The sequence below is a fragment of the Glandiceps talaboti genome, chromosome 6 (assembly GCF_964340395.1).
Source record: "Glandiceps talaboti chromosome 6, keGlaTala1.1, whole genome shotgun sequence".
Lineage (NCBI taxonomy): Eukaryota > Metazoa > Hemichordata > Enteropneusta > Spengelidae > Glandiceps > Glandiceps talaboti.
Window position 1 is genome coordinate 2533917 of NC_135554.1, and position 72089 is coordinate 2606005.

At 37.6% G+C, this 72089-nt stretch overlaps 1 protein-coding gene across 2 annotated transcripts; it reads left to right on the forward strand.

The window, feature by feature from the left end:
• Positions 1-9364: 9364 nt before the first annotated feature.
• LOC144436207 (uncharacterized) lies at positions 9365-54581 on the forward strand. Of its 2 annotated transcripts, XM_078124931.1 has the most exons (17): positions 9365-9462; positions 10851-10946; positions 12268-12336; positions 19665-19790; positions 22274-22333; positions 23660-23887; positions 31852-32021; positions 33360-33531; positions 36268-36447; positions 36817-37026; positions 39271-39420; positions 43998-44186; positions 44927-45095; positions 45373-45540; positions 50643-50716; positions 51915-52337; positions 53487-54581. In XM_078124931.1, exons 2-17 carry the CDS (start codon positions 10923-10925, stop codon positions 53658-53660), a joined length of 2586 nt encoding a protein of 861 aa, XP_077981057.1. In that variant the 5' UTR covers positions 9365-9462; positions 10851-10922; the 3' UTR covers positions 53661-54581. The 2 variants fall into 2 exon arrangements, with proteins under 2 accessions (XP_077981057.1, XP_077981058.1); XM_078124932.1 differs by lacking the exon at positions 12268-12336.
• Positions 54582-72089: the final 17508 nt, after the last annotated feature.

Here is a 72089-nt window from a genome sequence, read left to right on the forward strand (position 1 = left end):
GCGACGAATTGCATGGTACGTTGCTAGTTGAGTTGCATCGTGTAACCGGGCCTTTAGTACATGTACCAGTATTTAGATCTCTCAGTGTGACATCATGTTATACTGTTAGTACATGTAGCAGTATTTAGATCTCTCAGTGTGACATCATGTTATACTGTTAGTACATGTACCAGTATTTAGATCTCTCAGTGTGACATCATGTTATACTGTTAGTACATGTACCAGTATTTAGATCTCTCAGTGTGACATCATGTTATACTGTTAGTACATGTAAATGTACCAGTATTTAGATCTCTCAGTGTGACATCATGTTATACTGTTAGTACATGTACCAGTATTTAGATCTCTCAGTGTGACATCATGTTACACTGTTAGTGTTAGTACATGTACCAGTATTTAGATCTCTCAGTGTGACATCATGTTATACTGTTAGTGTTAGTACATGTACTAGTATTTAGATCTCTCAGTGTGACATCATGTTATACTGTTAGTACATGTACCAGTATTTAGATCTCTCAGTGTGACATCCTGTTATACTGTTAGTACATGTACCAGTATTTAGATCTCTCAGTGTGACATCCTGTTATACTGTTAGTACATGTACCAGTATTTAGATCTCTCAGTGTGACATCATGTTATACTGTTAGTACATGTACCAGTATTTAGATCTCTCAGTGTGACATCATGTTATACTGTTAGTACATGTACCAGTATTTAGATCTCTCAGTGTGACATCATGTTATACTGTTAGTACATGTAGCAGTATTTAGATCTCTCAGTGTGACATCATGTTATACTGTGAGTACATTTACTAGTATTTAGATCTCTCAGTGTGACAACCTGTTTTACTATAAGACTGTTTTTGTTTCTATTTCAGATTGTTGGCAGTCATGTAAACAGTTATGAAACTTACTACAGACAGGTAGGGGTGAAATCAAAATAGAAAACATTGTAATTATGCATCCTAATGAGTGAAGAATAATAGTTACCAGTCTTTACTCTGCACTACAGTGAATATTCATAATTCTCAATGCATATTCATGAACCTTTAGCTTATACTATTTTATAGACAATAAAAAGTAAGTAGGCCCCAACTATGACCATTTACATGTAGTCTTCATTATACATGTACCATTGTGAAAAAAAATTTATGAAACTCAAAGACATGCAAAAATTTCAAAGTTGTTATTCATTGTATAGCTTTCGAACAGTCAATATGTCTTTCCTACATGTATGTCATTTAGCTCAACAAAGATCAGAAGGTACAGAGAATATTATCCCCGTTGGCCCTTTTTACCTTTCATAAGGGGAGGTATTGAAATGGCAATGTGTGTCTGTCTGTCTGTCCATCCGTGTGTGTGTGTGTGTGTGTGTGTGTGTGTGTGTGTGTGTGTGTGTGTGTGTGTGTGTGTGTGTGTGTGTGTGTGTGTGTGTGTGTGTTGGTACTGGCATTACCACTGGGTGCCGTCAAGTAGTGGTCAAATCAGTACTAGTCCAACCTCTGTGTAGTGGTCAAATTGGTACATGTACTTGCATTACCACTGGGTGTGAAGGAGTAGTGGTCAAATTGGTACTAGCCTTACCACTATGTGCCACTGAGGAGTGGTCAGACTGGTACAGGTGTTACCACTGTGCCCTGAGCAGTGGTCAAATTGGTTCTACTAGCCTTATCACTGGGTGCCACTGAGGAGTGGTCAAATTTGTAGTGGTGTTACTACTGGGTGCCACTGGTGAGTCGTCAAACTGGTACTGATGTTACCACTGTGTGCCTCTGAGCAGTGGTGAAATTGGTACTAGCCTTACTACTTGGTATCAATGAGTAGTAGTGAAATTGGTACTAGCCTTACTACTTGGTATCAATGAGTATTAGTGAAATTGGTACTAGCCTTACTACTTGGTATCAATGAGTAGTAGTGAAATTGGTACTAGCCTTACTACTTGGTATCAATGAGTATTAGTGAAATTGGTACTAGCCTTACTACTTGGTATCAATGAGTAGTAGTGAAATTGGTACTAGCCTTACTACTTGGTATCAATGAGTATTAGTGAAATTGGTACTAGCCTTACTACTTGGTATCAATGAGTAGTAGTGAAATTGGTACTAGCCTTACTACTTGGTATCAATGAGTATTAGTGAAATTGGTACTAGCCTTACTACTTGGTATCAATGAGTAGTAGTGAAATTGGTACTAGCCTTACTACTTGGTATCAATGAGTAGTAGTGAAATTGGTACTAGCCTTACTACTTGGTATCAATGAGTAGTAGTGAAATTGGTACTAGCCTTACTACTTGGTATCAATGAGTAGTAGTGAAATTGGTACTAGCCTTACTACTTGGTATCAATGAGTATTAGTGAAATTGGTACTAGACTTACTATTTGGTATCAATGAGTAGTAGTGAAATTGGTACTAGCCTTACTACTTGGTATCAATGAGTAGTGGTGAAATTGGTACTAGCCTTACTACTTGGTATCAATGAGTAGTAGTGAAATTGGTACTAGCCTTACTACTTGGTATCAATGAGTAGTAGTGAAATTGGTACTAGCCTTACTACTTGGTATCAATGAGTAGTGGTGAAATTGGTACTAGCCTTACTACTTGGTATCAATGAGTAGAGGTGAAATTGGTACTAGCCTTACTACTTGGTATCAATGAGTAGAGGTGAAATTGGTACTAGCCTTACTACTTGGTATCAATGAGTAGTAGTGAAATTCGTACTAGCCTTACTACTTGGTATCAATGAGTAGTGGTGAAATTGGTACTAGCCTTACTATTTGGTATCAATGAGTAGTAGTGAAATTGGTACTAGCCTTACTACTTGGTATCAATGAGTAGTGGTGAAATTGGTACTAGCCTTACTACTTGGTATCAATGAGTAGTAGTGAAATTGGTACTAGCCTTACTACTTGGTATCAATGAGTAGTGGTGAAATTGGTACTAGCCTTACTACTTGGTATCAATGAGTAGTGGTGAAATTGGTACTAGCCTTACTACTTGGTATCAATGAGTAGTAGTGAAATTGGTACTAGCCTTACTATTTGGTATCAATGAGTAGTGGTGAAATTGGTACTAGCCTTACTACTTGGTATCAATGAGTAGTAGTGAAATTGGTACTAGCCTTACTATTTGGTATCAATGAGTAGTAGTGAAATTGGTACTAGCCTTACTACTTGGTATCAATGAGTAGTAGTGAAATTGGTACTAGCCTTACTACTTGGTATCAATGAGTAGTAGTGAAATTGGTACTAGCCTTACTACTTGGTATCAATGAGTAGTAGTGAAATTGGTACTAGCCTTACTACTTGGTATCAATGAGTAGTAGTGAAATTGGTACTAGCCTTACTACTTGGTATCAATGAGTAGTAGTGAAATTGGTACTAGCCTTACTACTTGGTATCAATGAGTAGTAGTGAAATTGGTACTAGCCTTACTACTTGGTATCAATGAGTAGTAGTGAAATTGGTACTAGCCTTACTATTTGGTACCAATGAGTAGTAGTGAAATTGGTACTAGCCTTACTATTTGGTATCAATGAGTAGTGGTGAAATTGGTACTAGCCTTACTACTTGGTATCAATGAGTAGTGGTGAAATTGGTACTAGCCTTACTACTTGGTATCAATGAGTAGAGGTGAAATTGGTACTAGCCTTACTACTTGGTATCAATGAGTAGTAGTGAAATTGGTACTAGCCTTACTACTTGGTATCAATGAGTAGTAGTGAAATTGGTACTAGCCTTACTACTTGGTATCAATGAGCAGTGGTGAAATTGGTACTAGCCTTACTACTTGGTATCAATGAGTAGTGGTGAAATTGGTACTAGCCTTACTATTTGGTATCAATGAGTAGTGGTGAAATTGGTACTAGCCTTACTACTTGGTATCAATGAGTAGTAGTGAAATTGGTACTAGCCTTACTACTTGGTATCAATGAGTAGAGGTGAAATTGGTACTAGCCTTACTACTTGGTATCAATGAGTAGTAGTGAAATTGGTACTAGCCTTACTACTTGGTATCAATGAGTAGAGGTGAAATTGGTACTAGCCTTACTACTTGGTATCAATGAGTAGTGGTGAAATTGGTACTAGCCTTACTACTTGGTATCAATGAGTAGTAGTGAAATTGGTACTAGCCTTACTACTTGGTATCAATGAGTAGAGGTGAAATTGGTACTAGCCTTACTACTTGGTATCAATGAGTAGAGGTGAAATTGGTACTAGCCTTACTACTTGGTATCAATGAGTAGTAGTGAAATTGGTACTAGCCTTACTATTTGGTATCAATGAGTAGTGGTGAAATTGGTACTAGCCTTACTACTTGGTATCAATGAGTAGTAGTGAAATTGGTACTAGCCTTACTACTTGGTATCAATGAGTAGTAGTGAGATTGGTACTAGCCTTACTACTTGGTATCAATGAGTAGAGGTGAAATTGGTACTAGCCTTACTACTTGGTATCAATGAGTAGTAGTGAAATTGGTACTGGCCTTACTACTTGGTATCAATGATCGAGTAGTAGTGAAATTGGTACTGGCCTTACTACTTGGTATCAATGAGTAGTAGTGAAATTGGTACTAGCCTTACTACTTGGTATCAATGAGTAGTGGTGAAATTGGTACTAGCCTTACTATTTGGTATCAATGAGTAGTAGTGAAATTGGTACTGGCCTTACTACTTGGTATCAATGATCGAGTAGTAGTGAAATTGGTACTAGCCTTACTACGTGGTATCAATGAGTAGTGGTGAAATTGGTACTAGACTTACTATTTGGTATCAATGAGTAGTAGTGAAATTGGTACTAGCCTTACTACTTGGTATCAATGAGTAGTGGTGAAATTGGTACTAGCCTTACTATTTGGTATCAATGAGTAGTGGTGAAATTGGTACTAGCCTTACTACTTGGTATCAATGAGTAGTAGTGAAATTGGTACTAGCCTTACTATTTGGTATCAATGAGTAGTGGTGAAATTGGTACTAGCCTTACTACTTGGTATCAATGAGTAGTGGTGAAATTGGTACTAGCCTTACTGCTTGGTATCAATGAGTAGTAGTGAAATTGGTACTAGCCTTACTACTTGGTATCAATGAGTAGTAGTGAAATTGGTACTAGCCTTACTACTTGGTATCAATGAGTAGTAGTGAAATTGGTACTAGCCTTACTACTTGGTATCAATGAGTAGTAGTGAAATTGGTACTAGCCTTACTACTTGGTATCAATGAGTAGTGGTGAAATTGGTACTAGCCTTACTACTTGGTATCAATGAGTAGTAGTGAAATTGGTACTAGCCTTACTACTTGGTATCAATGAGTAGTAGTGAAATTGGTACTAGCCTTACTACTTGGTATCAATGAGTAGTAGTGAAATTGGTACTAGCCTTACTACTTGGTATCAATGAGTAGTGGTGAAATTGGTACTAGCCTTACTACTTGGTATCAATGAGTAGTCGTGAAATTGGTACTAGCCTTACTACTTGGTATCAATGAGTAGTAGTGAAATTGGTACTAGCCTTACTACTTGGTATCAATGAGTAGTGGTGAAATTGGTACTAGCCTTACTACTTGGTATCAATGAGTAGTGGTGAAATTGGTACTAGCCTTACTACTTGGTATCAATGAGTAGTAGTGAAATTGGTACTAGCCTTACTACTTGGTATCAATGAGTAGTGGTGAAATTGGTACTAGCCTTACTACTTGGTATCAATGAGTAGTAGTGAAATTGGTACTAGCCTTACTACTTGGTATCAATGAGTAGTAGTGAAATTGGTACTAGCCTTACTACTTGGTATCAATGAGTAGTAGTGAAATTGGTACTAGCCTTACTACTTGGTATCAATGAGTAGTAGTGAAATTGGTACTAGCCTTACTACTTGGTATCAATGAGTAGTAGTGAAATTGGTACTAGCCTTACTACTTGGTATCAATGAGTAGTGGTGAAATTGGTACTAGCCTTACTACTTGGTATCAATGAGTAGTAGTGAAATTGGTACTAGCCTTACTACTTGGTATCAATGAGTAGTAGTGAAATTGGTACTAGCCTTACTACTTGGTATCAATGAGTAGTAGTGAAATTGGTACTAGCCTTACTACTTGGTATCAATGAGTAGTGGTGAAATTGGTACTAGCCTTACTACTTGGTATCAATGAGTAGTAGTGAAATTGGTACTAGCCTTACTACTTGGTATCAATGAGTAGTGGTGAAATTGGTACTAGCCTTACTACTTGGTATCAATGAGTAGTAGTGAAATTGGTACTAGCCTTACTACTTGGTATCAATGAGTAGTAGTGAAATTGGTACTAGCCTTACTACTTGGTATCAATGAGTAGTAGTGAAATTGGTACTAGCCTTACTACTTGGTATCAATGAGTAGTAGTGAAATTGGTACTAGCCTTACTACTTGGTATCAATGAGTAGTAGTGAAATTGGTACTAGCCTTACTACTTGGTATCAATGAGTAGTGGTGAAATTGGTACTAGCCTTACTACTTGGTATCAATGAGTAGTAGTGAAATTGGTACTAGCCTTACTACTTGGTATCAATGAGTAGTAGTGAAATTGGTACTAGCCTTACTATTTGGTACCAATGAGTAGTAGTGAAATTGGTACTAGCCTTACTACTTGGTATCAATGAGTAGTGGTGAAATTGGTACTAGCCTTACTACTTGGTATCAATGAGTAGTGGTGAAATTGGTACTAGCCTTACTACTTGGTATCAATGAGTAGTAGTGAAATTGGTACTGGCCTTACTATTTGGTATCAATGAGTAGTAGTGAAATTGGTACTAGCCTTACTACTTGGTATCAATGAGTAGTGGTGAAATTGGTACTAGCCTTATCAATGGGTGCCACTGAGGAGTGGTCAGATTTGTACTGGTGTTGCCACTGTGTGCCACTGATGAGTGTTCAAACTGGTAATGGCATTACCACTGGGTGCGAAGGAGTAGTGGTCAAATTGGTACTGGCCTTACCACTGTGTGCAACTGAGGAGTGGTCAGACTGGTACAGGTGTTACCACTGTGTGTCACTGAGCAGTGGTCAAATTGGTACTGGCCTTATCACTGGGTGCCATTAAGTAGTAGTCAGATTGGTAAGATCTTGCGAGATATGCAAATATGCCTAACAATGGTTGTCAAGAGGGTCAAGCTATCAGCCTTGCCATGTTGTTTACATAAAGGTCAATGCATTCATCTGAAAAAAATACTCCCTTCTGTGCCCATCTACATGTACAACTGTAAGTCGTCATGGAAAACATTGACAAATTGAAAGTATCCAAACTAAAGAGCATGTTATGAAAATTTGGAATGTCAACAACAAGTTATTAAAAAAATATGTCATGGTGTTACACTGTTATTTCCGAATTGACTGTCATTTCTGTGAATACATTGTCTGTGCCAAACTTACGCAGCATAGTAGATGGCTATAATATTTCAATCTTGAGAAATGGTAATTAATGACAAGCAAAATCGAGTAGTTTTGATTATTAGTACACATGTACAGAGTTAGCGCTAGGATTTTCAAACTAAATTTGTGCCAAAAAGTACACATTTTCTTTTAGCCACAGAGGTATCTTATTAGCCACACAGTCCACATTTAATATGTGATTAGAAACAAGATTGGCATGGGCTTACTGTTAGCAAATGTTTGGTTATTGCTTTGAAGTTGTGGAACACGACATTGATTCGCAGTTCTGAGTTGTTGTAATTATTAGCTAAATCTCTTAGTTCAGTGTGACCTGTAAAATTTGAATATGACCCAACATATGGAAAACATATAAACAGTTTCATGTGCCCCATGGCCATTTCCTGACGCGGAGAGTACATCTTGGGTAGTTTAGAAACTAAGTGCTATTATCAATATCTATCGACGTGATTGGTTACTTATTAACAGACTGGTTAGACAGGGTCTGCATCAATATGACGGCCATTACACAAAGCATCTTCCATTAATGGGCAAAGCGATGGTCAAATTTAGACCACATTGGGCGGTCTATGCTGAAATCTTCACTCAGATAAATTCATACTGCCATGTCACCATTTCAGTCTCACTAAAACTTCAACTTTCTTTTTGAGCTTCGCTACTAGATTGAATGCATTACATGAATTTAACATTCACTACATACTCTCACTCGTGGGTGAACATGGTTCACGCGTAATGTTAAGGCATCGTACAAGAATAAACAAATCTCTATGTATATACCAAGTTAATAGTTCTCTTCAGCAACATAAATTTTTTTCAAACATGTCTCTGTCAAGTTGATAGTTAATGCTGTCATTCATGTCATGGAAGTTGGTTAGTTTGTGTACTGTAGTGCTGTGTACATAGTGTACTGTACTCTGTATGGCCTGACTCTGAGAAGGGCCGGGGCGCATATATTTCCAGAGAATGATTACTGCATGGAAAATCAAAAGCCAAGAAAGATAACATTAAATCACATTATAGAATATTATTGTGACATTTTGGAAGTACAAGCTGTGTGTACGTGTATACAGTGTGTGGAAGAATGACATGTACAGCGTGCATGTAATTTGTAAACATTTCGTAATGTATTCTGTGTACATCTGAAATTAAATATATATCGTGTGTATGCAAATTCGGAAAAGACACACCGTCCTGGGATTTTGACGCTAATTTTGGCGAGAACGCATCTTAAAAAAGTGACTGCTGGAATGACCGTGGAATGATACGACCACAAACATTATCATTTTTTTTTTGCCAATTAGGAATTTTATTCGCATTTTGCGACTGTGGCGAGTGCCAGCACTAACTCTACATATACATGGTGGAAGCAATTTCCATCACCAATTCAATATTAGTATTTAGTACGCTATGCACATGAAGTGACGTGTAGTACATGTAGTAGTACACATACACCATAAGCCCTTACGTACCATTGACATTTACACATTTTTAAGAGAACAAATGCTCCGGTTTGGTCCTAAAGTTCAGAATTGAAAAGTTCTAAATTATCAAGTGGATCCAACTCTAATTCAAAATGTAATATTTTCATGAAACTGATGTCAAAGGTAACACTGTCAATTTCAGCCACTCTTCATCTGTGCCCAGACAGCCATAAATCACAGTCTGACAGCTAGTTATGAAACCCCTGCTGGCGACTTTTACATACGCACATCAATTTTACAACCATACTTTAAAAGTCTGCTTCCCTTGATCTATCATACATACTGCACTGTACATGCGATTACGTTGAGAACAATGGTATTGCTAAGTGTTTGACACTTCAGCTTGATATACCCTAACGTGGTTGCTATGCACTCGTGAGATCTTCCGCAAGACGGAAGATTGTTTATTGTTGTTAATTGTTTTGTTTTACAGGTTGACCCTCTTAGTAGTGGTAAAATTGGGGCAGCAGATGCTGCTTCGTTTTTAAAAAAGTCTGGTTTAAAAGAGACAGTGCTGCATAAAATATGGGAATTATCTGACCCAACGGGAAAAGGATTTTTAGACAAACAGGTAAGACGTTACTATCTTGTAAGTATACTTATGTGTAGATGATGGTGGTGATGATAATGTTTGTTTACACTGGATGATTCTTTAAACATAGTGTTTGTCTTCCGAGAAGTGAAGTGAGGACCGTCCCTCATGGGTTCATTGTTAATGAAGGAGGAAACTGGAGTACTCAGGAAAAACTAGTCTGTATTCATATGCGAATTATATTTTGTTATATTCCTAAAAAAATGTTTTGAAATATTTTTTTATTTATTACTAATTATGTACACATTAAATAACCTGTAATAATCAGCATGCACAGTGCACATTCTATAACGAACATGTGCTACTCCCTGAGCATTCAAACGCATAAATATATAATCCTAGGTCTGTACTAACCTGGAATTGCCTCTAGTGTTTAACTCGGCACCAGCTTTAAGCGTTCAAATTCTTTCACCAAATTAGCATAATATTAACATAATCTTTGCGGACAACCTAAAAACTTGGACGCCAAATCAATGCATATGAAGTGGAACACCGAACTCTGAACCGTTTAAGAGGACCATAATTATTACAAATTGATAAAGAGACAAAACTAAATCGTTCTTGCATGAACAGTGAACAAAAATTACCTTTACAACTGCCGGTAAGCTATGATGTCGCCATAGTATGTGTAGTCGCATATGCTCAAAAATGCAACATTTGCTTTGTTATGCAAATAAACAGAAGCACTCATAATAATTCATAGAACTGAAAGTATGGGGGGTTAGAACAGTCATCTGACTTCATCAAAATAACAATGCACATGTACATATACATGCATACAATGTTTTTTCTTTGAATGCATATATACCTTTATGTGCAAATGCTAGAGTACACAAAACAAGTCAAGACGATAGTTGACAGTCTAAGGAAAGACCCTGTGTTGTTCAGTAGAGTCAATTTGAATAACACTCTTCTTACTTAAAGTACAAATGTACGGTAAATTGAATCAAACATAGGAGAGGGGTTGAATGTAGACCACAGTTGTAAGAAGGAAGCAGATTTACTACGCAATCAGTAACAGATGTGGTATAACATTGACCACCCAAAAATCATGAAAAGACAAACACCCACAGCTTAGCAATATTGTCATGCAGTAGATTGCCATCAGTTTTAAAACAAATTATATTTAAAGTAAGAATGTATAGAGAAAGTGATTTTCCTGCAGAAGAAAACAAAACATTTCTCTAAATAAAATTTTTTATGGTTTGTGGCTTTTGTGTATATGTTGTTTATAGAAACAAACAAACAAACAAAAATGTAGGTATTGTGTCCAAATAATATACTCCCACAATACAGCGTTGCTATATGTATGAAAGGAGATGGATTTCTAACAAAGTGAAACTTGTTCTTCCTTTTTTGTTTGTTAGGGATTTTTTGTAGGATTAAAACTGATAGCACTAGCTCAGAGTGGTAAAGATGTAACAACAGCTAATATTACAATGTCAATTCCCCCTCCAAACATGGTGAGTAGTACCTGTATTATCAACATATTGGATAGTTTTGTAGAGTGTGCAGACAGTTTGTTCTAGTTTCACTGAGTTCAATATGTATATATAAACCATCATATTTTCAAATGTTTTCAATTATTAATGGATTTCAAACTTAGTCCACATTTTTTTGAGGGCATGTAGTGTATTTAGTCCCCGCGGACGAAGTCCGGAACGGGGACTTATGGATTGGGTTCCGTCTGTCCGTGCGTGCGTGCGTGCGTGTGTCCGTCCGTCCTGCTGTCCGCAGCTGTTTCTTGGAGATGCCTGGACCGATTTTTTTCAAACTTGGTACAGGGGCAACATACTATGGCATACATATGCACGTCAATTTGTTTTATGATACGATCCAACCATTTTGTTTGCGAATTTTCCCTGTCTAGAGCCATAACTCGGACATGCTTTAACAGATCTCATTCAAAGTTGGTATTAGGACAGTGTTCTATGACATACATGTGCATATTCATTGTTGTCATGATACGATCCAATATGGCCACCTAGCAGCCATTTTGTTTGTGAATTTTCATGTCCAAAGCCATAACTCAGACATGCTTGAACAGATCTCATTCAAAGTTGGTATTAGGACAGTGTTCTATGACATACATGTGCATATCCATTTTCATTGTGATACGATCCAATATGGCTGCCTGGCAGCCATTTTGTTTGCGAATTTTCATGTCCAAAGCCATAACTCAGACATGCTTGAACAGATCTCATTTAAAGTTGGTATTAGGACAGTGTTCTATGACATACATGTGCATATCCATTTTCGTCGTGATACGATCCAATATGGCTGCCTGGCAGCCATTTTGTTTGTGAATTTTCCATGTCCAAAGCCATAACTCAGACTTCATTTTCATCGTGATATGATCCCCCATACCCAACCAATCCTTTATTGTTGGAGGCATATTCCATGTCCAACAAGCACACACAACATATCTAAGTCTGTTTGTTTTAGGTTCACAAATGTTGTTGCGTGATCAGAGTAGTGATAATTCCTTAAAACCCAATTATAGCGGGGACTATGTCATTCTCAATGACTTGTTTTTATGTGTTTGTGATCAAACCTAGTGCATTCATGGAATATTCATCTCATGTTGGAAACTAGGAACTCCCTTCCCCCCAAAACAACCCCAAAACAACCCCAAAACAACAAAATAAAAAAAACCCCAAACCCCTAACAAATCACTCATGTTGCCTGGAAAGTAAATTACCTCAAATAGAATTACATGATGTATGTAAGCAATCCAGTTTAGTACATTGTAAGTTGATTCAAGTTGTTTTGATTTAATAACAGGGAGGATCAGGAATAGCTACACCACCAATTCTAGGTTCCCCTGCTATGGAGTCTGCATGGTTAGTTACAGTAAGTAGACACAGATTTAAATGACAATATTTAGATGCTAGAAGACACTGCCCAGTTTGTCACTTCAGAAGCAAACGCCACGGTCACAAACTAGTTTTACAAAAAGGTTTTTGAGCATTCTCCTCCAGATTTTATTCCTGTAATATAATATCACACCACTGTCAGTGGGGTATGGACAGGACATTTTTGCCCTGTAAAGTAAAATTTGCCACATTTTCATCAACTATTAGGTCTATGATTTCACATTAAAACATTTTATGTGTACTAACAAAAGTTGTTTTTCAGTATTGTTCATAGACTTGCTTTAGAATGTTCAGAATGTCTGCTGTCAGCGACAACTGTGCTGAGCTTAAGGGTTAGGTTGATTCTCCATTGTCTGTCCGTCAACATTTTTTATTTTCATCTTCTTCTCCAAAAGCAACAGTCGGAACATTTGGTCTGCATGTTCCTTGGGGGAGGCTAATCAGATTTGTTCATGCCAAGTTCATCTGTGCCATTTTCAGTTTTTTATTAGCTCCGCTGTCAGCGAAAGCTGAAAGCGTAGCTTTAGGTATAGGTTGTATAGAGTATAGAGAGTAGAGTGAATCATAGGTGTCCGTCAAACTTTTATATTTTCATTATTTTCTACGAAAGTGACAGTCAGAATTCTTTGATATTTGGTATGCATGTTCCCTGGGGGGGAGGCTATTCAGATTTGTTCATGCCAAGTTGATCTGTGCCATTTTCAATTTTTTTATGATTTTTTTTCAAAAAATGACATTTTCATCATCTCCTCAAATACAACTTTGATATCTGGTGTGTTGATGTGCAGGGAGTAGCTTACTCAGATTTGTTAATTTCAAGTCAGCACATCTTCATTTTTATTTTTTATGATTTTTTTCTTGTAATTTTACAAAAAAATTAATATGTTAATGAGCATTGTGACTGACGCCATATTGGAAATCAGTTGACGAGACTTTAAGTAAACTGCCACTTTTCAAAAGACACTATTGACGTCAAACAAGCAATGTAATATGTGCTATGCTCATAATTCTATGCATTGGGCACCCAAATGACAAGTGTTTGTTCGAAACAGGGTTGCAAACTTCAAATCCAAATTCGGCACCCCTTCTACATAATCAGCCAGTCCGCAACATCCTCATTTGCATACATCTATCTTGTGACTGTTACACCTAATTTTTCGGTATTTTCAACTCGCCGTAACTTTCACTAGAGTCCCCCATTTTAGATACTGAAAACGCCTAAACCTCAACTGACATCTCTTCTTTCATGCCAGCAAAATAAATTTTGGCATTACATTTAAGAATACCAATTTTCCGACGAATTCGGGACGCATACTTGAGGCCTTGAAATTTCGACCTGGTTTTCGCTCGAGTCATAGTTTCCTCAATACTGACCGGAAAGTTTACATTTCACAAAAAGGTGGATTTTTATGTGTTTTAAATAACCATGGCAAGTAAAATTTAGTAGGATCGGTGTGTAACGGTCTGGACCATTCAAGAATTTTCGGTAGAAAACGACTGATTTGACCCGGAAGTTGAAGCTGGCTACGTCTGACCGGGCGATTTTCCACAACCAGCAGCAAGCAACGTGGGAGTTCTTGGTACTCACTAAAATCACACTTCAGACCCACTATAAAAGTTTGATGTTTTCAGATAACATGTAACTTGTGATTAATTCTATATTGTCGTGCAATTTGGATTGACAGTCTCGAATGAAGACAGCTTGCGTAAGCAAGGCATGCCTAGGCCATAAGGCGTGCGCAATACGTACACTGAATCGACCAAACTTTGTTTATTGGCCGACAGTTTACATATAAACACAGATAACTAATGTTAGTTATCTGTGATGTAAATGACATGAACATGTCTTGCTAATTCCAAAATGCAAATATTTGGCAAGTAAAAATAATTAAAATAATTACAACTTTAATTTGGCTTCAGACTTTGCATTATTATTTGCGTATCTTTCCCCGTTTTACGTGTAGATCCAAAATGGTTCTCTCTAGTCATGTCAGTGATCATACCGGGGCTGCTTTGAGTACGAGCGAGGTGAAACATGTTAAGGTATTTTGTTGAGAATTATAAATATTGCGAAATGTCAAGTACAAGGTTTAATACAATGGAATGATGAAAAAAAATGGCCGAGTCTGATGACAGGCGCAGGTCACAAGACACTCCGTAAATTTAAATATTAGACGATGTTATGTCTACTACAAGTTGAATGTTGTTGACAAATAAGCTTATGGACAGTGTTTTTGGTAAATTTGTTAGAAAATTGAAATTGAAATTGCCTCAAAATTGTTTTAGATCCCTAGCTTACTTCATTCATTATTAAAATTTTCCAGGGTTAAAGCTGTAAGGCATTGGAATTATTTATAGCCAACCTCAAAAATCCCCTGTGTGTGTGTATATTTCCCAGTCATTATTTTTCTGAGATTTTGTGTAATTTTCATAACAGTAAAAATTTTTATAAAATGGTGACTATGGTATAAAAGTACAATATTTTACCAACTTTCTGTGTAAAATGTGTTTTATAGTGAGACATCATATGAACCACTAACCACTTTATTACATTGCTACCAAAATAAAAACTAAAAAGAACAGCAGAGCTATTCTGACCGATACGTCGCTTGTTTGTCAAAAATGATATTTTCAACTTCTCAAATATTACTTGTCAGATTGCTTTGATATCTGGCATGTAGATTGACAGAGGGTAGTTTATTGAGATTTGTTAATTTCAAGTCAGTACATGTTCTTTTCTATATTTTGTGAATTTTTGTTTGTATTTTATGAAATATGTAAATTAGATGCATGTTTATTGTGACCGATGCCATATTGGAAATCAGCCCACTAGACTGAAGTAAACAGCCACTTTTCAAAAGACACAACGTCACTTACCCTTTATCCATACGGGTGCCATAACCCCCGTCACTTACCCTTTATCCATATGGGCGCCATAACTCCCGTCACTTACCCTTTATCCATACAGGCGACATAACCCCTGTCACTTACCCTTTATCCATATGGGCGCCATAACCCCCGTCACTTACCCTTTATCCATACAGGCGACATAACTCCCGTCACTTACCCTTTATCCATATGGGCGCCATAACCCCCGTCACTTACCCTTTATCCATATGGGCGCCATAACCCCCGTCACTTACCCTTTATCCATATGGGTGCCATAACTCCTGTCACTTACCCTTTCTCCATACAGGCGACATAACCCCCGTCACTTACCCTTTATATCCATACAGGCGACATAACCCCCGTCACTTACCCTTTATCCATATGGGCGCCATAACTCCCGTCACTTACCCTTTATCCATACAGGCGACATAACCCCCGTCACTTACCCTTTATCCATATGGGCGCCATAACCCCTGTCACTTACCCTTTATCCATATGGGTGCCATAACTCCCGTCACTTACCCTTTATCCATATGGGCGACATAACCCCCGTCACTTACCCTTTATCCATATGGGCGCCATAACTCCCGTCACTTACCCTTTAACCATACAGGCGACATAACCCCCGTCACTTACCCTTTATCCATATGGGCGCCATAACCCCCGTCACTTACCCTTTATCCATACGGGCGCCATAACTCTCGTCACTTACCCTTTATCCATATGGGCGCCATAACCCCCGTCACTTACCCTTTATCCATACGGGCACAACTACAAATAATTATTGAGTTTGAATTAAACTGAACAAAGTAAACATTTACTTCCATTTTCACTTGAATTTCATTACAAATGATCCTCAGATTATGCCTGAAAAGTCGATGAATAAGTCATGCATCATGTTTTATAAATGCGCAGCCCCCTGACATACTTTCATTTCTATATGATTTGCTTCATAATTGGATGGTACCTGTACATTATTGCAATTCCCTCATCTGACATTTACGTTGTATTCTATTTGCACAACGTTAGGCAATAGTGCCACTATTAGTTCTTATAAAACACCACCGTCTCTAGATTTGACTGGACAAAATACTGTGCTAGAAAGACTGCACATGTTAGTAAATTAATCAATGGAATGTAGGTTTCAGACATATGATAACTCAGCATGTGATAGTGCATCTTCATTTCGCACGTCATTGAATACCGAGTGTAGAATACACATTTTTTGAAAACATATATAATACGTAAAGAATTTTTAGATAAATGGTTTGAATTTAATCAGGATGGTTCTAAATTGCAGACAAATGAGTACTAAATTTGTAGAAATGACGTGGTTTGCACGATCCCTGGACCATGGGAGTGGAATTGATTTGGAAATGATGTGGTTTGCACGATCCCTGGAACATGGGATTGGAATTCATTTGGAAATGATGTGGTTTGCACGATGCCTGGACAATGGGTGTGGAATTCATTTGGAAATGACGTGGTTTGCACGATCCCTGGACCATGGGAGTGGAATTCATTTGGAAATGACGTGGTTTGCACGATGCCTGGACAATGGGTGTGGAATTGATTTGGAAATGACGTGGTTTGCACGATCCCTGGACCATGGGAGTGGAATTCATTTGGAAATGATGTGGTTTGCATGATCCCTGGACCATGGGAGTGGAATTCATTTGGAAATGATGTGGTTTGCATGATCCCTGGACCATGGGAGTGGAATTCATTTGGAAATGATGTGGTTTGCATGATCCCTGGACCATGGGTGTGGAATTGATTTGGAAATGACGTGGTTTGCACGATCCCTGGACCATGGGAGTGGAATTCATTTGGAAATGATGTGGTTTGCATGATCCATGGACCATGGGAGTGGAATTCATTTGGAAATGATGTGGTTTGCATGATCCCTGGACCATGGGTGTGGAATTCATTTGGAAATGACGTGGTTTGCACGATCCCTGGACTATGGGAGTGGAATTCATTTGGAAATGATGTGGTTTGCATGATCCCTGGACCATGGGTGTGGAATTCATTTGGAAATGATGTGGTTTGCACGATACCTGGACCATGGGTGTGGAATTCATTTGGATATGATGTGGTTTGCATGATCCCTGGACCATGGGAGTGGAATTCATTTGGAAATGACGTGGTTTGCACGATCCCTGGACCATGGGAGTGGAATTCATTTGGAAATGCCATTTATTGTCACGAAAATTGACAACCATTTATATTTTGTTTTATTTCTTTTTTTGTTGTTGCTTGTTTGTTTCATTAATTTGATATTGGTTTGTCAAGCTAGATCGCCAACATTGTTAATGCACACTATTAATTTTTCAGAAACTATTAATGTTATTTTATATAGTATATAACAATTATTCAGAAATTGAGATATTGTCTCAATCTTGAAATGTTATACTTGTGCTTCATGATACATCTTTGAACTCAATCTATGATTGACATGACAAACTAAGTTTTTTGTTCTGTAGCACAATATGCAGCACATTGATAAATAGTTCTGCAGGATGGCTCAAAGTTGTGAATGCTTCAGGGTTGTACGTGGATAACTTCAAGAAATTGCATTTAGGCCCTGTGATGAACAGCTTTATGTATATAACTACATGATATACAAAACATGGCATACATTTTACATACTTATAGCTTCTCACAGTAAAAATATTTCTCTTTCAAAGGTCTCATATTTATAATGATGAAAATTCCAGGCAATTGCAACAGATATTCAATACCAATAGCATCATGTGTGATTTGGGTGTTTACTTTCAACAAACAGGGTGTACTGATACATGTACATGTCAGATATTATCATCATGATAGCAACAAACCTGTCCTGTCCATACCCCATTGCAACACTTGACCATTTACAGATAAAGTACTTGAGTACACTCAGATATTTGAATTACAGAAGCTTGAATTTAAATTACAGGTAAATGATGATACAGAAAAATCACACATATTTATATATATTAAATACTGATGTACTGTAAAGGAAACATGTTTGCATGTGAGCAATGGTATTACGAACAGTATAGCTATTTAGTAATCATAATTGGCACACTCATGATTTGTTTATGCTTTCATATTATTATTTACATTGACTATAAAAATGTTAACTTAATCAAATACACTCCTTAGTCCTATTATAAGTTTTAGATAGAGGGGTATGGATAGGGCAGTTTTTTGACGTAACACATACTTCAAGATTTATGTCAATTGTTTGAAAGTAGGTAGTCACACTATTATTTGTATATTGTCAATAAAGAAATATTCATAGTATGTATCTTTAAAAACCCCTTTCATAACATTTGAAAGAATATTGGAAGATCTAATGATGTTTATTCCTGGGGCATATTATTTGTTTTGATTAAGTATCAGATATACATTAAATACTACAACTGCAAAGTCGTAATGCTCAAAACTGACCCATTTTGGTAGATAAAAGTCACAGCTTGAACAACTCTTGGTGGATTCACTTGGAATTCACTTGTAAATGTACCCTGGTTGTGACTGAGGTGAAAGCATGTGAAGAAAGTGCTTAAAAGGGAATGCTACTGCAGGAAATACTGAGGTGAAAGCATGTGAAGAAAGTGCTTAAAAGGGAATGCTACTGCAGGAAATACTGAGGTGAAAGCATGTGAAGAAAGTGCTTAAAAGGGAATGCTACTGCAGGAAATACTGAGGTGAAAGCATGTGAAGAAAGTGCTTAAAAGGGAATGCTACTGCAGGAAATACTGAGGTGAAAGCATGTGAAGAAAGTGCTTAAAAGGGAATGCTACTGCAGGAAATACATGCATTTTCATAAACAATTGGCTCTAGAGTCATTTCATGATTTTACATCACCTACAATTACTTGTGATTTCAGAGAAACATCAAATTGATCTTGTGCATTTATAGGGTATCGCTGCTATGGCTATTCCATCATGGGAGTATGCAGAATATAATGTATTCAATGGTTGAACATTGAATAGTCATGACAGTTTTACACTTAAGTGTATAGCATTTTTGTAATCATGGCAGAAGGACCCAAGTTTAGGACAGGCCATAGCACCAAGGTCCACAAAACCCATATCCAGGTCATAAATGTTTAACCATATACATGTTGTACCCTATGTAGTGGTACGGAAACATCAGTTGAATCACATTACCACATAAATTGATAGTGAATCATTATTTTATGTGTACACATATGAAGATAGTGCAAAATATTGTACCTTAACCACTGAGAGAATGGATGTCAATGAACATACCACTTGCCATATTTGGGCAAAGTGTGCTAGGGTGTGATACAGACATTTATTGCATGGGTTTGAGGGAAGTACATTGGAAGCAATATTGGGTAAATGATATTCTGGTTTCTATCATGCATGATTCCTGTGTTAATTTCATTTCTCTTTATTTCAGCAAACAGAGAAAAACAAATATGATGGAATATTTGATACATTACAGCCAGTGAATGGGTTGTTATCAGGTGAAAAATGCAAACCAGTGTTTATGAATTCTAATTTACCAGTAGATATACTTAGCAGGGTAAGTTCAAACTATATGAATTCTACTTTACAAGTAGATATACTTGGCAGGGTAAGTTCAAACTATATGAATTCTAATTTACAAGTAGATATACTTGGCAGGGTAAGTTCAAACTATATGAATTCTAATTTACAAGTAGATATACTTGGCAGGGTAAGTTCAAACTATTATGAATTCTAATTTACAAGTAGATATACTTGGCAGGGTAAGTTCAAACTGTATGAATTCTAATTTACAAGTAGATATACTTGGTAGGGTAAGTTCAAACTATATGAATTCTAATTTACAAGTAGATATACTTGGCAGGGTAAGTTCAAACTATATGAATTCTAATTTACAAGTAGATATACTTGGCAGGGTAAGTTCAAACTATATGAATTCTAATTTACAAGTAGATATACTTGGCAGGGTAAGTTCAAACTATATGAATTCTAATTTGCAAGTAGATATACTTGGCAGGGTAAGTTCAAACTATATGAATTCTAATTTACAAGTAGATATACACATGTACTTGGCAGGGTAAGTTCAAACTATATGAATTCTAATTTACAAGTAGATATACTTGGCAGGGTAAGTTCAAACTATATGAATTCTAATTTACAAGTAGATATACTTGGCAGGGTAAGTTCAAACTATATGAATTCTAATTTACAAGTAGATATACTTGGCAGGGTAAGTTCAAACTATATGAATTCTAATTTACAAGTAGATATACTTGGCAGGGTAAGTTCAAACTATATGAATTCTAATTTACAAGTAGATATACTTGGCAGGGTAAGTACAAACTATATGAATTACCAGTAGATATACTGAGCAGGGTGAGTTCAAACTATATGAATTACCAGTAGATATACTGAGCAGGGTGAGTTCAAAGTACTAGTACTTGGATTGTGTTTTGTACAGACTAAACCTTTTAAACATTTCCATAAACTTTGGGTTCTGTAGAGTTATTAATGACTTTATATCACACTAGTTTCATGCAATTTCAAAGAAAAACGAAACATAATCTTTCACATTCATTGTTCTGTGGCTGTCTTAGGAGTAATCCAGCACTCAGCTTTAGCAATGAACAGTTTGTTTTCATCTAAAACATATCCATGCCCGTTAACTCCCAAGACGCCATGCTGGACAACTGCTAGCACAACAAATGTGAAGCAAGCTCGATTTGTCATTTCTTGACAATCACTGCATGAAATTTTATGTGATATGAAATCATGAAGTTGCTCCTGAACCAAAGTTTATGAAAATGCCTTATATCCTGGAGTGGTGTTCCCCTTAGCAATAGCGGTATAAACAGAAACAAAATGAAAACATTGAATTTAATGCCAGCATTGATTAAAAACTGACCACTTCAAGTATTTAGGGAGATTTACAGTCCTGTTTAATGGCCAGGTATCAGCAGTCCTGTAACATGGGTATCAGCAGTCCTGTAACATGGGTATCAGCAGTCCTGTAACATGGGTATCAGCAGTCCTGTAACATGGGTATCAGCAGTCCTGTAACATGGGTATCAGCAGTCCTGTAACAGGGGTATCAGCAGTCCTGTAACATGGGTATCAGCAGTCCTGTAACATGGGTATCAGCAGTCCTGTAACATGGGTATCAGCAGTCCTGTAACAGGGGTATCAGCAGTCCTGTAACAGGGGTATCAGCAGTCCTGTAACATGGGTATCAGCAGTCCTGTAACAGGGGTATCAGCAGTCCTGTAACAGGGGTATCAGCAGTCCTGTAACATGGGTATCAGCAGTCCTGTAACATGGGTATCAGCAGTCCTGTAACAGGGGTATCAGCAGTCCTGTAACAGGGGTATCAGCAGTCCTGTAACATGGGTATCAGCGGTCCTGTAACAGGGGTATCAGCAGTCCTGTAACAGGGGTATCAGCAGTCCTGTAACATGGGTATCAGCAGTCCTGTAACATGGGTATCAGCAGTCCTGTAACAGGGGTATCAGCAGTCCTGTAACATGGGTATCAGCAGTCCTGTAACATGGGTATCACCAGTCCTGTAACATGGGTATCACCAGTCCTGTAACATGGGTATCAGCAGTCCTGTAACATGGGTATCAGCAGTCCTGTAACATGGGTATCACCAGTCCTGTAACATGGGTATCACCAGTCCTGTAACATGGGTATCAGCAGCTGGGTAATAGGGGTATCAGCAGTCCTGTAACATGGGTATCAGCAGCTGGGTAATAGGGGTATCAGCAGTCCTGTAACATGGGTATCAGCAGTCCTGAAACATGGGTATCAGCAGTCCTGTAACATGGGTATCAGCAGGAGATAATCATGAGGGATATATTTCCTCTTGTTGGTAAATGAAATTACGAAACATTTCACAATTTTGAGCCACAGCACCCACAGGTCACACTACATAGTTATGTTGTTGATGTCTTATTGCAACAACAGACAACCATTTACACAAATGATATATGATTTCACCCAAATTTTACTTTGATGCAATAATGTTTATTTGTTGTCTTTTAGGTATGGGATCTTAGTGATGTTGATAAAGATGGCTTTTTAGACAGAGATGAATTTTGTGTGGTAAGAATGAAATATTGAAACTCTACTGTTATCTATCTAGTTAGATTCAAATTCCATCATAGGTACATGTCAACAAACAAAGGTAGTTTAGCTAGATTTAAATTCCATCATAGGTACATGTCAACAAAGGTAGTTTAGCTAGATTCAAATTCCATCATCATAGGTACATGTCAACAAAGGTTGTTTAGCTAGATTCAAATTCCATCATAGGTACATCGTCATGTCAACAAAGGTAGTTTAGCTAGATTCAAATTCCATCATAGGTACATGCCAACAAAGGTAGTTTAGCTAGATTCAAATTCCATCATAGGTACATGCCAACAAAGGTAGTTTAGCTAGATTCAAATTCCATCATAGGTACGTGTCAACAAAGGTAGTTTAGCCAGATTCAAATTCCATCATAGGTACATGCCAACAAAGGTAGTTTAGCTAGATTCAAATTACATCATAGGTACGTGTCAACAAAGGTAGTTTAGCTAGATTCAAATTCCATCATAGGTACATGTCAACAAAGGTAGTTTAGCTAGATTCAAATTCCATCATCATAGGTACATGTCAACAAAGGTAGTTTAGCTAGATTCTAATTCCATCATAGGTACGTGTCAAAAAAGGTAGTTTAGCTAGATTCAAATTCCATCATCATAGGTACATGTCAACAAAGGTAGTTTAGCTAGATTTAAATTCCATCATAGGTACATGTCAACAAAGGTAGTTTAGCTAGATTCAAATTCCATCATAGGTACATGCCAACAAAGGTAGTTTAGCTAGATTCAAATTCCATCATAGGTACATGCCAACAAAGGTAGTTTAGCTAGATTCAAATTACATCATAGGTATATGTCTACAAAGGTAGTTTAGCTAGATTCAAATTCCATCATAGGTACGTGTCAAAAAAGGTAGTTTAGCTAGATTCAAATTCCATCATCATAGGTACATGCCAACAAAGGTAGTTTAGCTAGATTCAAATTCCATCACAGGTACATGTCAACAAAGGTAGTTTAGCTAGATTCAAATTCCATCATCATAGGTACATGTCAACAAAGGTAGTTTAGCTAGATTAAAATTCCATCATAGGTACATGTCAACAAAGGTAGTTTAGCTAGATTCAAATTCCATCATAGGTACGTGTCAAAAAAGGTAGTTTAGCTAGATTCAAATTCCATCATAGGTACTGGTGTATGTCAACTAAACAGGTAGAGGTTGAAGTTACTATTACTATGTGCTGTTGTGTATCACTCATAAATGAAACAAACTTTAATATACCTGGAAAGTGTCTGTAATTTCTTGTGTGGTTTTCCCTAACATTACACTTCTTGATAATTTCAGGCAATGCATTTAGTGTACAAAGCATTAGATAATCAACCTACTCCAAGTACTTTACCAGCACAACTTATACCACCATCAAAACGAAAGAAAAGTGGACTTGCTGGTAGTGTAGCTGTTCTTCCTAATTTACCTACTCCTTCTGGTAGTTTACGACGTGCCACACCAACTCCACCTGGAAGCACAGGTTCACCTTCTCCTACAATGTCACCACAACTCTCTGTCAAAAATGTGAGTAGTATACAAGAGAGTTGTTAAAAACAGAATTGATAAAGTGGCACATTGTGTTACTGTGATACTTACACTTTTGTTAGTATTGTTTACTGTGCAATGTCGTATCTGGTGGGGGGGGGGGGGCTCCACCAACATCTGTATGGAAAAAAGGTGTCATATACATTGTAGTGTGCTTTGTTCATTAGAACACACCACCGACATCTGTATGGAAAAAAGGTGTCATATACATTGTAGTGTGCTTTGTTCATTAGAGCACACCATCAAATCTGCTATCAACAGCTTGTGTTGAGAATGTAAAGATAATAATAATCTGATTACAACCATGGCAATGTTATTCAAATGAAGTCATTATGTACATGTACACACAACAACCTGATTACAACCATGACATTTTTATTCGAATGAAGTCATTATGTACATGTACACACAACAACCTGATTACAACCATGACATTTTTATTCGAATGAAGTCATTATGTACATGTACACACAACAACCTGATTACAACCATGACATTTTTATTCGAATGAAGTCATTATGTACATGTACACACAACAACCTGATTACAACCATGACATTGCTATTCAAATGAAGTCATTATGTAAATGTACACCCAATAACCTGATTACAACCAAGACCATGTTATTCGAATGAAGTCATTATGTACATGTACATGCTCAGCAGAGATGAAATGGGAGTTAACACATGAAGCATATGAAGAGTGCATGTGATAATTTGCATGTAATTTTGTAAATTTAATATACAAGTGTACAACAGTGACATTTGTTATACAGTTTTAACAGTTCTCAACACAACTACTTGATTTTGAGGACTAGGAGTTACAATGATAGCTAATGAAGTATCACAACAGTGCAGTAAAGAGTGTGATGTAAAGTAATGTCTAAATATACGTATTCGTGAAGTGATATCTAAATTTACATATTCATAGGCCATTCTTGAAAAAGCAAAAAAAGGATATACAAAAATAAACACAGGAAATACATGAGGGGAGTTATTAGTGTAGTCAAATTAGTTAGTGTAAACATTGAAGTGTATTATGGCTCAGTGCTGAATGTGGACAAACTATAGACATTCGCACATTGTTTGTTTTGTAAGTGAATGTGGACAAACTATGGATACATTGTTTCAAATGAAGGTATGATGTTAACTTCTGCCCATTTATAGGATGTTTATATTTGTGATATTTTGTTATCATGCAATTGTTATGTTTACATGTGCATTGATGTCCTTGTCTTGTCAGTGCTGAACTAACAGTTATTTGACTAGTTTGTGACATTGCTGTGTTACTAATTGTGTTTGTATACTAGTATGTAGTTGATAATCCTGATTCTTGTATGTGGATAGTAATTTCTACTTTTTTGGTTGTTTTAATGTTCTCACTTAGTGTGCTTCCTGTGACAGAAGACATTATGCACTTATGTTATTAAAAATGACCTTTCTGTTTACAAGTCAATTACTTTGACCTCTGACATTCAAGATCAATGTTAAAAATCAAGCACTTTTTAGCACAGTTGAAGTTGAGTTTTGCATATTAGAATGAAGTGAATTAAGATGTCCTTAAGTAGCACTCAAAACACATAGTAACAATGCATGTACCACCCGAAGGGGACTTACATGTATACATTGCATTCTGTCCATGCATGCATCCATCCGTCCATGCGTGTGTGCTTGTGTGCGTTCACCCTCACATCTCTGGCATGCACCAACAGATTTCAACCAAACCTGGCATAAAGGTAACACACTATGTGAAACATATGTACACCACTTTGCTTTACTACCAAATCAAATTTGGCCAAATTGGCCATATTTGTTGTTTGTGTGTTTACCCTCATATCTATGGCATGCACTAACTGATTTCAACCAAACCTAGCGTAAAGGTGACGTGCTATGTGAGACATATGCACACCACTTTATTTTACTACCCAATCAAATATGTATGAATAGTGGCCATATTTGTTGTTAAATTGCATCATAACTTTGGTGATATAATACGTAGTGACTCCAATCAAGTGGCTAGATCCACATTATCAAATATGAGCTTTCTTTTAAGAACCTGACCTTTGACCTTGAAAAGTCTTTTTCAAGGTCAAATAGCCAAATTTGGGTTATCTTCATACCTTTTTTAATCAAATATTTCAAGTGATGGAGGCATTGTTCGGACGCATTTTCACACTGGTTCCACCGCGGTTGAATAAATATTCGTATCTTAGAGAGTATCAAATACAACATCGGTTACTTAGAGGGCTTTTCCATACGTTTGCAATGTCGGCGAGGGCACACTCTTTAGTTGTCACACTGTTATGGCAAGTAAACCATGTAACACAAGAGTGACACAAAATTTCCAAAGGAAATCAAAATCGGTAAGTAATAATTTTGTTCTTGTTATCATATACAGAGTTCAATGATGTGACCAGCTGTCTTTAAGGCATTGATATTGACAAAGTAATTATTTCATTCAGCTTTTTTTAATGTTCCAGTAGAAGACTAGACCTAGTCTGATTAAGTTTGATTATCGTAATTTGTGTGAAACTGTTTGTTAAGTGACTGAAATCATACCCTAAAGTGTGATAAGTCCTTAGATCTAACTTTTCATTTCACAATAAAGTTTTAATTTTTTGAATTTGCAGTTATTGTATTGACACAGGTGAAGTACACATTGACCTATATATATTGGTCACACATAACTTACATTCTATTTCTATAATCAAAAAAGCAAACAGAGAACTGACGGGTTTGAAATGATTATGTAATAGATTGTCAACACAGCAAACCTAGTACATGTGAATACATCTACTGTACATGCTTTGTTTGTTGTTTGCTTGGTGTTTAGATGATGAACAAAAATGGACGTTTTTTTTACCTTCCATAAGGGAAGGTTGTAATTTAGGGATGTAAAGTCTTGCTGTGTCTCATTTTCTAAAAGACTGTTAATTCATTTGCATAATCAATGACTTTCAGTAATTAGGCCATATCTTGCAAATGCATGCTTCAAATTGAATATAATGTGGTAAATATTACAAATAAAACAAAGGGCACATGTCCTGCACAGCTTGTTGATGTAAGTGTAGTTTTAAGGAGTCGTTTGCATAATTGATGATTTTCAGTAATTAGACTTTATATGAAGGGTGCAAGCTTCAAGTTTGATATTATTTGTTACACACATTTATGATACCAGGGTGCACATGTTCATAAAGCTTAATGATATAACCATAAGATGAAGTTGAACTTGATATTTATGGCCATGGATGCAACTTACAAACTCATTGTCTTCCTTGCAAAACTGTTAACTTTCCAACACACCATTTAATTGATCTTGATTGTAATACACAGCTGGTACTCTCTGCTGTTTTATTTTGTTTTGTTGCTGTTTTTCGTTTATGTTTTTTGGTAGGTGTGAATGGGGTGTTGGGGTTAAACCTGTGATAAATTGTTACATTGTCTCTGTCTCTGTCTCTGTCTCTCTCTCTCTCTCTCTCTCTCTCTCTCTCTCTCTCTCTCTCTCTCTCTCTCTCTCTCTCTCTCTCTCCCTCCCCCCTCCCCCCCTCTCTCTCTCTCTCTCTCTCTCTCTCTCTCTCTCTCTAATTATGGGTTTATGCCAGTTTTCCCTAACAGTCTCTTTTTGTGTTTTTTTTTAAATCTTTGTTTCACTCTTTATTTCTTATTGTTATCCGTTCATCATTGTAATCACTAGTGGGTTAACTTTTTGTATTTGTATTTCACAGATTAAGTGACTGACAGTGAAGATGATTCCATAGATGTGGCCCACTTAGATCAACTGGCCGAGGAGCTCTTTGGTTGCAATTTACAAGACATCGTTGATATAGAACTGGAGGTTGCTACATGTAGCACAGAGGAGTCGAGAGAAACTGGGCTCAATGTGCAGGTGATATCTTGGACCAGATAGAAGAAGACGAAGCATCAGCAGCAGACATTGACCTGAAGACAGTCCAGCCATCCAGTGTTCCTTTCACCATAATACAAATCATATTATCTCACAAACACAAATGAAAGCACTATAACATTATGCTAAATTAGTTTTATTTGATATTGATAGAAACTTACAGAAAATATATCAACTTGACTCATCTTTATCATAAGATTAAATAAGATTGTATTAAGTAAAATTGATATGGAAAGTAATTTGAGCACTGTAATATAAATACAGACAACTGTAATTCATGTAATTCATTATTGATGAGTGTTATACATCACATCACATCACATCACATCACATTACCGTTCAGTGACAACATCTCATACATATAGTTACTTTGCACAATTGTTTATAGTAACCATAGGACACAAAGGTGAAACAGGATCTATGTGTGAGATGAGCTTACAAAGGCCAGGTCATAGCAGGTCATGGCACGACACCATTACCAATGTTAGGCCAGGTCGTGTAATTTAGTCACCTAGGTAAATATTAATGGTCTGTAAGGTCTGGCCAGATCAGGTCAAATAATGAATGCATAACCTCTCTTAGGACCATGTCACTTAGGGTCTTTATCAGTAGAAGTTAAGCCTTTATGTTGTGTGGCCAGTTATGTCAGGTCAGGTCACTTATTAAAGTTCATGTTTGTCTAAGTCGAGTTTGCTCATGTATGGTCTGAGCCAACTATATATGTATGCTATAACACAAGTTAGTACAGTAGGGTTTGAGGTCAACCTGGGTCACGTCAAGTAATAGCAGGTCATGTAGTCTTAGTCACCTGAGGTCAGTTCACTCAATTGTAAGTGTTGTGCATAAAGATAGGTAAATACATATCGATATCAAGCATAGCTCGTCCATGAGAGGTCAAGTGAGGTCATGTTGGATCATATCGTGATATTACGACATATGCTATGTTAAATAATTGTAAGTAATGTAATTGTACATGCACACAAAAAAGGATGATTTTAAACATTTTGAAACATATTTTGAGCACAACAGTACTACTGACATAGATGCATGTTGATCTGATGTATAACCATCCTGAGTATAAATCCATTATTTTTGTTCAAACCATATTCAACTTGGCTTGCTTGCCAGCACTTTTGACAGCTCCCTTCTATTTTTGTTAGGTTCAAGGACTGTGACCATACATAAATGCATATAGTCATTCTCAGCATCTGATCCAACACCAAGCTTGCCAAGTTTATTTTGTATATACCCTTCTTGCAGCCATCTGTAATAAAATAATGCTTTAGTTAGGAGAGTTTGGCAATGTGACGGGACAGAATTAAAGAAGAATATGTGTACATTAAAGTGGATATACGAATGAGGATTTGGCATCTATTTTGAATTTTTTATTTAGAAAATAATATTGACCACATCCATGTTTGTAATAAATTGCATGATATTAATAAATGTATAAAAAGTTTTTTGTTGTAGTTTGTACATCCTATGAGTTTCGCAAGTGAAATACATTTGTTGTACTTATGCATACTGAAATTGAATGTTAGAATGTACGAGAAACCTAGCAAAGTCTACCAAATTGCCAACTTAACATTCAACCGTGAAAGTGTGCATTTTGGGGACATTCAACCTTGATAACTGACTACATTAACAAATCACCCAAAGACTGTGATTTCCATGAGTTTTACAAGTGAAACACATTTGTTTTACTTATTTGTACTGAAAATAAATGTTGGAGTGTATTGAAAGCCACGTAAAATCCATAAAATGCCAAACTTACATTCAACCTGGAAAGTGCACATTTTGGGGACATTCAACCTTGATAACTGACTACATTAACACATCACCCAAAGACTGTGATTGCTATAAGTTTTACAAGTGAAACACATTTGTTTTACTTATTTGTACTGAAAATAAATGTTGGAGTGTATTGAAAGCCACGTAAAATCCATCAAATGCCAAACTTACATTCAACCTGGAAAGTGCACATTTTGGGGACATTCAACCTTGATAACTGACTACATTAACACATCACCCAAAGACTGTGATTTCCATGAGTTTTACAAGTGAAACACATTTGTTTTACTTATTTGTACTGAAAATAAATGTTGGAGTGTATTGAAAGCCACGTAAAATCCATCAAATGCCAAACTTACATTCAACCTGGAAAGTGCACATTTTGGGGACATTCAACCTTGATAACTGACTACATTAACACATCACCCAAAGACTGTGATTGCTATAAGTTTTACAAGTGAAACACATTTGTTTTACTTATTTGTACTGAAAATAAATGTTGGAGTGTATTGAAAGCCACGTAAAATCCATCAAATGCCAAACTTACATTCAACCTGGAAAGTGCACATTTTGGGGACATTCAACCTTGATAACTGACTACATTAACACATCACCCAAAGACTGTGATTGCTATAAGTTTTACAAGTGAAACACATTTGTTTTACTTATTTGTACTGAAAATAAATGTTGGAGTGTATTGAAAGCCACGTAAAGTCCATAAAATGCCAAATTTACATTCAACCTGGAAAGTGCACATTTTGGGGACATTCAACCTTGATATTTGTTTTAGTTATTTATACTGAAAATGAATGGAGGAGTGTATGAGAAATCACCAAATGCCACCTTTACATTCAACCAGGAAAGTTGGCAATGTGAAATCAAGAAATGGAACAAATTTCACTTTGGTATGGCACTACAACACATTACAGTTTCATTAAGGGAATTATTTTTTCCTCTGCAGTATTCATTGATACTACATACTTATCATGCTTGGCCCATTTAGTCAAAGAGAGAGGCCTAGGGTCTGAGGCCTCAAAGTAAGAGAATTAATTTTTTAATTCTGTATTGATCTCATCCCAAGTCCTGGTGAAATATACACAACATATTGGATGTACATGCATCCATTGTTTTGTATTTCTGCACACATAGTAGTCAGTAACAGTCGATTACTCTAGATAGTAACATTAACAGTATGTGGTCACTGTCATGAACAGATAGCCTCAACATGGCATTGTAGATGCACTCTATTCAAAATGTGGGGTAAGACTTGAGATGTCAAATTTAGTAACCAGCTATTATGACAACAGTAAATCAAACATTGACTATTATGAAGTTATTTCGGTGTACAGAGTGCGATAGTGTATGTATGTGCATGCAGTGCTATAGAAGCTCAGTACTAGAAGTCAGTCACACCATTCGTTGTAAAACACAATCTTACCTCCGGGAGATACTCATTCAGTCGCCTCTTCACTCTTCCTTTCACAATCGACTGTTTATAGGCAAAGGCATGGCACCTTCATTCAGGTATGCCTGTAGCCAGCTCGATGTCAGTTTTGCCATTAGTCGCCATTTTGAATGTGTACTCATGCACAGTCCATTTTTATCACACCTAGTAAACACCTAGGTATTATTTATTTTAAAGCATGGAAACTATTGTTTATAGTTTATACATATCTTCAGGAATGTAATAACTAATAGTAAACTCATTATAATGTTAGTATGTAAGTGATAATTATTGGTCACAACAGCTAAACTTGTGTACGAGCCTAGACCTCCCAAGCAGTTGAAAGTTATTCGACCGCGGTGGTACGGGCAAAAAAAAGACGTTTCACTAAGTGAGTGATGATATTGTAATCATATCTTGGTTTTTACTATGTGATCATATCATGAGTGTCTACCCTCACATTATCAAAGATGACAGTGACTTTTGACCTTGACAAACATTTTCAAGTTGAAATTTCCGAAATTTTTCTTTCAATGTTAACTCAAGAAATTGAATAAAACAAAGACTCCATTTAAATGTCTATACCCCGAAGGTCACCTTTCTTTTCATATCTTGACCTTTGACTCTGATCTCCATAATCAAGGTCAAATAGCAAATTGGTCAATAAATTATGGGGTTTTGTATCTCGAGACAACATTCAGATTTGCACAATAACTTTGGCATAAAACATACATTTGGGGGAGTATGTCTTTGATTGAAGGCTTGTACCTAGTTATCTTTGTATTCTTTTATGTTTCCTCCATAGATTCAAGCCAAACCAGCAGCTACCTGGGTTGTATCAGCCCAAGACAAAGCCAACTCAGATAATATATTTAAAAAGTTAGACATGGACAATGATGGTTTAGTTACTGGTGATGAAGTCAGACCAACTTTTATGCAATATGGAATTCCCCAACCAGTATTGGCCCATATATGGTAAATAACATTTTCTTACATATTCAACACCAGTGTCTGCCTATTGACATTTGCCTGCCAGTCTGCCTGCCTGTCTGCCTGCCTGTCTGCCTGCCTGCCTGCCTATCTGCCTGTCTGTCTGCCTGCCTGTCTGTCTGCCTGCCTGGCTGTCTGCATGCCTGCCTGCCTGCCTGGCTGTCTGCCTGACTGCCTGCCTGCCTGCCTGGCTGTCTGCCTGACTGCCTGCCCATCTGTCTGTCTGCCTGCCTGCCTGTCTGCCTGTCTGCCTACCAGTCTGTCTGTTTGTCTGTCTGTCTGTCTGCATGCCTGTCTGCCTGTCTGTCTGCCTGCCTGCCTGCCTGTCTGTCTGTTTGTCTGTCTGTATGCCTGTCTGCCTACCAGTCTGTCTGTTTGTTTGTCTGTCTGTCTGTCTGCATGCCTGTCTGCCTGTCTGTCTGCCTGCCTGCCTGCCTGTCTGTCTGTCTGTTTGTCTGTCTGTCTGTCTGTCTGTCTGTATGCCTGTCTGTCTGCCTGTCTGTCTGTCTGTTTGTCTGTCTGTATGCCTGTCTGTCTGTCTGTCTGCCTATCTGCCTGCCTGCCTGTCTGCCTGGTTGGCTGTCTGTCTGACTATCTATCCGTCTGTCTGTCTGCCTGTCTGTCTGTCTGTCTGTCCGTCTGTCTGTCTGTCTGTCTGCCTGTCTGTCTGTCTGTCTGTCTGTCAGTGTGTGTCTGTCTGTCGGTTTGTATAACTCGGTACCTCCTTTCTCTGCCAGGCTGCCTGGCCAGTTTTTATTTCTCTCAGGGTGGCATGTTTCCTTGTGTGTGTGTGTGTGTGTGTGTGTGTGTGTGTGTGTGTGTGTGTGTGTGTGTGTGTGTGTGTGTGTGTGTGTGTGTGTGTGTGTGTGTGTGTGTGTGTGTGTGTTATAAATGAGTGAAAAAAGAATGTTACTTGGTTACTCGTTATATTGGATTCTCCACTACAAATTTGTTTTGTATGGCCACTATAGCTGGTCACACTCCTCAGGCGGGTGAATTTGAAGTGGCACAGAACATGTGTAGTCGTTTAATTTATTGGGTTCATATATATATATATATATATATATATATATATATATATATATATATATATATATATATATATATATATATATATATATATATATATATATATATATATATATATATATATATATATATATATATATATTATTTGTTTATATGTATGTATATCAGTATGTCCGTGTTTGTATATTTGTATTTAAGCAGCTGTTATGTCTTCTAATCTTACAGAATGTATCGGAGATTGATTCACGCTCAATAATCATTCTATTTTAACATCATTTGATATTTTTATTTTAGGATGTTATGTGACATGAAACAGATAGGAAAGTTAAATGCAGAACAGTTTGCACTGGCTTTGTATCTGATTAGTCAGAAAGCTAAAGGCATAGATCCACCACAAGTTTTAACAGCTGAAATGGTACCACCGTTATCTAGACCTAAACCAGGATCAGATCTAGCATCATTAATGGTAAGTGAGTTGTCTAGTTGTCATGGTAACACTATTACAAATGTGATCTAGGAAAAGAGGTATAGTAGATTTAATTTGACAACTCGATAATGACAAATACTGCTATCAATAACAATCGGTTTGATTGGTGTTATGGCTGAACTGCCTACCATTTGTCACAATACGAATGAATTGCCACTCAGTGTCACTAGCATGTGTGCCTTCTAATGATAGTCAAATTTTGTTGTTGTGAGTCAAAATGAGAAAAACTCATTTCTTGTGTGTCAGCACATAGTAAGAAATAGGGGAGGAACAAATTTTGGTGCGTCACTAGAAATTGTGTGCGTCAGTGGTATGTAAAATTGACGTAGAGGGCACACTGGTCACTAGATGAATGAATTGCCACCCAGTGTCACTAAATGAATGAATTGCCACCCAGTGTCACTAGATGAATGAATTGCCACCCAGTGTCACTAGATGAATGAATTGCCACCCAGTGTCACTAAATGAATGAATTGCCACCCAGTGTCACTAGATGAATGAATTGCCACCCAGTGTCACTAAATGAATGAATTGCCACCCAGTGTCACTAAATGAATGAATTGCCACCCAGTGTCACTAGATGAATGAATTACCACCCAGTGTCACTAGATGAATGAATTGCCATCCAGTGTCACTAAATGAATGAATTACCACCCAGTGTCACTAAATGAATGAAATGCCACCCAGTGTCACTAAATGAATGAATTGCCACCCAGTGTCACTAGATGAATGAATTGCCACCCAGTGTCACTAGATGAATGAATTGCCATCCAGTGTCACTAAATGAATGAAATGCCACCCAGTGTCACTAAATGAATGAAATGCCACCCAGTGTCACTAAATGAATGAAATGCCACCCAGTGTCACTAGATGAATGAATTGCCACTCAGTGTAACTAGATGAATGAGCTGCCATCCAGTGTCACTAGATGAATGAATTGCCACCCAGTGCCACTAAATGAATGAATTGCCACCCAGTGTCACTAGATGAATGAATTGCCACCCAGTGTCACTAAATGAAAGAATTGCCACCCAGTGTCACTAAATGAATGAATTGCCACCCAGTGTCACTAAATGAATGAATTGCCACCCAGTGTCAGTAAATGAATGAATTGCCACCCAGTGTCAGTAAATGAATGAATTGCCACCCATTGTCACTAAATGAATGAAATGCCACCCAGTGTCACTAAATGAATGAATTGCCACCCAGTGTCACTAGATGAATGAATTGCCACCCAGTGTCACTAGATGAATGAACTGCCACCCAGTGTCACTAGATGAATGAAATGCCACCCAGTGTCACTAGATGAATGAACTGCCATCCAGTGTCACAAGATGAATGAATTGCCACCCAGTGTCACTAGATGAATGAATTGCCACCCAGTGTCACTAGATGAATGAATTGCCACCCAGTGTCACTAAATGAATGAATTGCCACCCAGTGTCACTAGATGAATGAACTGCCACCCAGTGTCACTAAATGAATGAATTGCCACCCAGTGTCACTAGATGAATGAATTGCCACCCAGTGTCACTAAATGAATGAATTGCCACCCAGTGTCACTAGATGAATGAAATGCCACCCAGTGTCACTAGATGAATGAAATGCCACCCAGTGTCACTAGATGAATGAACTGCCACCCAGTGTCACTAGATGAATGAATTGCCACCCAGTGTCACTAGATGAATGAATTGCCACCCAGTGTCACTAGATAAATGAAATGCCACCCAGTGTCACTAGATGAATGAACTGCCATCCAGTGTCACTAGATGAATGAATTGCCACCCAGTGTCACTAGATGAATGAATTGCCACCCAGTGTCACTAGATGAATGAACTGCCACCCAGTGTCACTAGATGAATGAATTGCCACCCAGTGTCACTAGATGAATGAATTGCCACCCAGTGTCACTAGATGAATGAATTGCCACCCAGTGTCACTAGATGAATGAATTGCCACCCAGTGTCACTAGATAAATGAAATGCCACCCAGTGTCACTAGATGAATGAACTGCCACCCAGTGTCACTAAATGAATGAATTGCCACCCAGTGTCACTAGATGAATGAATTGCCACCCAGTGTCACTAGATGAATGAATTGCCACCCAGTGTCACTAGATGAATGAATTGCCACCCAGTGTCACTAGATGAATGAATTGCCACCCAGTGTCACTAGATAAATGAAATGCCACCCAGTGTCACTAGATGAATGAACTGCCACCCAGTGTCACTAGATGAATGAATTGCCACCCAGTGTCACTAGATGAATGAATTGCCACCCAGTGTCACTAGATGAATGAATCATGCACCCTATGTCACCACTTGAATTAATTATGCACCCTGTGTCACAGGGTGAATGAATTGCCTACCCTTGAGTCAAGTGTCACTAGATAAATGAATTATCCACCCTGTCACTAGATGAATGAATATCTGCCCAGTGTCTCTAGATGAATGAATTATCTACCCAGTGTAGCTAGATGAATGAATTGCCACCCAGTGTCACTAGATGAGTGAATTATCCACCCTGTCACGAGATGAATGAATTATCTGCCCAGTGTTACTAGATGAATGAATTATCTGCCCAGTGTCACTAGATAGATGAATTAAATACCCAGTGTCACTAGATAAATGATTTGTCCACCCTGTGTATCTTGTTATAAGTGAGTGACCTCTTATGTATCTCTACATTGGCTATTTTCTATGTGTTGTTTTACAGGATGGTACCATAGGCAGTGGTAATGTAAGCACTAGCAGTAGTATGGGTGATTTCTCAGCAATCAAAGAATTAGACATTATTAGTAAAGAAATTGAACAATTAGGGAGAGACAAAATGCAGCTACAACAAGATATTAATGAGAAAGAGGAAACTAGTCGACAGAAAAACAAAGAAGTACAGGTGAGTGAGTTAGGAAAATGGCCTTAAATAATATGCCCACTGAAATAAGTACAAAGTAAATGACCTTTGAACTTTTACCTGAATGTGGCCTACAATGTCAATCATGATTTGCTGCAAGGGCAGCAGGTGGATTGATGTTTGATTGTCATGAAAGCTCTATGTCAAAATCAAGCTGCTATTATGTTTAATAGGTACTAGTAACCAAGAAGTATGATATGAGTAGTTAGCACTGAATTCTTTGAGATCAAACCCTGATAATTACACAATTACAATTGGCCCTCCTGTCAACATACTTTTGTTGTCGTCATTGTCGTCATCAGCCTCGTACAATGGCTGTACATGAATAACAGAGTTTTTATCCATTATCAGGAACTTCAAAGTGAATTACAGGCTGCTGCTTCACAACTAAAACAATTAGAAGACCAGAAAGAAGATGCGCAAAAGAAACTAGATGACTTAGATGAACAAAAAAGTCAATTAGAAACTACTCTTGCTGAAGTCAAACATAAATGTGAAGAAGAAGAACAAAATATCAAATCTCTGAAATCTCAAATATCAACACAAGAAAATACTATTAAGGTGCGTAGGCAATATCTGTATTAAGGTGAGTAGGCAATATCTGTATTAAGGTGAGTAGGCAATATCTGTATTAAGGTGAGTAGGCAATATCTGTATTAAGGTGAGTAGGCAATATCTGTATTAAGGTGCGTAGGCAATATCTGTATTAAGGTGAGTAGGCAATATCTGTATTAAGGTGAGTAGGCAATATCTGTATTAAGGTGAGTAGGCAATATCTGTATTAAGGTGAGTAGGCAATATCTGTATTAAGGTGAGTAGACAATATCTGTATTAAGGTGAGTAGGCAATATCTGTATTAAGGTAAGTAGGCAATATCTGTATTAAGGTGAGTAGGCAATATCTGTATTAAGGTGAGTAGGCAATATCTGTATTAAGGTGAGTAGGCAATATCTGTATTAAGGTGAGTAGGCAATATCTGTATTAAGGTATGTACTAGGCAATATTTGTCATTAATGTTTTAGCACAACTGAACTTATAAGATTCAGTAGTGCTATAGGCATGGCAAAGTGTCTGTCTGTGGATGTGTGTCTGTGTGTGTGTGTGTGTGTGTGTGGGGGGGGGGGGTGTAAACAACTTAAAGTCAAAAACCACTGGACTATGATATTTGGTAGGTGTATTACCATGGGTGTTTAGTTGGGAAATTGTTCAAATCAAAATGATCTTACCACCAGTGAGAATGATTTGGGTCAAAAAATGTGATTTTGTGTCAAAAAACTTAAATTCAAAAACTACTGGGCAGATCAGTCTGAAATTTGGTGGCAACATTTTTAGGGATGTTTGGATTAAGAATTGTTCGTAACATGATGATCCCATCAGTGATATTTAAATTAGGTATGAAAATGTGTCTTTTTGGTCAAAAATCTATAATTCCAAAACTACCAAGCAGATTGGGCTGAAATTTAATGGGGATGCATCGGGGCATGTGTAGATGAAGCTGTATTCACAACATGATAATCCCATTAGTGATATGCAAATTAGGTCTAAAAATGTCAATTTTGGTCAAAAACTTACAACTTGAGACTGCATAGTGAATGGAGTTGAAACTTGTGGGGATGTTTCTGGAGGTGTTTTCCTGCAGTTATTGTTAAAAATTTTTTGACACAAATGGCTCTAGCAACCATGACCACACCCTTAGCAACAGTGAAATGACGATGCATATTACAAGGGTAATAACAGGGATGGGCGGGCAAGTTGATAAAGATTCAAAAAATGTATGCAAATATGCCAGGCAACAAGACCACACCCATAGCAACAGCCAAATACAGTTGTGCTACAATGCCATTGGCACTATTTTAACTAAGGATGGTCAGTAGGCAAGTCGGCAATATCTATATTAAAGTAAGTGTGCTTTAGTTATGATGGTTAGTATAGTTTGACTGGTTCCCCACCAAAACTAGTACAAGGGATTGACATCTATGCAAGTTTTACCAGACTTCCTTTGTCTATTACTGGGGTTGAAATACCATAGAGAAAACAGTGAATTGTCAGTCAGTATTCAAACCTTTACAGGGATGACTCAAAACAATTATTGTTAGCATTGAAAATTGCAACTTTGTCATTTCATAATAGTACTTTGATGATGGCTTGTATTTGTATTAGTCTGATATTACTTTCATCATTTTCAACACATTCAAGGGACAAAACAGGACCAGAGAAGATTTCAATTGAAAATTGACATGGATAGATTGGTTGTTAAATAGGAAATGATTTTATTTCAAAGTGAACAATAGTAATGTGTATGTCATACACATGATCAATGATAATGACACATCCCTATTCTTTTGGTTGTCTGTGTGTCTGTGTGTCTGTGTGTCTGTGTGTCAGTGTGTCTGTCTGTCTGTCTGTCTGTTTGTCTGTCTATCTGTGTGTCTGTCTGTCAGTTTGTCTGTCTGTCTGTTTGTCTGTCAGTCTTGGTCTGTCCATCTGTCTCTCTGCATGTGTGCCATTTCATCTATGTCTGTATCATCTCAAGAACCACTACATTTAGTACACATGTTAGAATTGATTAGATGTATACAGAGTAATTGCCAAATTTGCATACTATTCAACAAGAGATTATTTTCCTTTATAGACAGGGAACAATTTAAATACATGAAGCAATACTTGATATGTATACACACTATATGTATGACAGCATTGTTTATAATACACTGTACTGAACAAAACTACTTTTACAAAAGGTACAGTTTACAAATACAGTGGTTTTTAACTGTATATAATCCAAATGAACTGAATTGATTTCAGAGTCAAGACGATGAGTTGAACAGACTAAGGATAGAACTGAATTCTCTCAGACAAGAAGAATCAATATTGGAACAGAAAGTAGAGGCTGGTAAAAATCAATTAGAAACTGTCATGAAATCTTTGAAAGAAACACAAAATCAAATTAATCAGGTGAGTTGTCATTTCTGTTCTGTTTGTATTTATTGTATGGAATAATTTTATTGAGTGATACACATGAATATGTAAGAGGTCATTTCATTGGATGTTAAGGATGTGTGTACAATTCTTTTCATTCGCTGATAGAGATGAGTATGTAACAGTTTGTTTCATTGGATGATACTCTATGTAAAGATTAATTTCATTGGCAGAGAGAGATATTTGTAAGGATTCTTTTGACTGGATGATAGAGAGTAGTATGTAAGGATTCTTGTCATTTGTTTATATCAATGTAATAAACTAAAATGGTGTAATACAATAAAGTCTATATCTGTGTAATACAGTCTATATCGGTGTATTAATACAGTCTATATCAATGTAATAAACTAAAATGGCGTAATACAATAAAGTCTATATCAATGTAATACAATAAAGTCAATATCTGTGTAATACAGTCTATACCAATGTAATAAACTAAAATAGTGTAATACAATAAAGTCAATATCTGTGTAATACAGTCTATATCAATGTAATAAACTAAAATAGTGTAATACAATAAAGTCAATATCTGTGTAATACAGTCTATATCGGTGTATTAATACAGTCTATATCAATGTAATAAACTAAAATAGTGTAATACAATAAAGTCTATATCTGTGTAATACAGTCTATATCGGTGTATTAATACAGTCTATATCAATGTAATAAACTAAAATGGCGTAATACAATAAAGTCTATATCTGTGTAATACAATAAAGTCAATATCTGTGTAATACAGTCTATATCAATGTAATAAACTAAAATAGTGTAATACAATAAAGTCAATATCTGTGTAATACAGTTTATATCGGTGTAATAAACTAAAATGGTGTAATACAATAAAGTCTATATCTGTGTAATACAGTCTATATCGGTGTAATAAACTAAAATGGTGTAATACAATAAAGTCTATATCTGTGTAATACAGTTTATATCGGTGTATTTATACAGTCTATATCAATGTAATAAAGTCTATATCAATGTAATAAAGTCTATACCAATGTGATAAACTAACATGGTGTAATAAAATAAAGTCTATATCTGTGTAATACAGTCTATATAGGTGTATTTATACAGTCTATATCAATGTAATACAGTCTATATCAATGTAATAAAGTCTATACCAATGTGATAAACTAACATGGTGTAATAAAATAAAGTCTATATCTGTGTAATACAGTCTATATAGGTGTATCAATACAGTTTATCAAATTGAATGTAATAAAGTCTATATTTCTGTAATATGGTCTATATTGGTATAACATAGTTTATATTGAAGTAATAAAGTCTTTATCGGTGTAATAGAGTCTTTATTGGTGTAATATAGTCCATATTGGTGTAATAGAGTCTATATCAGTGTAATAGAGTCTATATCTGTGTAATAAAATATATATTGGTGTAATATAGTCTTTATTGATGTAATATAGTCCATATCGGTGTAATATAGTCTATATTGGTGTGATAAAGTCTATATGGATGTAATAATGTATATCATATGTCAGCGTGATAGAGTCTATGTCAGAGTGATCAATACAGTTGTATATCAGTGTAATAGAGTCGGTATCGGTGTAATAGAGTCTTTATTTGTGTAATAGAGTCTTTATTTGTGTAGTAGAGTCTTTATCAGTGTACTTTTTTATTTTTTATTATTTCTTTAATTCAGGCCACCAAGATGTCCCATAAAAATATAAAGAACATACATGCAGACACAAAGAAAGAGACAGATAAAATAATATTAAACTAGCAACTATCTTGTACTACGGTATACATGACAATCCTATACTTTCTCCAAAAGTTTGAATGAAAGTATGCATCAGAGTCTATGCAGATTCGAATTAAAGTATTGTGGCTCTCAACAATACGTCTGTTAAATGTATACAGCAACTTTCGGTGGAGCAATGAAAAATTCAAAATATCACTGGATACACAGATATTACTAATGCTGACTGCACTTCTTAGGTCAAATACTAATCTCATTGTGTTATTATATGCCACTTTTAAAGTATGCATCATCCTAGTACTATAGTTACACCAAACATTTAAACAATAAACATTGTATAAAAAACTTCTAAAAAGTGTGCATTTCACCTTCTTGGAGCAATGACTACATTTACGAACAATAAAATTTGCCCTAGCATAAAACGACTTGTGCTGCCTCCGCATATCTAATTCGTCATCCCCTGTCGAAGACATTATGTACCCGAGGTACTTTTTAGAAGTAACAAACTTGAATTGCTTTCCGTACAAATAAACATTGGGGATCCGAACCGGTTTCCAAAATTTAGGGTAAATATACATACACTCAGTTTTAGTTGTGTGAAAAGATTGTCATGCTGCTCGCCATACTGTTCACAAATCTTAATCAATTTCCTTAAAGACTTGACTGAAGGACAAATCAGGACTAGGTCATCCGCATAAAACAGGTGGTTAGCTATTTTGCCAGCCATATGACACCCTACTCATGCTAACTGGAGCTCTTTACTCAGTCCGTCAACATAAACAGCAAATAACTTTGGCGAAATGATGCTTCCTTGACGAACCCCATTAATAACACTAAAAGGTTTCGATTCCGCTGAAGCCCAGCGAACAGAGAATAATTGGCTACGATACTATAGTCCATATCGGTGTACTATAGTCCATATCAGTGTAATATAGTCTATATCGGTGTAATAGAGTGTATATCTGTGCAATATAGTCTATATTGGTGTGATAGAGTGTATATCTGTGTAATAGATTCTTTATTGTGTAATATAGTCTATATCTGTGTAATAGAGTCTATATCGGTGTAATAGAGTCTTTATTGGTGTAATAAAGTGTATATCTGTGTAATAGAGTCTTTATTGGTGTAATAGAGTCTATATCTGTGTAATAGAGTCTTTATCGGTGTACTATAGGCGATATTGGTGTAATAGAAACTTTATTGGTGTAATATAGTCTTTATCGATGTAATATAGTCCATATCGGTGTAATGTAGTCTATATTGGTGTGATATAATCTATATGGATGTAATAATGTATATGTCAGAGTGATACAGTGTATAGCTGTGTGTTAGAGTCTATATTGGTGTAATATAGTCTATATCTGTGTAATACCGGTAGTCTGTATCAGTGTGATAGCAATTAGCATCTATATATGTGTAATATAGTCTATATATTTGTGTGATAGAGTGTATATCTGTGTAATATAGTCTATATTGGTGTGATAAAGTGTATATCTGTGCAATATAGTCTGTATTGGTGTGATATAGTGTATGTCTGTGTAATATAATCTATATTGGTGTGATAGAGTGTATATCTGTATAATGTAGTCTATATTGGTGTGATAGAGTGTATATCTGTGTAATATAGTCTATATTGGTGTGATAGAGTGTATATCTGTGCAATATAGTTTATATTGGTGTGATAGAGTGTATATCTGTGTAATATAGTTTATATTGGTGTGATAGAGTGTATATCTGTGTAATATAGTTTATATTGGTGTGATAGAGTGTATATCTGTGTAATATAGTTTATATTGGTGTGATAGAGTGTATATCTGTGTAATATAGTCTATATTGGTGTGATAGAGTGTATATCTGTGCAATATAGTTTATATTGGTGTGATAGAGTGTATATCTGTGTAATATAGTTTATATTGGTGTGATAGAGTGTATATCTGTGCAATATAGTTTATATTGGTGTGATATAGTGTATGTCTGTGTAATATAGTCTATATTGGTGTGATAGAGTGTATATCTGTGTAATATAGTCTATATTGGTGTGATAGAGTGTATATCTAAGTAATATAGTCTATATTGGTGTGATAGAGTGTATATCTGTGTAATATAGTCTATATTGGTGTGATAGAGTGTATATCTGTGTAATATAGTCTATATTGGTGTGATATAGTGTATGTCTGTAATATAGTCTATATTGGTGTGATAGAGTGTATATCTGTGTAATATAGTCTATATTGGTGTGATAGAGTGTATATCTGTGTAATATAGTCTATATTGGTGTGATAGAGTGTATATCGATGTAATAGAGGCAATATCTGTGTAATGTAGTCTTTATTGGTGTGAATAGAGTCTATAATGGTGTGATAGTCTATATCAGTCTAATAGAGTCTATATCGGTGTAATATAGTCTTTATTGGTGTAATCTATATCTGTGGAATAGAATCTATGTCAGAGTGATACAGTGTATATTGGTGTAATATATTCTAAATCAGTGTAATATACTATAGTCTATATCTGTGTAATAGAGTCTTTATTGGTGTAATATAGTCTATATCCGTGTAATAGTCTATATCTGTGTAATAGTCTATATCCGTGTAATAGTGTATACCTGTGTAATAGAGTCTTTATTGGCGTAATAGAGTATATATCATTGTAATAGAGTATATTGGTGTAATAGAGTATATCTGTGTATACAGTGAAGTCTGTATCAGTGTGATAGTCTATATCTGTACAATAAAGTCTGTATTTATGTAATAAAGTATATTGTGTATTAAAGTCTATATCTGTGTAATAAAGTCTGTGTCAGTGTAATAAAGGCATTAATTTTATTTTACAGGAGCAAAGTAAACTGAGCCAAATAAAAGAGTTACAACGTAATCTTAATAACAGTATTGATAAACATAATGAAATTGTGCAGAAAGTTGCATCAGGTGCTATGACAAGTATCAATGAAGTGGACAGTGCCCTCTTAGAAGCCACAACTCCAACACCATCAGAAGTAGATGCATTTAGTGTCAGAGCCACGGTAAGTGAAAGTAGTACTATCAGAAGTAGATGCATTTAGTGTCAGAGCCATGGTAAGTGAAAGTAATACTATCAGAAGTAGATGCATTTAGTGTCAGAGCCACAGTAAGTGAAAGTAATACTATCAGAAGTAGATGCATTTAGTGTCAGAGCCACAGTAAGTGCAAGTAATACTATCAGAAGTAGATGCATTTAGTGTCAGAGCCATGGTAAGTGAAAGTAATACTATCAGAAGTAGATGCATTTAGTGTCAGAGCCACAGTAAGTGCAAGTAATACTATCAGAAGTAGATGCATTTAGTGTCAGAGCCACGGTAAGTGAAAGTAATACTATCAGAAGTAGATGCATTTAGTGTCAGAGCCACAGTAAGTGCAAGTAATACTATCAGAAGTAGATGCATTTAGTGTCAGAGCCATGGTAAGTGAAAGTAATACTATCAGAAGTAGATGCATTTAGTGTCAGAGCCACGGTAAGTGCAAGTAATACTATCAGAAGTAGATGCATTTAGTGTCAGAGCCATGGTAAGTGAAAGTAATACTATCAGAAGTAGATGCATTTAGTGTCAGAGCCATGGTAAGTGAAAGTAATACTATCAGAAGTAGATGCATTTAGTGTCAGAGCCATGGTGAATTGTTTATTGGGAAACAATGTAATTGTAATATATCATAATATGAATTGTTTATTTGGCAGACAGTAGTCCACATAATTGTAATATATTATATAATATGAATTGTTTATTAGGCTGGCAGTAGTCCAGTTAGTAGTCTGAGTGGATTCAGTACAGGATCTGGTATAGAGAAAGCAGACTCAGAAACGTATGAAGATTTCAAAGATGATCCATTCAAAGGAAAAGATCCATTTGGTTCTGATACTGCTGATCCATTTCAAAGTGAAGATCCTTTCAAGGGAAGTAAGTACAGACAATCCTAGCATGTATCTAGCTCTATTCAATTACAGCTTTCATGTATTTGACTTTTGACCTCCAATGAAGGCACTGTTATACATACATTGTATATGAACTGGCCAAGGGTTAGGCAAACCTGTTAGGTGGGTTTTTTAATTGGAACACAAAATTTTATTTAATAGAGTGGTTGTTTTACACCAAGAGAAAGTTATGTTTAGTTTTCATGTCACATTTATACTAATGTACTTTTGATTTTATTCTCATCGATCCATTTTCTACTTAGATGACCCCTTTAAAACTACTAGTAATGGATTTACTGCTGACCCTTTTTCTGGTGATCCATTTAAAGATGTGGATCCATTTGGATCATCCAATGATAACACTTTGAAGCGTGCTGATGACCCCTTTAAAAGTATTGATCCATTTAAATCAACAGCTGGTTCAACACAAGGTATGTATACTATTGTACACAGGGTATATAGACTGTTGTATGTAGACTACAGGGTATGTAGACTGTTGTATGTAGACTATAGAGTATGTAGACTGTTGTATGTAGACTACAGGGTAGACAGACTGTTGTATGTAGACTATAGGGTATGTAGACTGTTGTATGTAGACTATAGGGTATGTAGACTATTGTATGTAGACTATAGGGTATGTAGACTGTTGTATGTAGACTACAGGGTATGTAGACTGTTGTATGTAGACTATAGGGTATGTAGACTATTGTATGTAGACTACAGGGTATGTAGACTGTTGTATGTAGACTACAGGGTATGTAGATTGTTGTATGTAGACTATAGGGTATGTAGACTGTTGTATGTAGACTACAGGGTATGTAGACTATTGTATGTAGACTACAGGGTATGTAGACTGTTGTATGTAGACTACAGGGTATGTAGACTAGTGTATGTAGACTATAGGGTATGTAGACTATTGTATGTAGACTATAGGGTATGTAGACTGTAGTATGTAGACTACAGGGTAGGTAGACTATTGTATGTAGACTACAGGGTATGTAGACTGTTGTATGTAGACTACAGGGTATGTAGACTATTGTATGTAGACTATAGGGTATGTAGACTATTGTATGTAGACTATAGGGTAGGTAGACTATTGTATGTAGACTACAGGGTATGTAGACTGTTGTATGTAGACTACAGGGTATGTAGACTATTGTATGTAGACTATAGGGTATGTAGACTATTGTATGTAGACTACAGGGTATGTAGACTGTTGTATGTAGACTACAGGGTATGTAGACTATTGTATGTAGACTGTAGGGTATGTAGACTATTGTATGTAGACTATAGGGTATGTAGACTGTTGTATGTAGACTACAGGGTATGTAGACTATTGTATGTAGACTATAGGGTATGTAGACTATTGTATGTAGACTATAGGGTATGTAGACTGTAGTATGTAGACTATAGGGTATGTAGACTATTGTATGTAGACTATAGGGTATGTAGACTGTTGTATGTAGACTATAGGGTAGGTAGACTATTGTATGTAGACTATAGGGTATGTAGACTGTTGTATGTAGACTATAGGGTAGGTAGACTGTTGTATGTAGACTATAGGGTATGTAGACTATTGTATGTAGACTATAGGGTATGTAGACTGTTGTATGTAGACTACAGGGTATGTAGACTTGTATGTAGACTACAGGGTATGTAGACTATTGTATGTAGACTATAGGGTATGAAGACTATTGTATGTAGACTATAGGGTATGTAGACTGTTGTATGTAGACTACAGGGTATGTAGACTTGTATGTAGACTACAGGGTATGTAGACTATTGTATGTAGACTACAGGGTATGTAGACTTGTATGTAGACTATAGGGTATGTAGACTGTTGTATGTAGACTACAGGGTAGGCAAACTGTTGTATGTAGACTATAGGGTATGTAGACTGTTGTATGTAGACTACAGGGTATGTAGACTTGTATGTAGACTACAGGGTATGAAGACTATTGTATGTAGACTATAGGGTATGTAGACTATTGTATGTAGACTATAGGGTATGTAGACTGTTGTATGTAGACTATAGGGTATGTAGACTATTGTATGTAGACTGCAGGGTAGGTAGACTTGTATGTAGACTATAGGGTATGTAGACTTGTATGTAGACTATAGGGTATGTAGACTGTTGTATGTAGACTACAGGGTAGGCAAACTGTTGTATGTAGACTATAGGGTATGTAGACTGTTGTATGTAGACTACAGGGTATGTAGACTGTTGTATGTAGACTACAGGGTATGTAGACTGTTGTATGTAGACTATTGTATGTAGACTACAGGGTAGGTAGACTTGTATGTAGACTATAGGGTATGTAGACTATTGTATGTAGACTACAGGGTAGGTAGACTTGTATGTAGACTATACAAAATGTAGGGTATGTAGACTTGTATGTAGACTATAGGGTATGTAGACTGTTGTATGTAGACTACAGGGTATGTAGACTTGTATGTAGACTATAGGGTATGTAGACTTGTATGTAGACTACAGGGTATGTAGACTGTTGTATGTAGACTACAGGGTATGTAGACTTGTATGTAGACTATAGGGTATGTAGACTTGTATGTAGACTATAGGGTATGTAGACTATTGTATGTAGACTATAGGGTATGTAGACTTGTATGTAGACTACAGGGTATGTAGATTGTTGTATGTAGACTACAGGGTATGTAGACTATTGTATGTAGACTATAGGGTATGTAGACTTGTATGTAGACTACAGGGTATGTAGACTGTTGTATGTAGACTACAGGGTAGGCAAACTGTTGTATGTAGACTATAGGGTATGTAGACTGTTGTATGTAGACTACAGGGTATGTAGACTGTTGTATGTAGACTACAGGGTATGTAGACTGTTGTATGTAGACTATTGTATGTAGACTACAGGGTAGGTAGACTTGTATGTAGACTATAGGGTATGTAGACTATTGTATGTAGACTACAGGGTAGGTAGACTTGTATGTAGACTATACAAAATGTAGGGTATGTAGACTTGTATGTAGACTATAGGGTATGTAGACTGTTGTATGTAGACTACAGGGTATGTAGACTTGTATGTAGACTATAGGGTATGTAGACTTGTATGTAGACTACAGGGTATGTAGACTGTTGTATGTAGACTACAGGGTATGTAGACTTGTATGTAGACTATAGGGTATGTAGACTTGTATGTAGACTATAGGGTATGTAGACTATTGTATGTAGACTATAGGGTATGTAGACTTGTATGTAGACTACAGGGTATGTAGATTGTTGTATGTAGACTACAGGGTATGTAGACTATTGTATGTAGACTATAGGGTATGTAGACTTGTATGTAGACTACAGGGTATGTAGACTATTGTATGTAGACTATAGGGTATGTAGACTATTGTATGTAGACTATAGGGTATGTAGACTGTTGTATGTAGACTACAGGGTATGTAGACTATTGTATGTAGACTATAGGGTATGTAGACTATTGTATGTAGACTATAGGGTATGTAGACTGTAGTATGTAGACTACAGGGTAGGTAGACTGTTGTATGTAGACTACAGGGTATGTAGACTATTGTATGTAGACTATAGGGTATGTAGACTGTAGTATGTAGACTATAGGGTATGTAGACTATTGTATGTAGACTACAGGGTATGTAGACTCTTGTATGTAGACTACAGGGTAGACAGACTATTGTATGTAGACTATAGGGTATGTAGACTTGTATGTAGACTACAGGGTATGTAGACTATTGTATGTAGACTACAGGGTATGTAGACTTGTATGTAGACTACAGGGTATGTAGATTGTTGTATGTAGACTACAGGGTATGTAGATTGTTGTATGTAGACTACAGGGTATGTAGACTTGTATGTAGACTACAGGGTATGTAGACTATTGTATGTAGACTATAGGGTATGTAGACTGTTGTATGTAGACTACAGGGTATGTAGACTATTGTATGTAGACTATAGGGTATGAAGACTATTGTATGTAGACTATAGGGTATGTAGACTGTTGTATGTAGACTACAGGGTAGGTAGACTGTTGTATGTAGACTACAGGGTATGTAGACTATTGTATGTAGACTATAGGGTATGTAGACTGTTGTATGTAGACTACAGGGTATGTAGACTTGTATGTAGACTACAGGGTATGTAGACTATTGTATGTAGACTATAGGGTATGAAGACTATTGTATGTAGACTATAGGGTATGTAGACTGTTGTATGTAGACTACAGGGTATGTAGACTTGTATGTAGACTACAGGGTATGTAGACTATTGTATGTAGACTACAGGGTATGTAGACTTGTATGTAGACTACAGGGTATGTAGACTATTGTATGTAGACTATAGGGTATGAAGACTATTGTATGTAGACTATAGGGTATGTAGACTGTTGTATGTAGACTACAGGGTATGTAGACTTGTATGTAGACTACAGGGTATGAAGACTATTGTATGTAGACTATAGGGTATGTAGACTATTGTATGTAGACTATAGGGTATGTAGACTGTTGTATGTAGACTATAGGGTATGTAGACTATTGTATGTAGACTGCAGGGTAGGTAGACTTGTATGTAGACTATAGGGTATGTAGACTTGTATGTAGACTATAGGGTATGTAGACTGTTGTATGTAGACTACAGGGTAGGCAAACTGTTGTATGTAGACTATAGGGTATGTAGACTGTTGTATGTAGACTACAGGGTATGTAGACTTGTATGTAGACTACAGGGTATGTAGACTGTTGTATGTAGACTATTGTATGTAGACTACAGGGTAGGTAGACTTGTATGTAGACTATAGGGTATGTAGACTATTGTATGTAGACTACAGGGTAGGTAGACTTGTATGTAGACTATACAAAATGTAGGGTATGTAGACTTGTATGTAGACTATAGGGTATGTAGACTGTTGTATGTAGACTACAGGGTATGTAGACTTGTATGTAGACTATAGGGTATGTAGACTTGTATGTAGACTACAGGGTATGTAGACTGTTGTATGTAGACTACAGGGTATGTAGACTTGTATGTAGACTATAGGGTATGTAGACTTGTATGTAGACTATAGGGTATGTAGACTGTTGTATGTAGACTACAGGGTAGGCAAACTGTTGTATGTAGACTATAGGGTATGTAGACTGTTGTATGTAGACTATAGGGTATGTAGACTGTTGTATGTAGACTACAGGGTATGTAGACTTGTATGTAGACTACAGGGTATGTAGACTATTGTATGTAGACTACAGGGTATGTAGACTGTTGTATGTAGACTATAGGGTATGTAGACTGTTGTATGTAGACTATAGGGTATGTAGACTGTTGTATGTAGACTACAGGGTATGTAGACTGTTGTATGTAGACTACAGGGTATGTAGACTGTTGTATGTAGACTACAGGGTATGTAGACTGTTGTATGTAGACTACAGGGTAGGCAGAGATACTGTCATAGATACTGTCATAGATTTTGATGTAGGACAGTTTTCATAGTTGGAATTACACTTGCCATGTGAGTCTAATTCTTGAATGCCTTTGTCCCTTCAGATCAGACAAGTTCAAGTGATGCATTTTCATCCGTGGATCCATTTGGGGGTGATCCCTTTGACACCAAATTTAAGGTAAGTTTGATCTTTGCAGTAAGAGAGATCAAGAACTTAAATAAAGCTACTGCAGTATGACAATTACAGGATGTTATTGGGTGATAAATCATCTTCTTCTTCTATGACATGACTGGCCATCTTCCACATGTTTGCCAGTGTTTGTCTAACAGAAAATGAGAATGAAGTTAAGCAAGCATGGCTTAAAGTAGATAAATGTTGCTACATATTAAATAGTTGTTATATTTAGTTGTTCAATGTTGAGATTTGAAAGCATCACAAGTCTGTAAGGTAGGTAGGCTGTGACAAGGTACCTTCACACATACAGCAGGCTGTGATTCAGTGATGATTCTCGAAAAAAAAAAAAAATTCTGTAGTCTGTTTTGAATGTTGGTATTTGATAACATTTACTGTGCATGTGTCTGGTATATCTTGATGGAGGTTTAAGATGCTGGTCTTTATATTTTTAGCAACTGTTCTCACTGAGATACTCAGCATTGCTAGTCTTGTCTTTATTGAAAGCAGCTGTTTCCACTGAGATTTTATAGATCATTGCTAGTCTTGTCTTTATTGAAAGCAGCTGTTTCCACTGAGATTTTATAGAGAATATAGTCTTGTCTTTATTGAAAGCAGCTGTTTCCAATCCACTGAGATTTTATAGAGCATTGCTAGTCTTGTCTTTATTGAAAGCAGCTGTTTCCACTCAGATTTTATAGAGCATTGCTAGTCTTGTCTCTTATATAAATTTGATGACAACAAGGGATTATATCAAATGACCTGACTCAAAATGTGCAATGAAGATGGGTCTGATGTTTGTTTTAGATGTTCAGGGGTGGAGCGAGGACAATCAGTTCCTGGTATGGATATTAAGATTAATACTGTCTAAACATTTAGATAAAAAGAAAATGGCAGATGGACACCGTATTTGGTGTGTCTAGTGTCAATGATGTCACAGAATGCATTTGAAGGAGTGTAAGAATTCAAAAACAGGGACAATAACCTAATCATTAACACCTGAAATGTTGACATGACAACAGTTTGACAAACAACAAAATGTTATTTAATGGTACATGTAATTGACTTTGATCTCTAGCAATCATGATGATGGCCATTGCAACCACAAAGAGAATAAATCACCTCTTTTATAGATACACCATCACTTGTAATACAGTGCCATTGTTAGTGCTTTAACTTTTGTTTTGAAATTGATTATGTTCAGGCATCAGGTGGTGTTGAAGGCTTTGATAGTGACCCATTCTCAACACAAGACGCATCACCAGCATTACCACCAAAGAAAAACCGAGCCGCATCTGGTATTGCAGCCCAATCCATGACTAGTTCTGTAACTGCTAGCAATGCTTCTGACCCTTTCCAAAGTTCCAACAAAGCTAGTGATGATCCATTCCAGGCAACATTTGGAGGTGTTACAGATGACAGTGATCCATTTGGGTTTGGGTCATCAGATCCATTCAGTACTGGTAGTAAGGATCCATTTAGTGGTAGTGGTGGTGGTAAGAACACAGCTCCAGCATCAGATCCATTCTCTACTGGTGTAGATCCATTCACAAGTACAACAAGTGGAGATGCCACTCTTTCAGCTGATCCATTTGGTAGTTTTGCAGACTTTGGCAGTGCCAGTAAGGTAAGTATACATTGATAAGTCAGATTTAGTGCCAGCAAGGTAAGTATACATTGATAAGTCAGATTTAGTGCCAGCAAGGTAAGTATACATTGATAAGTCAGATTTAGTGCCAGCAAGGTAAGTATACATTGATAAGTCAGATTTAGTGCCAGCAAGGTAAGTATACATTGATAAGTCAGATTTAGTGCCAGCAAGGTAAGTATACATTGATAAGTCAGATTTAGTGCCAGCAAGGTAAGTATACATTGATAAGTCAGATTTAGTGCCAGCAAGGTAAGTATACATTGATAAGTCAGATTTAGTGCCAGCAAGGTAAGTATACATTGATAAGTCAGATTTAGTGCCAGTAAGGTAAGTATACATTGATAAGTCAGATTTAGTGCCAACAAGGTAAGTATACCATTAATTAGTCAGATTTAGTGCCAGCAAGGTAAGTATACCATGACTGATAAGTCAGATTTAGTGCCAACAAGGTAAGTATACGATTGATTAGTCAGATTTAGAGCCAACATGGTAAGTATACCATTAATTAGTCAGATTCTGTGCCAGCATGGTAAGTATACCATTAATTAGTCAGATTTAGTGCCAACATGGTAAGTATACCATTAATTAGTCAGATTCTGTGCCAGCATGGTAAGTATACCATTGATTAGTCAGATTCTGTGCCAACATGGTAAGTATACCATTAATTAGTCAGATTCTGTGCCAACATGGTAAGTATACCATTGATTAGTCAGATTTAGTGCCAACAAGGTAAGTATACCATTGATTAGTCAGATTTAGTGCCAGCATGGTAAGTATACCATTGATAAGTCAGATTCTGTGCCAGCATGGTAAGTATACCATTAATTAGTCAGATTTAGTGCCAACATGGTAAGTATACCATTAATTAGTCAGATTCTGTGCCAGCATGGTAAGTATACCATTAATTAGTCAGATTTAGTGCCAACATGGTAAGTATACCATTAATTAGTCAGATTTAGTGCCAACATGGTAAGTATACCATTGATTAGTCAGATTCTGTGTCAACAAGGTATGCTTACTGTCAATAAGTCAGATATTGGCAGTGCCACATTACACAGTCACAAGTCCACTCACTTTAAATACATATATACTCCGTGTTCTGATATATATTTGTATTGTTTATAGACTACTACAGGTACAGGTACAACATCTGAGGAAGAACAGCTGGCCTGGGCAACTCAAGAAAGTGAAAGAATGGAGCAGGAAAGACAACGAAAACTTGAAAGACAAGAACAAGAAGATTTAGAAAGGGCACTAGCATTGAGTCGGTCAGAAGCTGGTATAGAGTCACAAACGTGACCTGAAGTGTGAGGTATACTTATGCTGTAGAGAGCTCTGTGTGTTTAGTCAGGTTCATGTACATGTAGAGATAGGCTCTATCCATGATAACATAGCCACTGATTACAGTATGTGTTCACATATATTGTCAATGTATAGATAGCATCGAATACTACTAGGGAAATAGAAATATGTGATAATGCTTTATGCAAATTGCATGTATTGTCAAATTTGAAACTACTGATCATCGTAAATAAGTTATATCTACTTTGTATACCTGTGCTGGTAGTGAAGTAAAAAAAGCTTGTATTTAGTCAATATGTGATCAAATTTGACAAGGAATTGACATGTGGTTGTAAAATAGATGTCTGAGCATTTCTGCTGCCAATACTTTACAATTGTTGAATTAATGTGGTATGTGATTGATATGTAGACTCTCACAAAATACAACAGCTCATTACAGCTCATGGTAGACTAAAACTAGTCTCAGATTCAGCTTCAGATTTAGTATGGCCTGGGTGATTCAAATCAGACTCAGATTTAGCATCTCCTGGTAAACTAAAACTAGCCTAAGATTTAGCATCACATAATTACAATCTTTCTTGCCAATAAAAATCCAGTAATACTGATATGCATGATGTATGTGTCTTCTATTAAGATACTGTCTGAATCACTCTATCAACCATATTCAAATCATGGCATTTAGTGATTAGTCTTACAAATGCTTTGACTATCTGTCAATAGTGTAAAATCTTGTTTTAATTGTATTTCTTCCATTTCAAACATTGTTGTTGCCAATATTGAAATAAAGGAGATGTTTACACTGGGAACTTGCAATAGCATTTATGCATGCAAATTAGACTACCGGCATGCAATTCATGCAAATTAGACTACCGGCATGCAATTCATGCAAATTAGACTACCGGCGTGCAATTCATTCAAATTAGACTACTTGCATGCAATTCATTCAAATTAGACTATTGGCATGCAATTCATGCAAATTAGTTTGTTGGCAAGCAATTCATGCAAATTAGTTTGTTGGCATGCAATTCATGCAAATTAGTTTGTTGGCAAGCAATTCATGCAAATTAGTTTGTTGGCATGCAATTCATGCAAATTAGTTTGTTGGCAAGCAATTCATGCAAATTAGTTTGTTGGCATGCAATTCATGCAAATTAGACTACTGGCATGCAATTCATGCAAATTAGTTTGTTGGCATGCAATTCATGCAAATTAGACTACCGGCATGCAATTCATGCAAATTAGACTACTGGCATGCAATTCATGCAAATTAGACTACCGGCGTGCAATTCATGCAAATTAGACTACTTGCATGCAATTCATTCAAATTAGACTATTGGCATGCAATTCATGCAAATTAGTTTGTTGGCATGCAATTCATGCAAATTAGTTTGTTGGCATGCAATTCATGCAAATTAGTTTGTTGGCATGCAATTCATGCAAATTAGACTACTGGCATGCAATTCATGAAAATTAAACTTTTGACATGTAGAAGCACTACTATGTATGCAAATTAGATTGCTGACATGGAGTAACATTTATGTTTACAAATTAGACTACTGACATGTTGGCTTGACTTTGTTGTACAGTACTATGGATGTGTTCAAGTCTTAATATTTAGATGTGATGTGAGTTGAGGTGAAAGCAGTAAGTCAAGCTATAGAAAGAAGGAGGCTACAGTATATGAGTGTTTTGAATGACTTAGAGTTTTACAGTTTTCAAGCATTTGTGTATAATTATCCCACCCTGACTACTAAAAAGAAAATATATTAATATTGTGTGATGACACCATCTGTCTCCCATGATCCCACCCAGTCCTGTCTCCCATGATCCCACTCTGTCCTGTCTCCCATCATCCCACACTGTCCAGTCTCCCATCATCCCACACTGTCCTGTCTCCCATCATCCCACACTGTCCTGTCTCCCATCATCTCACTCTGTCCTGTCTCCCATCATGCCACACTGTCCTGTCTCCCATCATCCCACACTGTCCTGTCTCCCATCATCCCACTCTACCCTGTCTCCCATCATCCCACACTGTCCTGTCTCCCATCATCCCACACTGTCCTGTCTCCCATCATCCCACACTGTCCTGTCTCCATCATGCCACCCTTACCATCGTACTATACATGTACAAGTCACAATTAATTTGATAACAATAGCTTATATGAAAATATTGGATTGATGACAAGTATCTATGATATATAAAGTGACTGCTATTAATATAACCTTCATATAATATTACACTGCCTATATGTAGTGTGCATACTAGGTTAGTGCAATTGGCAAAGTTTAACAACTTGTATGTAATTATGTATATCCAAGATGATTATACTAATTTGTAGAGTAAGTTCATAAAGTATTTATTCTAATTTGAGTTTGTCAACAGTATTATCCCTGTGTCACAGTCAGTAATTGTTTTGTATTGAGTATTTAGTATTCACTATTTGGAGTTATTGATGTATTTTTACTCCTTATGCTTTGCCATAAGCCGTGGTGTGATGGTATTGCCATAATGTGTTGTTACTCAAAATACCATGTAACCCATGATGCATTATTACACTTTAGTGTTTAGGTACTAGGTCATAGGTCATGCTATATGGATGATGCATTTGGGTCTTGTTTTGAGTTATTTTCAGGAAAAAATATAACATTATTTTGCAACTGACTTAAATTTTAAAAAACCCACAAGTGCCAACTGTGTTATTGGTTTATAATATTATTCCTCAACCAAGTAGAATTGTTACAATGTTGTAATGATGTATTAATACAAAATTAGTAGATTCACTCAATTATCAAGTGTAGCACTAAATTTAGAAATAAAGATGGCAGCCACCATACACACCAACACTAAAGTTGTCTTCCTGTGGTGAATTGCATTGTGGGTTACAGTAATACAACCTTGATACTTTGACTTTGATTCTTTGAAGTGAAATGACTGCCATTTTAATGATTTATGACTGAATCATTTTGTAATCTATAATGTAGTATTTGTCTAACACAATGTATCGCTAGTGTAGTAGTAAATTCACTTAGTATACTGTGCATTGTGACAATTGCAATTGTGAATAGAGTGATACACAGCCTGGCTTTCAAATAAAACAGTATTGACAGTTGAGTTAGTGAATTTTAGGGAAGATAAGATAAAATGAAGCTTGTTGTTTTACAATACTGGCAAATAAAAGTAAATCTGTACTCTCCCTTTGTAATCAACTGTTTCTATCTTGTGTCTGAGTTTACTGATTTGGAGTGTTCCTACCTTGTATCTAAGTTTACTGATTTGGAGTGTTCCTACCTTGTGTCTGAGTTTACTGATTTGGAGTGTTCCTACCTTGTGTCTGAGTTTACTGACTTGGAGTGTTCCTACCGTGTATCTGAGTTTACTGAGTTGGAGTGTTCCTACCCTGTGTCTGAGTTTACGGAGTTGGAGTGTTCCTACCTTGTGTCTGAATTTACTGATTTGGAGTGTTCCTACCTTGTATCTGAGTTTACTGATTTGGAGTGTTCCTACCTTGTGTCTGAGTTTACTGATTTGGAGTGTTCCTACCTTGTGTCTGAGTTTACTGATTTGGAGTGTTCCTACCTTGTATCTAAGTTTACGGAGTTGGAGTGTTCCTACCTTGTATCTAAGTTTACTGATTTGGAGTGTTCCTACCTTGTATCTGAGTTTACTGATTTGGAGTGTTCCTACCTTGTGTCTGAGTTTACTGATTTGGAGTGTTCCTACCTTGTGTCTGAGTTTACTGAGTTGGAGTGTTCCTACCTTGTATCTAAGTTTACTGAGTTGGAGTGTTCCTACCTTGTATCTGAGTTTACTGAGTTGGAGTGTTCCTACCTTGTATCTGAGTTTATGGAGTTGGAGTGTTCCTACCTTTTATCTGAGTTTACTGAGTTGGAGTGTTCTACCGTGTATCTGAGTTTATTGAGTTGGAGTGTGCCTACCTTGTGTCTGAGTTTACTGAGTTGGAGTGTTCCTACCTTGTGTCTGAGTTTACTGAGTTGGAGTGTTCCTACCTTGTGTCTGAGTTTACAGAGTTGTAGTGTTCCTACCTTGTGTCTGAGTGTACTGAGTTGGAGTGTTCCTACTGTGTATCTGAGTTTACTGAGTTGGAGTGTTCCTACCTTGTATCTGAGTTTACTGAGTTGGAGTGTTTCTACCTTGTGTCTGAGTTTACTGAGTTGGAGTGTTCCTACCTTGTGTCTGAGTTTATGGAGTTCGAGTGTTCCTACCTTGTGTCTGAGTGTACTTAGTTGGAGTGTTCCTACCTTGTGTCTGAGTTTACTTAGTTGGAGTGTTCCTACCGTGTATCTGAGTTTACTGAGTTGGAGTGTTCCTACCTTGTATCTGAGTTTACTTAGTTGGAGTGTTCCTACCGTGTATCTGAGTTTACTGAGTTGGAGTGTTCCTACCTTGTATCTGAGTTTACTGATTTGGAGTGTTCCTACCTTGTGTCTGAGTTTACTGAGTTGGAGTGTTCCTACCGTGTATCTGAGTTTACTGATTTGGAGTGTTCCTACCTTGTATCTGAGTTTACTGAGTTGGAGTGTTCCTACCTTGTGTCTGAGTTTACTGAGTTGGAGTGTTCCTACCTTGTGTCTGAGTTTACTGATTTGGAGTGTTCCTACCGTGTATCTGAGTTTACTGAGTTGGAGTGTTCCTACCTTGTATCTGAGTTTACTGAGTTGGAGTGTTCCTACCTTGTGTCTGAGTTTACTGATTTGGAGTGTTCCTACCGTGTATCTGAGTTTACTGAGTTGGAGTGTTCCTACCTTGTGTCTGAGTTTACTGATTTGGAGTGTTCCTACCTTGTATCTGAGTTTACTGAGTTGGAGTGTTCCTACCTTGTGTCTGAGTTTACTGAGTTGGAGTGTTCCTACCTTGTATCTGAGTTTATTGAGTTGGAGTGTTCCTACCTTGTATCTGAGTTTACTGAGTTGGAGTGTTCCTACCTTGTATCTGAGTTTACTGAGTTGGAGTGTTCCTATCTTGTGTCTGAGTTTACTGATTTGGAGTGTTCCTACCATGTATCTGAGTTTACTGAGTTGGAGTGTTCCTACCTTGTATCTAAGTTTACTGAGTTGTAGTGTTCCTACCTTGTGTCTGAGTGTACTGAGTTGGAGTGTTCCTACTGTGTATCTGAGTTTACTGAGTTGGAGTGTTCCTACCTTGTATCTGAGTTTACTGAGTTGGAGTGTTCCTACCTTGTGTCTGAGTTTACTGAGTTGGAGTGTTCCTACCTTGTGTCTGAGTTTACTGATTTGGAGTGTTCCTACCTTGTATCTAAGTTTACTGAGTTGGAGTGTTCCTACCTTGTATCTAAGTTTACTTAGTTGTAGTGTTCCTACCTTGTGTCTGAGTTTACTGATTTGGAGTGTTCCTACCGTGTATCTGAGTTTATGGAGTTGGAGTGTTCCTACCTTTTATCTGAGTTTACTGAGTTGGAGTGTTCTACCGTGTATCTGAGTTTATTGAGTTGGAGTGTGCCTACCTTGTGTCTGAGTTTACTGAGTTGGAGTGTTCCTACCTTGTGTCTGAGTTTACTGAGTTGGAGTGTTCCTACCTTGTGTCTGAGTTTACAGAGTTGTAGTGTTCCTACCTTGTGTCTGAGTGTACTGAGTTGGAGTGTTCCTACTGTGTATCTGAGTTTACTGAGTTGGAGTGTTCCTACCTTGTATCTGAGTTTACTGAGTTGGAGTGTTTCTACCTTGTGTCTGAGTTTACTGAGTTGGAGTGTTCCTACCTTGTGTCTGAGTTTATGGAGTTCGAGTGTTCCTACCTTGTGTCTGAGTGTACTTAGTTGGAGTGTTCCTACCTTGTGTCTGAGTTTACTTAGTTGGAGTGTTCCTACCGTGTATCTGAGTTTACTGAGTTGGAGTGTTCCTACCTTGTATCTGAGTTTACTGAGTTGGAGTGTTCCTACCTTGTATCTGAGTTTACTTAGTTGGAGTGTTCCTACCGTGTATCTGAGTTTACTGAGTTGGAGTGTTCCTACCTTGTATCTGAGTTTACTGATTTGGAGTGTTCCTACCTTGTGTCTGAGTTTACTGAGTTGGAGTGTTCCTACCGTGTATCTGAGTTTACTGATTTGGAGTGTTCCTACCTTGTATCTGAGTTTACTGAGTTGGAGTGTTCCTACCTTGTGTCTGAGTTTACTGAGTTGGAGTGTTCCTACCTTGTGTCTGAGTTTACTGATTTGGAGTGTTCCTACCGTGTATCTGAGTTTACTGAGTTGGAGTGTTCCTACCTTGTATCTGAGTTTACTGAGTTGGAGTGTTCCTACCTTGTGTCTGAGTTTACTGATTTGGAGTGTTCCTACCGTGTATCTGAGTTTACTGAGTTGGAGTGTTCCTACCTTGTGTCTGAGTTTACTGATTTGGAGTGTTCCTACCTTGTATCTGAGTTTACTGAGTTGGAGTGTTCCTACCTTGTGTCTGAGTTTACTGATTTGGAGTGTTCCTACCTTGTATCTGAGTTTATTGAGTTGGAGTGTTCCTACCTTGTATCTGAGTTTACTGAGTTGGAGTGTTCCTACCTTGTATCTGAGTTTATTGAGTTGGAGTGTTCCTACCTTGTGTCTGAGTTTACTGAGTTGGAGTGTTCCTACCTTGTATCTGAGTTTACTGAGTTGGAGTGTTCCTACCTTGTATCTGAGTTTACTGAGTTGGAGTGTTCCTACCTTGTGTCTGAGTTTACTGATTTGGAGTGTTCCTACCGTGTATCTTAGTTTACTGAGTTGGAGTGTTCCTACCTTGTATCTAAGTTTACTGAGTTGGAGTGTTCCTACCTTGTGTCTGAGTTTACTGATTTGGAGTGTTCCTACCGTGTATCTGAGTTTACTGAGTTGGAGTGTTCCTACCCTGTGTCTGAGTTTACGGAGTTGGAGTGTTCCTACCTTGTGTCTGAATTTACTGATTTGGAGTGTTCCTACCTTGTATCTGAGTTTACTGATTTTGAGTGTTCCTACCTTGTATCTAAGTTTACTGATTTGGAGTGTTCCTACCTTGTATCTAAGTTTACTGAGTTGGAGTGTTCCTACCTTGTATCTGAGTTTACGGAGTTGGAGTGTTCCTACCTTGTATCTGAGTTTACGGAGTTGGAGTGTTCCTACCTTTTATCTGAGTTTACTGAGTTGGAGTGTTCTACCGTGTATCTGAGTTTATTGAGTTGGAGTGTTCCTACCTTGTGTCTGAGTTTACTGAGTTGGAGTGTTCCTACCTTGTGTCTGAGTTTACTGAGTTGGAGTGTTCCTACTTTGTGTCTGAGTTTACGGAGTTGTAGTGTTCCTACCTTGTGTCTGAGTGTACTGAGTTGGAGTGTTCCTACTGTGTATCTGAGTTTACTGAGTCGGAGTGTTCCTACCTTGTATCTGAGTTTACTGAGTTGGAGTGTTCCTACCTTGTGTCTGAGTTTACTGAGTTGGAGTGTTCCTACCTTGTGTCTGAGTTTATGGAGTTGGAGTGTTCCTACCTTGTGTCTGAGTGTACTGAGTTGGAGTGTTCCTACCTTGTGTCTGAGTTTACGGAGTTGGAGTGTTCCTACCTTGTATCTAAGTTTACTTAGTTGGAGTGTTCCTACCGTGTATCTGAGTTTACTGATTTGGAGTGTTCCTACCGTGTATCTGAGTTTACTGATTTGGAGTGTTCCTACCTTGTGTCTGAGTTTACTGATTTGGAGTGTTCCTACCTTGTGTCTGAGTTTACTGATTTGGAGTGTTCCTACCTTGTGTCTGAGTTTACTGAGTTGGAGTGTTCCTACCTTGTATCTAAGTTTACTGAGTTGGAGTGTTCCTACCTTGTATCTGAGTTTACTGAGTTGGAGTGTTCCTACCTTGTATCTGAGTTTATGGAGTTGGAGTGTTCCTACCTTTTATCTGAGTTTACTGAGTTGGAGTGTTCTACCGTGTATCTGAGTTTATTGAGTTGGAGTGTGCCTACCTTGTGTCTGAGTTTACTGAGTTGGAGTGTTCCTACCTTGTGTCTGAGTTTACTGAGTTGGAGTGTTCCTACCTTGTGTCTGAGTTTACAGAGTTGTAGTGTTCCTATCTTGTGTCTGAGTGTATTGAGTTGGAGTGTTCCTACTGTGTATCTGAGTTTACTGAGTTGGAGTGTTCCTACCTTGTATCTGAGTTTACTGAGTTGGAGTGTTTCTACCTTGTGTCTGAGTTTACTGAGTTGGAGTGTTCCTACCTTGTGTCTGAGTTTATGGAGTTCGAGTGTTCCTACCTTGTGTCTGAGTGTACTTAGTTGGAGTGTTCCTACCTTGTGTCTGAGTTTACTTAGTTGGAGTGTTCCTACCGTGTATCTGAGTTTACTGAGTTGGAGTGTTCCTACCTTGTATCTGAGTTTACTGAGTTGGAGTGTTCCTACCTTGTATCTGAGTTTACTTAGTTGGAGTGTTCCTACCGTGTATCTGAGTTTACTGAGTTGGAGTGTTCCTACCTTGTATCTGAGTTTACTGATTTGGAGTGTTCCTACCTTGTGTCTGAGTTTACTGAGTTGGAGTGTTCCTACCGTGTATCTGAGTTTACTGATTTGGAGTGTTCCTACCTTGTATCTGAGTTTACTGAGTTGGAGTGTTCCTACCTTGTGTCTGAGTTTACTGAGTTGGAGTGTTCCTACCTTGTGTCTGAGTTTACTGATTTGGAGTGTTCCTACCGTGTATCTGAGTTTACTGAGTTGGAGTGTTCCTACCTTGTATCTAAGTTTACTGAGTTGGAGTGTTCCTACCTTGTGTCTGAGTTTACTGATTTGGAGTGTTCCTACCGTGTATCTGAGTTTACTGAGTTGGAGTGTTCCTACCTTGTGTCTGAGTTTACTGATTTGGAGTGTTCCTACCTTGTATCTGAGTTTACTGAGTTGGAGTGTTCCTACCTTGTGTCTGAGTTTACGGATTTGGAGTGTTCCTACCTTGTATCTAAGTTTACTTAGTTGGAGTGTTCCTACCGTGTATCTGAGTTTACTGAGTTGGAGTGTTCCTACCTTGTTTCTGAGTTTACTGATTTGGAGTGTTCCTACCGTGTATCTGAGTTTACTGATTTGGAGTGTTCCTACCTTGTGTCTGAGTGTACTGAGTTGGAGTGTTCCTAACTTGTATCTGAGTTTACTGATTTGGAGTGTTCCTACCTTGTATCTAAGTTTACTGAGTTGGAGTGTTCCTACCTTGTATCTAAGTTTACTTAGTTGTAGTGTTCCTACCTTGTGTCTGAGTTTACTGATTTGGAGTGTTCCTACCGTGTATCTGAGTTTATGGAGTTGGAGTGTTCCTACCTTTTATCTGAGTTTACTGAGTTGGAGTGTTCTACCGTGTATCTGAGTTTATTGAGTTGGAGTGTGCCTACCTTGTGTCTGAGTTTACTGAGTTGGAGTGTTCCTACCTTGTGTCTGAGTTTACTGAGTTGGAGTGTTCCTACCTTGTGTCTGAGTTTACAGAGTTGTAGTGTTCCTACCTTGTGTCTGAGTGTACTGAGTTGGAGTGTTCCTACTGTGTATCTGAGTTTACTGAGTTGGAGTGTTCCTACCTTGTATCTGAGTTTACTGAGTTGGAGTGTTTCTACCTTGTGTCTGAGTTTACTGAGTTGGAGTGTTCCTACCTTGTGTCTGAGTTTATGGAGTTCGAGTGTTCCTACCTTGTGTCTGAGTGTACTTAGTTGGAGTGTTCCTACCTTGTGTCTGAGTTTACTTAGTTGGAGTGTTCCTACCGTGTATCTGAGTTTACTGAGTTGGAGTGTTCCTACCTTGTATCTGAGTTTACTGAGTTGGAGTGTTCCTACCTTGTATCTGAGTTTACTTAGTTGGAGTGTTCCTACCGTGTATCTGAGTTTACTGAGTTGGAGTGTTCCTACCTTGTATCTGAGTTTACTGATTTGGAGTGTTCCTACCTTGTGTCTGAGTTTACTGAGTTGGAGTGTTCCTACCGTGTATCTGAGTTTACTGATTTGGAGTGTTCCTACCTTGTATCTGAGTTTACTGAGTTGGAGTGTTCCTACCTTGTGTCTGAGTTTACTGAGTTGGAGTGTTCCTACCTTGTGTCTGAGTTTACTGATTTGGAGTGTTCCTACCGTGTATCTGAGTTTACTGAGTTGGAGTGTTCCTACCTTGTATCTGAGTTTACTGAGTTGGAGTGTTCCTACCTTGTGTCTGAGTTTACTGATTTGGAGTGTTCCTACCGTGTATCTGAGTTTACTGAGTTGGAGTGTTCCTACCTTGTGTCTGAGTTTACTGATTTGGAGTGTTCCTACCTTGTATCTGAGTTTACTGAGTTGGAGTGTTCCTACCTTGTGTCTGAGTTTACTGATTTGGAGTGTTCCTACCTTGTATCTGAGTTTATTGAGTTGGAGTGTTCCTACCTTGTATCTGAGTTTACTGAGTTGGAGTGTTCCTACCTTGTATCTGAGTTTATTGAGTTGGAGTGTTCCTACCTTGTGTCTGAGTTTACTGAGTTGGAGTGTTCCTACCTTGTATCTGAGTTTACTGAGTTGGAGTGTTCCTACCTTGTATCTGAGTTTACTGAGTTGGAGTGTTCCTACCTTGTGTCTGAGTTTACTGATTTGGAGTGTTCCTACCGTGTATCTTAGTTTACTGAGTTGGAGTGTTCCTACCTTGTATCTAAGTTTACTGAGTTGGAGTGTTCCTACCTTGTGTCTGAGTTTACTGATTTGGAGTGTTCCTACCGTGTATCTGAGTTTACTGAGTTGGAGTGTTCCTACCCTGTGTCTGAGTTTACGGAGTTGGAGTGTTCCTACCTTGTGTCTGAATTTACTGATTTGGAGTGTTCCTACCTTGTATCTGAGTTTACTGATTTGGAGTGTTCCTACCTTGTATCTAAGCTTACTGATTTGGAGTGTTCCTACCTTGTATCTAAGTTTACTGAGTTGGAGTGTTCCTACCTTGTATCTGAGTTTACGGAGTTGGAGTGTTCCTACCTTGTATCTGAGTTTACGGAGTTGGAGTGTTCCTACCTTTTATCTGAGTTTACTGAGTTGGAGTGTTCTACCGTGTATCTGAGTTTATTGAGTTGGAGTGTTCCTACCTTGTGTCTGAGTTTACTGAGTTGGAGTGTTCCTACCTTGTGTCTGAGTTTACTGAGTTGGAGTGTTCCTACTTTGTGTCTGAGTTTACGGAGTTGTAGTGTTCCTACCTTGTGTCTGAGTGTACTGAGTTGGAGTGTTCCTACTGTGTATCTGAGTTTACTGAGTCGGAGTGTTCCTACCTTGTATCTGAGTTTACTGAGTTGGAGTGTTCCTACCTTGTGTCTGAGTTTACTGAGTTGGAGTGTTCCTACCTTGTGTCTGAGTTTATGGAGTTGGAGTGTTCCTACCTTGTGTCTGAGTGTACTGAGTTGGAGTGTTCCTACCTTGTGTCTGAGTTTACGGAGTTGGAGTGTTCCTACCTTGTATCTAAGTTTACTTAGTTGGAGTGTTCCTACCGTGTATCTGAGTTTACTGATTTGGAGTGTTCCTACCGTGTATCTGAGTTTACTGATTTGGAGTGTTCCTACCTTGTGTCTGAGTTTACTGATTTGGAGTGTTCCTACCTTGTGTCTGAGTTTACTGATTTGGAGTGTTCCTACCTTGTGTCTGAGTTTACTGAGTTGGAGTGTTCCTACCTTGTATCTAAGTTTACTGAGTTGGAGTGTTCCTACCTTGTATCTGAGTTTACTGAGTTGGAGTGTTCCTACCTTGTATCTGAGTTTATGGAGTTGGAGTGTTCCTACCTTTTATCTGAGTTTACTGAGTTGGAGTGTTCTACCGTGTATCTGAGTTTATTGAGTTGGAGTGTGCCTACCTTGTGTCTGAGTTTACTGAGTTGGAGTGTTCCTACCTTGTGTCTGAGTTTACTGAGTTGGAGTGTTCCTACCTTGTGTCTGAGTTTACAGAGTTGTAGTGTTCCTATCTTGTGTCTGAGTGTACTGAGTTGGAGTGTTCCTACTGTGTATCTGAGTTTACTGAGTTGGAGTGTTCCTACCTTGTATCTGAGTTTACTGAGTTGGAGTGTTTCTACCTTGTGTCTGAGTTTACTGAGTTGGAGTGTTCCTACCTTGTGTCTGAGTTTATGGAGTTCGAGTGTTCCTACCTTGTGTCTGAGTGTACTGAGTTGGAGTGTTCCTACTGTGTATCTGAGTTTACTGAGTTGGAGTGTTCCTACCTTGTATCTGAGTTTACTGAGTTGGAGTGTTTCTACCTTGTGTCTGAGTTTACTGAGTTGGAGTGTTCCTACCTTGTGTCTGAGTTTATGGAGTTCGAGTGTTCCTACCTTGTGTCTGAGTGTACTTAGTTGGAGTGTTCCTACCTTGTGTCTGAGTTTACTTAGTTGGAGTGTTCCTACCGTGTATCTGAGTTTACTGAGTTGGAGTGTTCCTACCTTGTATCTGAGTTTACTGAGTTGGAGTGTTCCTACCTTGTATCTGAGTTTACTTAGTTGGAGTGTTCCTACCGTGTATCTGAGTTTACTGAGTTGGAGTGTTCCTACCTTGTATCTGAGTTTACTGATTTGGAGTGTTCCTACCTTGTGTCTGAGTTTACTGAGTTGGAGTGTTCCTACCGTGTATCTGAGTTTACTGATTTGGAGTGTTCCTACCTTGTATCTGAGTTTACTGAGTTGGAGTGTTCCTACCTTGTGTCTGAGTTTACTGAGTTGGAGTGTTCCTACCTTGTGTCTGAGTTTACTGATTTGGAGTGTTCCTACCGTGTATCTGAGTTTACTGAGTTGGAGTGTTCCTACCTTGTATCTAAGTTTACTGAGTTGGAGTGTTCCTACCTTGTGTCTGAGTTTACTGATTTGGAGTGTTCCTACCGTGTATCTGAGTTTACTGAGTTGGAGTGTTCCTACCTTGTGTCTGAGTTTACTGATTTGGAGTGTTCCTACCTTGTATCTGAGTTTACTGAGTTGGAGTGTTCCTACCTTGTGTCTGAGTTTACGGATTTGGAGTGTTCCTACCTTGTATCTAAGTTTACTTAGTTGGAGTGTTCCTACCGTGTATCTGAGTTTACTGAGTTGGAGTGTTCCTACCTTGTTTCTGAGTTTACTGATTTGGAGTGTTCCTACCGTGTATCTGAGTTTACTGATTTGGAGTGTTCCTACCTTGTGTCTGAGTGTACTGAGTTGGAGTGTTCCTAACTTGTATCTGAGTTTACTGATTTGGAGTGTTCCTACCTTGTATCTAAGTTTACTGAGTTGGAGTGTTCCTACCTTGTATCTAAGTTTACTTAGTTGTAGTGTTCCTACCTTGTGTCTGAGTTTACTGATTTGGAGTGTTCCTACCGTGTATCTGAGTTTATGGAGTTGGAGTGTTCCTACCTTTTATCTGAGTTTACTGAGTTGGAGTGTTCTACCGTGTATCTGAGTTTATTGAGTTGGAGTGTGCCTACCTTGTGTCTGAGTTTACTGAGTTGGAGTGTTCCTACCTTGTGTCTGAGTTTACTGAGTTGGAGTGTTCCTACCTTGTGTCTGAGTTTACAGAGTTGTAGTGTTCCTACCTTGTGTCTGAGTGTACTGAGTTGGAGTGTTCCTACTGTGTATCTGAGTTTACTGAGTTGGAGTGTTCCTACCTTGTATCTGAGTTTACTGAGTTGGAGTGTTTCTACCTTGTGTCTGAGTTTACTGAGTTGGAGTGTTCCTACCTTGTGTCTGAGTTTATGGAGTTCGAGTGTTCCTACCTTGTGTCTGAGTGTACTTAGTTGGAGTGTTCCTACCTTGTGTCTGAGTTTACTTAGTTGGAGTGTTCCTACCGTGTATCTGAGTTTACTGAGTTGGAGTGTTCCTACCTTGTATCTGAGTTTACTGAGTTGGAGTGTTCCTACCTTGTATCTGAGTTTACTTAGTTGGAGTGTTCCTACCGTGTATCTGAGTTTACTGAGTTGGAGTGTTCCTACCTTGTATCTGAGTTTACTGATTTGGAGTGTTCCTACCTTGTGTCTGAGTTTACTGAGTTGGAGTGTTCCTACCGTGTATCTGAGTTTACTGATTTGGAGTGTTCCTACCTTGTATCTGAGTTTACTGAGTTGGAGTGTTCCTACCTTGTGTCTGAGTTTACTGAGTTGGAGTGTTCCTACCTTGTGTCTGAGTTTACTGATTTGGAGTGTTCCTACCGTGTATCTGAGTTTACTGAGTTGGAGTGTTCCTACCTTGTATCTGAGTTTACTGAGTTGGAGTGTTCCTACCTTGTGTCTGAGTTTACTGATTTGGAGTGTTCCTACCGTGTATCTGAGTTTACTGAGTTGGAGTGTTCCTACCTTGTGTCTGAGTTTACTGATTTGGAGTGTTCCTACCTTGTATCTGAGTTTACTGAGTTGGAGTGTTCCTACCTTGTGTCTGAGTTTACTGATTTGGAGTGTTCCTACCTTGTATCTGAGTTTATTGAGTTGGAGTGTTCCTACCTTGTATCTGAGTTTACTGAGTTGGAGTGTTCCTACCTTGTATCTGAGTTTATTGAGTTGGAGTGTTCCTACCTTGTGTCTGAGTTTACTGAGTTGGAGTGTTCCTACCTTGTATCTGAGTTTACTGAGTTGGAGTGTTCCTACCTTGTATCTGAGTTTACTGAGTTGGAGTGTTCCTACCTTGTGTCTGAGTTTACTGATTTGGAGTGTTCCTACCGTGTATCTTAGTTTACTGAGTTGGAGTGTTCCTACCTTGTATCTAAGTTTACTGAGTTGGAGTGTTCCTACCTTGTGTCTGAGTTTACTGATTTGGAGTGTTCCTACCGTGTATCTGAGTTTACTGAGTTGGAGTGTTCCTACCCTGTGTCTGAGTTTACGGAGTTGGAGTGTTCCTACCTTGTGTCTGAATTTACTGATTTGGAGTGTTCCTACCTTGTATCTGAGTTTACTGATTTGGAGTGTTCCTACCTTGTATCTAAGTTTACTGATTTGGAGTGTTCCTACCTTGTATCTAAGTTTACTGAGTTGGAGTGTTCCTACCTTGTATCTGAGTTTACGGAGTTGGAGTGTTCCTACCTTGTATCTGAGTTTACGGAGTTGGAGTGTTCCTACCTTTTATCTGAGTTTACTGAGTTGGAGTGTTCTACCGTGTATCTGAGTTTATTGAGTTGGAGTGTTCCTACCTTGTGTCTGAGTTTACTGAGTTGGAGTGTTCCTACCTTGTGTCTGAGTTTACTGAGTTGGAGTGTTCCTACTTTGTGTCTGAGTTTACGGAGTTGTAGTGTTCCTACCTTGTGTCTGAGTGTACTGAGTCGGAGTGTTCCTACTGTGTATCTGAGTTTACTGAGTCGGAGTGTTCCTACCTTGTATCTGAGTTTACTGAGTTGGAGTGTTCCTACCTTGTGTCTGAGTTTACTGAGTTGGAGTGTTCCTACCTTGTGTCTGAGTTTATGGAGTTGGAGTGTTCCTACCTTGTGTCTGAGTGTACTGAGTTGGAGTGTTCCTACCTTGTGTCTGAGTTTACGGAGTTGGAGTGTTCCTACCTTGTATCTAAGTTTACTTAGTTGGAGTGTTCCTACCGTGTATCTGAGTTTACTGATTTGGAGTGTTCCTACCGTGTATCTGAGTTTACTGATTTGGAGTGTTCCTACCTTGTGTCTGAGTTTACTGATTTGGAGTGTTCCTACCTTGTGTCTGAGTTTACTGATTTGGAGTGTTCCTACCTTGTGTCTGAGTTTACTGAGTTGGAGTGTTCCTACCTTGTATCTAAGTTTACTGAGTTGGAGTGTTCCTACCTTGTATCTGAGTTTACTGAGTTGGAGTGTTCCTACCTTGTATCTGAGTTTATGGAGTTGGAGTGTTCCTACCTTTTATCTGAGTTTACTGAGTTGGAGTGTTCTACCGTGTATCTGAGTTTATTGAGTTGGAGTGTGCCTACCTTGTGTCTGAGTTTACTGAGTTGGAGTGTTCCTACCTTGTGTCTGAGTTTACTGAGTTGGAGTGTTCCTACCTTGTGTCTGAGTTTACAGAGTTGTAGTGTTCCTATCTTGTGTCTGAGTGTACTGAGTTGGAGTGTTCCTACTGTGTATCTGAGTTTACTGAGTTGGAGTGTTCCTACCTTGTATCTGAGTTTACTGAGTTGGAGTGTTTCTACCTTGTGTCTGAGTTTACTGAGTTGGAGTGTTCCTACCTTGTGTCTGAGTTTATGGAGTTCGAGTGTTCCTACCTTGTGTCTGAGTGTACTTAGTTGGAGTGTTCCTACCTTGTGTCTGAGTTTACTTAGTTGGAGTGTTCCTACCGTGTATCTGAGTTTACTGAGTTGGAGTGTTCCTACCTTGTATCTGAGTTTACTGAGTTGGAGTGTTCCTACCTTGTATCTGAGTTTACTTAGTTGGAGTGTTCCTACCGTGTATCTGAGTTTACTGAGTTGGAGTGTTCCTACCTTGTATCTGAGTTTACTGATTTGGAGTGTTCCTACCTTGTGTCTGAGTTTACTGAGTTGGAGTGTTCCTACCGTGTATCTGAGTTTACTGATTTGGAGTGTTCCTACCTTGTATCTGAGTTTACTGAGTTGGAGTGTTCCTACCTTGTGTCTGAGTTTACTGAGTTGGAGTGTTCCTACCTTGTGTCTGAGTTTACTGATTTGGAGTGTTCCTACCGTGTATCTGAGTTTACTGAGTTGGAGTGTTCCTACCTTGTATCTAAGTTTACTGAGTTGGAGTGTTCCTACCTTGTGTCTGAGTTTACTGATTTGGAGTGTTCCTACCGTGTATCTGAGTTTACTGAGTTGGAGTGTTCCTACCTTGTGTCTGAGTTTACTGATTTGGAGTGTTCCTACCTTGTATCTGAGTTTACTGAGTTGGAGTGTTCCTACCTTGTGTCTGAGTTTACGGATTTGGAGTGTTCCTACCTTGTATCTAAGTTTACTTAGTTGGAGTGTTCCTACCGTGTATCTGAGTTTACTGAGTTGGAGTGTTCCTACCTTGTTTCTGAGTTTACTGATTTGGAGTGTTCCTACCGTGTATCTGAGTTTACTGAGTTGGAGTGTTCCTACCTTGTGTCTGAGTTTACTGAGTTGGAGTGTTCCTACCTTGTATCTGAGTTTACTGAGTTGGAGTGTTCCTACCTTGTATCTGAGTTTACTGATTTGGAGTGTTCCTACCGTGTATCTGAGTTTACTGAGTTGGAGTGTTCCTACCGTGTATCTGAGTTTACTGAGTTGGAGTGTTCCTACCTTGTATCTGAGTTTACTGAGTTGGAGTGTTCCTACCTTGTATCTGAGTTTCCTTTTAGAAATTCTAACAACATTGTATGTGAATTGCAATTTCAATCTTTATTAAGCTACACACACTACCAGAGAGTGTGGTATGGTACACATTTTTTTGGGGAAAAATGAAATATGAAAGGTTCACAATTGATAACAAGTATACACTTAACTTGCTGCATGGCACTACTGGAGAGTCAGTACACATCAGTGCTTTTTTTTAGCACAACTGAACTGAAGGTTCAGTAGTGCTATAGGCATGGCAAAGTGTCTGTCTGTCTGTCTGTCTGTCTGTGTGTGTGTGTGTGTGTGTGTGTGTGTGTGTGTGTGTGTGTGTGTGTGTGTGTAAACAACTTAAAGTCAAAAACTGCTGGACCGATTGCTTTGATATTTGGTGATCATGTTACTTCTGGTGTCTAGTTGGGAAATTGTTCAAATGAAAATGATTGCATCAGAGATGTGGGTTTTGGGTAAAAAAATGTGATTTTGGTCAAAAACTTAAACTCCAAAACTACTGGGGAGATTGGCATGAAATTTTGATGGGGACATTCTTAGATGTGGGTAAATTAAGATTTGTTCATGACATGATGATTCCCCTGGTAATATGCAAATTTTTGCTAAAAATGTGTCTTTTTGGTCAAAAACCTATAATTCCAAAACTACTCTGCAGATTGGGCTGAAATTTAATAGGGATGCATCTGTGGGTGTATAGATGAAGAGATATTAAACATATAATGATCTCATCAGTAATATGTAAATTAAATTGAACAAACATTCAACAAATGTATGTAAATTTGCCTAGCAACAAGACCACGCCCATAGCAACAGTTAAATAATCACGTATATTGCAATGATAACAGGAATTGAAAGGCAAATGAGTAAACATTCAATACACGTATGCAAATGTACCTAGCAACAAGACTACGCCCATAGCATCAGCCAAATGATAACGTATATTTTTTTTTTTTTTTTTTGTATATGTAGTGCAATTGCGAACAATAGCCACTTCAGGAATAAATGACAAAGAGATCTCCTAATTGGCCAAGCAAATTGGTTCGCTGCTGCTTAGAATAACCAAAAAAAAAATGTAAGACGGCAACACTTTACGAAAGGTGTACATTGTACTTTAACGTGCATTGGGTATTGCACTCCAATACACAGGACCTCTATTTTACGTCCTGTCCGAGGGACAAAAGTAAAGTATAAAAAGGAATCAAAAATACATGAGACATACAAGTGTACAAATATCCGTACGTTCTACAGAGGAGGCAAAATGCATTACTGGAAACC

Bases quoted from the DNA above. Each gene is read 5' to 3' on its own strand.
- LOC144436207 (XM_078124931.1), top strand. From the start codon at position 10,923: ATGTCAATTCCCCCTCCAAACATG. The intron at 12,337-19,664 runs GTAAGTAGACAC...TCTTTATTTCAG, and splicing joins AGTCTGCATGGTTAGTTACA to CAAACAGAGAAAAACAAATA. The intron at 22,334-23,659 runs GTAAGAATGAAA...TGATAATTTCAG, and splicing joins ACAGAGATGAATTTTGTGTG to GCAATGCATTTAGTGTACAA.